The 72089-nt window shown below is 38.0% G+C and overlaps 1 protein-coding gene and 1 non-coding gene across 2 annotated transcripts; one reads left to right on the forward strand and one right to left on the reverse strand.

The window, feature by feature from the left end:
* Positions 1–11282: 11282 nt before the first annotated feature.
* Positions 11283–17784, reverse strand: LOC130950577 (methionine gamma-lyase-like). Its single transcript, XM_057879108.1, has 3 exons — positions 17170–17784; positions 16664–16950; positions 11283–11984 (listed from the first exon to the last, which is right to left on the reverse strand). The coding sequence occupies exons 1-3, from the start codon at positions 17634–17636 to the stop codon at positions 11410–11412; spliced, it is 1329 nt and encodes a 442-aa protein (XP_057735091.1). The 5' UTR covers positions 17637–17784; the 3' UTR covers positions 11283–11409.
* A 17457-nt stretch (positions 17785–35241) lies between these two features.
* Positions 35242–35349, forward strand: LOC130953923 (small nucleolar RNA R71). Its single transcript, XR_009076084.1, has one exon. It is a non-coding gene; the product is annotated as a small nucleolar RNA R71 (small nucleolar RNA).
* The last annotated feature ends 36740 nt before the right edge of the window (positions 35350–72089 follow it).

The raw sequence follows: 72089 nt of genomic DNA on the forward strand, positions 1-72089 counted from the left end.
ATCATCAAAGTGATTCTTGAAGCAAGAAAAAGCAGTAAATCAAAAAAAAAAGAAGAAAAAAAGAAAAAAAAATAAAGTTGTGATCCAAGGCAAAAAGAGTGTGCTTAAGAACCCTGGACACCTCTAATTGGGGACTCTAGCAAAGCTGAGTCACAATCTAAAAAGGTTCACCCAATTATGTGTCTGTGGCATGTATGTATCCGGTGGTAATACTGGAAGACAGAGTGCTTTGGGCCACAGCCAAGACTCATAAAGTAGCTATGTTCAAGAATCATCATACTTAACTAGGAGAATCAATAACACTATCTGAGTCTGAGTTCTTATAGATGCCAATCATTCTAAACTTCAAAGGATAAAGCGAGATGCCAAAACTGTTCGGAAGCAAAAAGCTACTAGTCCCGCTCATCTAATTGGAGCTAAGTTTCTTTGATATTTTGGAGTCTATAGTATATTCTCTTCTTTTTATTCTATTTTGATTTTCAGTTGCTTGGGGACAAGCAACAATTTAAGTTTGGTGTTGTGATGAGCGGATAATTTATACGCTTTTTGGCATTGTTTTTAGTATGTTTTTAGTATATTTTAGTTAGTTTTTATTATATTTTTATTAATTTTTAGTTAAAATTCACTTTCCTATACTTTACTATGAGTTTGTGTATTTTTCTGTAATTTCAGATATTTTCTGGCTAAAATTGAGGGTCCTGAGCAAAAATCTGATTTAGAGGCTGAAAAGGACTGCAGATGCTGTTGGATTCTGACCTCCCTGCACTCGAAGTGGATTTTCTGGAGCTACAGAAGCCCAATTGGCACGCTCTCAATGGCGTTGAAAAGTAGACATCCTGAGCTTTTCAGCAATGTATAATAGTCCATACTTTGCCTGAGCTTTGATGGCCCAAACCGGTGTTGCAAATCAGCTTCAGAATTCCCAGCGTTTAACGCTGGAACTGGCATAAAAATTGGAGTTAAACGCCCAAACTGGCATAAAAGCTGGCGTTTAACTCCAGAAAGAGTCTCTACACGAAAATGCTTCAATGCTCAGCCCAAGCACACACCAAGTGGGCCCGGAAGTGGATTTTTCTGTCATTTACTCAATTCTGTAAACCCTAGGTTACTAGTTCACTATTAATAGGATCTTTTGACATTGTATCTGTACCTCATGACACTTTACACGTTTCTCATTGTATCTTCTACAGCATGAGTCTCTAAACCCCATGGTTGGGGGTGAGGAGCTCTGCTGTGTCTTGATGGATTAATGCAATTACTACTGTTTTTCATTCAATCATGCTTGCTTCCGTTCAAAGATATCACTTGTTCTTAAACCTGATGAATGTGATGATCCGTGACACTCATCATCATTCTCAACTATGAACGTGTTCCTGACAACCACCTCCGTTCTACCTTAGATTGAGTAGATATCTCTTGGATTCCTTAATCAGAATCTTCGTGATATAAGCTAGAATTGATGGCGGCATTCAAGAGAATCTGGAAGGTCTAAACCTTGTCTGTGGTATTCTGAGTAGGATTCAGTGATTGAATGACTGTGACGAGCTTCAAACTCGCGATTGTGGGGCGTTAGTGACAGACGCAAAAGAATCACTGGATTCTATTCCGACATGATCGAGAACCGACAGCTGAATAGTCGTGCCGTGACAGGGTGCGTTGAACATTTTCACTGAGAGGATGGGAGGTAGCCATTGACAACGGTGAAACCCTACATACAGCTTGCCATGGAAGGAGCCTTGCGTGTTTGAAGAAGAAGACAGCAGGAAAGCAGAGGTTCAGAAGACAGAGCATCTCCAAAACCTCAACCTGTTTCCCATTACTGCAAAACAAGTACTTATTTCATGTTCTTTTGCTTTTCACAATCAATCTTGATAATTTTTGATATCCTGACTAAGAGTTACAAGATAACCATAGCTTGCTTCAAGCCGACAATCTCCGTGGGATCGACCCTTACTCACGTAAGGTATTACTTGGACGACCCAGTGCACTTGCTGGTTAGTTGTGCGGGATTGCAAAAGTGTGATTGCAATTTCGTGCACCACATATGCATTGATACAAACACTTACTTTGGGGCATTTTTGTCCCCTTTATTATTTGCTTTTTTTTCTTTTCTTTTCTTTTTTTACTTTTTTTATTTTTTTTCTTTTATTCTTCTCAATGCATATGATTAAAGTTTTGAATGCATAAACATGTTCTTAACATTTTCCACATTTTCACACAAAGTCTAACATACTCAATTCTCAAACCAAACGTTTCCAAACCCACTTTTCCCCACACTTAATTCATGAGCATTCTCACTAGTCTAAGCTAATCAAGGATTCAAATTAAGGACATTATTGTTTTCCACTTAGAGTTAGTGATGAGCTAAAGTAAAGAACAAGGGGTAAAATAGGCTCAACATAGGTTTGCAAAGGATAATAAAAGGTAAGGCCATATGGGTATGTAAGCTTAGTGAAACAAGGCCTCAATCATATAAGTGCATGCATACATCAAATAATGGAAATATAGAATTAAGCAAGACAAAGATCACAATTTTAGAGAGAAAAACACACAAAAATAAAATATATTGGTTGATAAAATGCAACCAATCAAATAGGCTCAAAATCTCACTGGTTTTGTGTGTTCGATCTCTAAACCATGTTCCAATATAATATTTCTCTAAACAAGTTTTTCAAAAAGTTTAATTCAAATTAGTGAAATGCTATAAAAATTTTCTTAAAAAAGAAAATGTTACTTCAACCAAGTGGTAAAATATGCACAAAATAAAACAGATATGCAATCAAACATGCAAATGCAACAATAAAAAACAAAAATTGGTGTTGAGATAGAAGAGTAACTAACCCATGGAGATCGGTATCGACCTCCCCACACTTAAAGATTGCACCGTCCTCGGTGCATGCAAAGATGTGCAGGTGGCGGGGGTTGTGGTTCCTCAGCCGATGCTCGTTGTAGAGTCTTTCTCTTTACTCTTCCCGGTGGCCAGCCTGAAAAAGGGAGAAGAGAGAGGGACATGAAGTCAAAGGGGTAGAGCAAGGGAGAGGGCAGTACTAGTAAGAATCATGCCAAAATAAAGAAGAATATCGTTAACACATGGTCGCGACTCCATGAAATTAGGACAATAATAGAAACAGGGCATGATAAATTAAGGCAATTAAATGCATGATGTTTATTGGCATGCTGGCAAAGGCATGAGTACCACAAATCAAGCATTAAAAGCCATAATGTATTATTAGTCATGAGAAACTAACAATAACGTTTGTCTTGACAATTATATTTAATTAATAAAATAGTAAAGGAAATTTGTGAAAAGCAGGCATTGAATAGTAGAATAGAATAATGTAGAAAAGTGCATGATGCCATACGGGCTTTTTCACAAACACATAGCAAGCATGGTAAATAAGTCATTAAAAGTATTAAATTGAACATGCAAGCAACCTTTTAAAAAGTTATATAATTGTCAAACAATTCTTTGAATAATCCACAAGCAAAATAAATAAATTTCTAACACCAATGAAAATAATGCAATGAATGAAACTATGCAAATAAATTAAATGGAAGTGAAGAGGGATGAGAAGAAGAAAGTAAGAAAAGGAAGAAGAAAAAAGAAAAGAAATAAGAAAGGAAGAAAAGAATTAGATATAGGGAAGAAAAGATAAGATATTTGGCTGCCTTGGATAAGTTGTGCGGCGCAAGCGATGCGGACGCGTGGGGGACGTGATCGCGTGACTTGCGCTTAAATTAATCGACGTGGTCGCGTCGGTCACGCGGACGCGTGACTCGTTTAATATGACTGGCGCGAGGGCAGCCTCGCGTTCGCACAACTCTCTGTTCAAAATTCATTATTGCAAAATTCCAGGGTGACGCGGTCGCGTGATCGACGCGATCGCGTGAGTGGCCATTATAGGGATCTGACGCGGACGTGTCAGATATGCGTCCGCGTGGTAAGGCTTGTGCGTCTAGCACGAGTCCAGCCACGATCCAGCTCAACTTTCGGTCATACACCCTTTTTACGTCGATTTACAGGGCACGCGTTTGCGTGGGTGACGCAGACGCGTGGGAGGCATTTTTCCCACATGACGTGGACGCGTCAGCGATGCGGTCGCATGGGATGAGTTGTGCCAAAGTCACGCCTCCAGCCACGCTCTTGCGTGACTCTCTGTAAAGTCTCTTTTTTTCCTAAGGCACAAGGGGCGCGGACGCGTCGGCGACGCTATCGCATCGCGTGCCCTTTTCTCTTTTTTTTTTTAATGCAGTATACATAATGTAATGCTTAATATGAATGCTATGCATGATTCCAGGTTCAATGAAAATTCAAAAACAGACTAAAATTAAAACTGAAAATGGAACGATCATACCATGGTGGGTTGTCTCCCACCCAGCACTTTTAGTTAAAGTCCTTAAGTTGGACATCCAGGTGAGCTTCTTGTTATGGCGGCTTGTGCTTGAATTCATCCAAGAATCTCCACTAGTGTTTGAAATTCCCACAGCCTCCGAGATCCCAAACTAGGCGCAGAAAGCCTTCAAGCAAGCTAAAGCAAGTGACAAGGCCCCAAGAGTATTGATTTTTAGTCTAAATTTTGGGGTCCCAAATCTTGCTTTTGTACCCGTCTTCTTGTTGATCATTATTGTTCCAGCCGGGTGGCTGAGCTTTAAAATTCTCACTGAAGCGTCCAAACAACTTCCTAGACCCATTCAATTGAGCTTTACACTAACCTTTGCGTTTAAACTTTGAGCTTCCAACCATAATGAACCTTACAGGACAATTCTTACCACTGACCATCTTCCTCTTACTCTTAATGCCATAAAGAGCTCTGAGTTGACCATCCGTCTCCAGTAGCCCGTATTCAAGTGGAATTAGAAAGCCAAGGGATATGAATTTTACCCACTCGATTGTTGTGAAGGATGATGGCAACTTAGGGGGAGGTGTTTCTAATGAACGTGTAAGCTCCACTCCCTTGTGCTCTTCTTCGACATCTTCCACCTCTTTGCAATCTTCTTCAATATCAACCTCTTCCTCTTGGTGGATTTATTCCAATTCAATCTCTTCATCATTGTTCACCAAGGGCATGGGAGGTTGTGCTTCTTCTTCTTTCATCTCTATGTCAAGTCCAATGGGAGAGGACACAAATGTAGATAAGAATTCATCAATGATCGAATCCATCTCTTGACCATCCCTTTCAAAATCTTCAATCATGAGATGCCTTGGAGGTTGTACACCCTCCTCAACATCAGTTTCAAACATCTTTGAAGGAGGCTCTATAACTTGACTTTCCCATGGAGGTTCAGCATCTCCTAAGTCTTTAACCACTGCTTCCTCTTCAATGGTGGGCGTAGCTTCTTCAAATTGTTCCAGTACAAAATCGTGCTGCTCACTGTCCACCAAAATTTCTAACTTCTCCTTCATGCTACGTTCTTCATTAGATTGTCCACATGAAGTCATGGGGGTTCCTTGAGTGTCCAAACGTCGGGAAGCTAATTGATTTATCACTTGATTTAATTGATGAAGGGTTGCGTGAAATTGATCCACTGATTCCTTAAAATGATCCCTTGATTCTTGTTGCGCTTGGCTATCATAAGTAGGATCATAGTGCTCTTGGATTGATGGATATGGAGATGGTGTATATTGAGGTGGTGGTTCTTGGGAGTAATTGGGGTGGAATTGGGGTGGTTCAATATATGGTTCATACGGTTCAGAGGGTGGTGGTATGGTGGATTTTGGTTGGGGTCATATGGAGGTAAATGGCGGAAAGGGGCTTGTGAGTATGGTGGTCCAAAGTCATGTTGAGGATATCTATCATTTTGGTATGCATTGTAGAATGGTCTTTGTCTGTGATCTCTAGGAGGGTGTTGTTGCCTAAAGGGTTGATCAGATCCTCTTGGCTCCGTCCATCTTCGATTATTTTGACCTTGATGCATATTCCTGTTATAGCTTCCTCTTCTTGCAACATAGTTATAACCAGACTCATAGTCAAAGGGGTGAGAGTTCATAGTAGTGAGAGAAAATAAAAATAAAAAATAACAAAAAGAAAGTATTTTGAAAAAGATATAATTTTTGAAAAAGGGTAAGATAAGATAAAAAAAAGTTTTTTTTTAAATCTGAATTTTTTTTTTGAAAAATATTTACAATAACCAATAATAAGGCACACGTTTGCAATTCTCCGGCAATGGCGCCATTTTGACGTCGGGATTTTTGCCAGTAAAGAATTTTGTAAAAATATAGTCGCGTTGTGAGTATAGATTCTAAACCAACAGAAAATCCCTTCGTACAAATGTTTTGGTTGTCACAAGTAACAAACCCCTAAATAAATTGATAACCGAAGTATTTTTAACCTCGGGTCATCTTCTCAAGGAATTGCAGGGAGGTGTGTTCTTATTATTGGTTATGAGTTTTGTAAATTGGGGGTTTTGAGAATGAGGAACAAGTATGATAAATGACAAATAAAATAAATAAATGACTGTAAAATAAACTCTTGGAAAGGTATGAGAAATTGGAAGTCCTATCCTAGTTATCCTTATCAATGATGATGAAAATTGAATATTAATTCCACTTAGTTAACCTCTGCTGGTGCGAAGGAAGGTCAAGTGGCTAATTAGTTTGATCTTCAATTCCTAGTTAATTCCTAGAAAAAGATTGGGATTATAGAAGTTCAAGCTAATTAGCAAATATAGCGATTATCGATCACGTTGAGTTTGATAACTCAAGAGTTACTGATTTCTTAATCAAAGCCAGGAATGTAGAAAGCTAAATTAAAATCATAAATATCTGGAATACCTCAAATAACATTCATTCAAAGCAGTCAAATCTAACATGGAAAATATTCATAAGCCAATTGGGCAACATAAATAATCAACTAAAGTAATAAGTAAAAGTAAAAAATAAATTAAAGGAACATTGAACCTGTGATGAAGAAGTTGAAATCCTAATCCTAATCCTAATCCTAAATCCTAAGAGAGAGGAGAGAACCTCTCTCTTTAAAAACTACATCTAAAACCTAAAATTGTGAGTAATGATTCAATGATTCATTCTGCTCTACTCCCAGCCTCTAATCTATATTTTCTGGACCGAGAACTGGGTCAAAAACAGCCCAGAAATCACTAATTTCAAAATCTGGTACGTACAGGTCACGGAAAAGTGACGCGGAGGCGTCATCCACGCGTTTGCGTGGAATGAGATTCGCAGATGCGATGCGTCCACGTGGAGCGCGCGTTCGCGTCGCCTATCTGTACGGCCACTATAGCGAATTATATATCAAATCGAAGCCCCGGACGTTAGCTTTCCAACGCAAGTAGAACTGCATCGTTTGGAACTCTGTAGCTCAAGTTATGATCGTTTTAGTGCGAGAGGGTCAGGCTGACAGCTTTGTAGTTCCTTCAACTTCTTGTATTCCTTCCACTTTTGAATACTTCCTTTCCATCCTCTGAGCCATTCATGCCCTGTAATCCCTGAAATCACTTAACACACATATCACGACATCTAATGGTAACAAGAGAGGATTAATATTAGCAAATATAAGGGCAAAGAAGCATGTTTTCAATCATAGCACAAAATTAGGAAGGAGAATGTAAACCCATGCATTTAGTATGAATAAGTGTATGAAAGATCGATAAATCCACTCAATTAAGCACAAGATAAATCATAAAATAATGGTTTATCAACCACCACACAGAATCACCTTAGAGTTGGATCCATCAATCTTCTTTATGCAACAAGCGAAGCAAATCACCTCTCTTAATCACACTAAAAAGCGTGCATAAAGTAACTAAAAATTTTATTCATCAAAAATTGTGTAAATTATCTCATCAAAGGTGTTTAAATAGGACCCTAACAAACTAACTAAAAGATAAGATAAGATAACTTAATTTAAATCTCCTAAAGATAAGATAACTAATTTAAATTAGATTTGATCTTATTAGATTAGATCAAATTTGATTTAAATTTTAAAATCTTAAAGATATGATAACTAATTTAAATCAGATTTGATCTTATTAGATTAGAACAAATTTGATTTAAATTTAAAATCCCTAAAAAGACTACTAAGCAAATTAGAAGTAAATCAAATCTTTCAACAAACTCTAACAATAAAACAAATTAAAATAAATGCCTAAAAATTAAAAAATTAATAATAAATTATGCCTCCCATTGAATTTGAAAAGAATTATTGGATTCTTATTGTCCTGCCTTAGCCCAATGGACCTTATGAGTTGTCGTCATTTCAGCACCACTGTTTTTGAGACGGACTCTTGGTCTTTTTTATGTCCAAGACTGGCATAGTATAATTTTTCTAGTATTCAAATCTTTGGACATAACGAGATTATCATTCTTCCCCATTAGCTCTAAAATTCTAAAAACCAGACCAGATCAGCCAGTCGAACCGGTTTAATTGGGAACTGGCGATAAAAGCGATCCGGTCCGCTGTCTATAACCGTTGGGAAGAGAACCGCCGAACCGGCCGAGAACTGGTCGGTTGGACAGGACCGGTAATCGACTGGTTTGGATAAAACGACACCGTTTTGTTTATTTAAAAAAATTGAAATACAGAACCATTCGAGAACCAAATCACTTTTTCCCCTCTTCCTCCAATTTGTGCACTCCGTGAGAGTGAGACCTCTGAAGCAAATTGAAAGTGCAAAACCCTAGCCCCTCATTGCCGCCGCCGTTCCAAGCTCCTCAGCACCGTCGCTTCTTCCTCTTCCCCGTTTTGCAGAACCCAGATAGCTCAGCACATCGTCTTCATCATCGTTGGCTTCTCTGTCAGTGGCTTGGAGTAGCTCGCCATCGGGTCGCCGCTTGCCGTCGTCTCACCTATCACCTCGTCTTGCCAATTGCCGTCCGTTGAAGGTTAGTGGCCTCCGCTTCTTCTTTTGAAGTTCTGAAATTGTTGTTCAATCATGGTGGTTCCTTTTTTCTTGTAATCTTCTGTAATTGCCTGTTGCTGATGGATTTGTCTTGTATTTGCTAGTTGGTGATGGCTGTAAATTTTTTTTCAAATTTACGGATGGCTGGCTTTGATAGTCTGATTTAGTGTTTTACTGATTTGTAAATGCTGGATTTAGACTGAAATTTTTGTCAAAAACTTTAATAAGAGCATTAACTTGTTTTACTGTTATCATATTCAAGAACTTTAATAAGAGCATTAAGTTCATCAGTTTGTGCTTTTCATCTCACCATAAGAGCTAACTGTGAGGAAACAGTGGATTCTAAGCTGACCACTTTGTTGACCAGCTCATCAATCTTTTCTGCCATTTCTGTCACAGTGAGTGTTGTATGAGAGCCAACCTCAAAGTGTTCTTTAATCATCTCCTATAGTAACTACACCTCGTGTTGATGCTAACTTATTTTATCAGCATCTTCTTTCAACTCTTTTGTTTCAAATTTATTGATTTAGTCTGAAATTTTTGTCCAAATTTATTAATGGCTCTATTTTGCAATTACTAGTTGCTGATGGCTCTTAATTTTTTTGTTCAAATTTATTGATGCCTTTGTTTTGTAATTGCTAGTTTTGCTAGGCGTAGGTTTAGGTTTTGGAATATTTTATAATGTGCTTATGTTTATAATTGCTGGCTTTATTTGTAACTGTTGAGTGAAGGTTAAGTGTTTTGTGATTATTGGTTAATGTTTTGGTTTGTTTGTTGCAGAATGCTGTAGGTCAAAGCAAATTTGCAACAAGTTCTTGCAGATTTTGATGATTGATAAATCATGATGTTGGGATTAATATTTAGATATGTTTTTTTACTATTTAACTTTTGAGTTTGTATTTTGATAAAATCATATGAATTTGGTTGATGATATTTTATGCAGTGTTTTAAATTTTAAAGATATTTTAAGATATATATTACACTATAATTATATTTTAGGACGTTTGTTTATAATTTATTTATTATTCTATTCTAAAACGATTTTTTCGGCTAAATTACCGGTTAAACTAATTGAACCAATAAATTAATAAACCAGTAACTAGAACGGTTTGATAATCGATCCGATTCTCAAAACCTTAGTCTTAATACCATTGATTTTAATTGGATCTAAGTTTTTCTTTTTATCCAAAACCCCTCATCCAATAACGCAACGCAACGTGGTTCACAAAATAGAAATGTTCATGGTCCGATTCGATCTAAAGTCCAGACTCGGTCTCAATTGTTTTAGGCTAAATTTGACTCGATTTCATTTAGATCCAATCAAATTCAAAACCAAAAAATTTGACATGGCTAAAACATTCAACTAGATTAGGACCAAGGTTTGGATCATCTAGTTTGACCCGATTAAACTATAAATTGAAAAATGCGGATTAGGGGTTATGGCGCACACACCAGATCAATTCTTCTTCATGACCTCGTTTCTTTTTGTTCACAAGCATCATGCCCTAGATTTGTCGTGGATGAGAAAGAAATTTCCATTGCTTATGATGTGGTTTTATTTAAATGTTATTTTATTCATTTATATTTTTGAAATTATTAGTCTTATATAATGTTTTTGAAGTAGTGAGTGTTAATTTAAGTAGTTTGTTTTCAGAAATCAAAAATTGAAACTAGTATTAAAGGACTAGGATTCAGTATTGTGTTTAGTAACCAGAAATTGAAACTAAAATTTTAGTTTTATTACACAAAATTTTATTTTCTTCAATACTTTTAAAAAGTAAAAACACAAAAAATTAAAATTTTTGGAGACGTATACTAAAATTTTAATAACATATTTTGTTAAAAGTATCCTCAATTAAACTTTTTAATTTTAAATTTATCACTTAATTTTATATTTGTCTTAAATTAAATATATTATTAAAACATAATTTAATCTAATATATTTTATACTAAATACAACATAAAAATTTAATTTAGTTTCTATCTTTGGTCTTTCAATCTCAATTTGAATTTCCTTTCCAAACATAGTCTTATAGTGCAGCAAATCTCAATGGGGATTGTCGCATTCTCTCTAGTCTTTTGCATTGCATTTGTGCTTGAGTCCTCTTTATTATCGGATTTTTGTTTAGTGTTTAATGAAATTCAAAACATAATACATATTTGTTACTTTACTAATTTTAGGCCAAAAAAGACCTATCGTAATTTTGAGAAAAGAACATCGTCCTTTTTAGAATTTTAATTGAGCTTTTTTTTTTTTCAGACTAAGTTTTCACCATCTGATATAATTGTGTCGGGAAAAAAAAAATTATCGGATTTTAAGCTAAATTAAGGTCTATAAAACAGCGGGTGAATATTTAGAGTCAAATCTATACCAGAATAAATTCGATTTCACGCTACTCTTAGCAATCCTAACACAAAAATTAAAGTGCCACGTCTTAATGGACGAAATTCAAAATATAAACATAAACATATTTGTACATATGATCTTGAACACAAGCTTTATTATTGCATTAAAAGAAGTGACAAAACAGTGAAACATTAATGCAGAGTGCTTCAATTCTTGTTGAGCCCATGTTCTTGGAGTCTAATAAGCGCCTTCTCAAGCTGACTCCACTTCTGTTCCAAGGTCCCAATATAGCCCACTGACATTCTAACTAGGCCTGGTGAGATTCCAGCCAGGGCCTTTTCCTCAGGATCCATCTCACTGCTTGTGCTACTCCCAGAGCATGACATTAGGGTCTCATAATAGCCCAAGCTCACAGCCATGAACCCAAATTGCCCATGGTTTTGCAAGTGGTGCATGAGCCAGTTGGCCCTCTCTTCTGTCTCCATATCAATGCAAAGAAGCCCACCAAACCCATACTCCTTGTTATACATTGACTTCAAGAGCTCGTTATGGGGATGGTCTTCAAGGCCTGGGTATATGACCTTGAAGCCCAGATTCTTCAGCCTTGTTGCAAACACAAGTGCACGGTGGCAATGCTCCTTCATCCTTAGGCCCAAGTGAGGAATCCTCTCTGAGAGCTCGAATGCCACCTTTGGGTTCATTGTTGGGCCCAATAACATTAGAGTCCCTTGGTGGAGGTCCATCATTGAATTCACTAGGCTTGCAGGCCCGCACACAACCCCTATCCAGAAATTAGAATTGATAAGTCCAAAAAAATAATGAGAAGAAATTAGAATTCATGTAATAAATTCTGCTGTGCTTAATCGTTTCCTAAAAATGTATTATTATTTAATTGAATTGTTGAATAAGTAACACTATAATATCATAAGAGAAAGTGTAAAAAATGATAGCATCATTAATAGGTCAAACACGGTCGTAACTCTTAATAGCCTAATGCATCCATTAGGATTTGGAGTCGCCAAAAACAAAATCCATCAGTTTTGGAAAAGATCAACAATCGAACGGCCCACGCCAAAGGTGTGAATTTTCTTTTGTTTGAAACTCAAAGTGATGGCAGCTGATGCCTAGAAAACCATACATTTTTTTAATATGCTGTATTCAAATTTAAATTTTGGTGAGTATACAAAGAGTTAAATATGAACTTGTAAATATTATGTGAGTGAGTCTATAGTGTAAGTGTGTTGTGATATTTAGGATTGGAATTGTCCAATCCACTTAACTAAAAAAAAGAAGAAAATTCAAAGTGATGTAGTCAAGATCTGGATCAGATGATAATTTTATTTGCCTCACATAAAGCTGCACCGAATTCAAATCTTCTTAAAAGAATATAGAACCATATTAATAATATATATTTATATAGCGTATATAAATGTATAATACATGAATGTAATGATTAAGATTGGGGTTGAAAAAAAAAAACCTCAAAGTAATCAAATTCTCCGATTATATTGGATAAATTATCTTTTTACCTTTAACAAAACCAAATAAAACGCCAAATTTATTATCCTTAGAATAAAACTTTTTGTTTTCTAGAATAAATATCAAAATTTATAAAATAATTTATTTTAAATAAATTATTTTAGAGTAAATACTAATTAGTCCTCAAATAAATTGACCTTTAGTAAATATTAATTAGTCCTCAAATAAATTATTTTAAATAAATTTATTTACTTAATATATATTAAAATTAATTAAAACGAAAAAAATCAATTTACCTTATGAAGACAATAAATTTTCAATATTTTTAAAATTTTTTTAAAAATAAAAATATATGATATTAATTTTTTAAATATCATTCTAGTTATTTATTCATTATTTATTTCATTACAATTTGATTAGATAAAAGATATCATGTGACAGGACACGTAGAAATGACATGTTCTTCTACATTTTTCGACAACCTAAACACGTGTATTATGGAAAATGAAAGAAATGATATAGACACAGAAGAAAAGGACAAAGATCATTCACGTGGTAGTACGAACGGTGATCACATAGTCCAAAGGTGGCTTAGTCGAGGTCGTGTGTAAACTGTGCACTCTCTTTAATAATTAAGCATGAGACTAATGTTTGTTTGATTTTGATTTTCCGAAGGAGTACTAAATATTAAACATCTATGTCGTTAATAATAAATAAATAATACTTTTATTATACATTTGTAGATCTAAAACGTATAAATTTATTGTATTTTTCTTTCGTGTAAAAAACTATAAATTAGAAATATAAATATTATTTTTTTTAAAATATAATTAATTAAATAAAAAGAAAAATATTAAAAAATATATTATTTTAAGATCTTACTCCTTTAAAATTATATTATCACTTTAAAAAAATATATAACATTAGTTATCTTTAAATTAAAATAATAAGATTCAAATAATATATGTTACAAATTTAAAGATAATTAAAATATTATTTTATTATTTTATTAACATTATTATTTTAAAAAAATTTTTTCATTATTTTGTACTACTAGCATCATTATTCTCTTTTTAAGATAAAGCTTATTTTTAAATTTTATATTATTTTAATTTTGTCTTTCAAATTTTTGTTTTGCATTAAATATATTTTTGATTAATTTGTGTTTTAAGTTTTATTTATGTGAAATTATTACTGAGTTAATCTTAAATTCATTAAAAAATTAGTCATTAATAATATATTTAATGTAAATAAAAAAATTTTAAGATAAAATTAAAATAAAATAAAATTTAAAAATATTTTAAAATTTTAAAAAAAATTAAAAAAAAAAAGTATATCCCCGAAAATATTGTATCTTACTACTGTCGTTGTAATTGATATCTCGAAGAAGTGGGACTATCGTTGTCCGTTAAGGTTTCATGTCTTTAATAAAGATGATGATGATAACTACCAAATACCTAAAGTTGGGTAATTTGTAAAAGTTTTAATAGCTAATCACAAATCTTGTTTTTATATTAATTAATAGTAATGTGTGGGACACCCAACTTATTTGGATCTGCAGTTTGATGTGCGGATAAAATATAGTGGTATACTATATGGTGAGTGAGTAAGAGAGTTGTCATGGATGTATCAAAAGATAAAGGAGTCCCATTTAATTGATTTAACTTTAATTTAATAATTGTCCTATAGAGCATGTTCTCCAACAAAGAAAGATTATAGTAACAATGTAAGGACAGACTACACAACCAAGAAAAGTAGTCACTACAAATATCAAATCTGTTTTGATTTATGTAATTAAAAACTAGATTATCATGGGGAAAGGGGAATGAATCAATCGCATATTCCCACGGCTTGTGGCCCCCAATCATCCACCAATTTAGACAAAAGGACTCACGTGCTTGTTATGATCTTTATTAAAACATTATCTTACAGGACTCGTTCATACAAATATTGAGAAAAATTATATTTAACTTTGACATTATTACTTTTCTTTAGTGTACTACTTAATAAAACAATTTTCAAAAATAAAAAATTGAAAGTGTTTTTTAAAATTATAAATGTAGTTATATTATTGATCTTTTACTCATCAATGTAAGGGATGGTGGCTTTTGTATTCACTTATTATTAAAAAAAAAAACTAATTAGTTACTTCACCTAATGCATTAAAATCTTTTATTTTATAAATATGTTATACAATTTTTCTCTATTATTTATTAAATTTGACTCCACCATCTTTAACAGAATAAAAAAATGTTTAACTAATTAATTTTGTTTATAGTGACTACAAAATTATTAATCATGTTATAATATGTATCATTCATTTTAGGATTTTGTTAAATGCTATAGAGACAGCCCTAAGAGAGTGAAAAGATTTTTTTTTTCAATACATTCAATGCATGAAATCTTAAACAATAATAAATAAGATAAAATTATTAAATAGTATCTAAATAATAAAATTTGAATCCACCATCTTTAAGAGAATAAAAAAATAAAAAATAATATGTTTTATTAATTAATTTTATTTATATTGACTACAAAGTTATTAATCATGTTATAATATGTATCATTCTTTTTAAGATTTTGTTAAATATTATAGGGACAGCGGCAAGAGAGTGAAAAAAAAATATTTCCAATACGTTCAATGCATGAAATCTTAAACAATAATAAATAATAAAATAAAATAAATAAAATAATAACTAAATAATAAATAATAAAATTTTAATGTATATCACATGATAAATAAACACTTAATTATACTTTTGATCGTATTTTTTAAAATTATGTTTGTCTTAATATATTTTAAAATTATTTTTATAATATAAATTTTAAAATATTAATTTAGTATTTTATGCAATTAAATGTTTAATTCATATTTTTTGTTGAAACTTTTTGTTTGTAGTATTTTTAAGTAATGCACTCCCAAGATTTTTCTAATTATACCTGCACATTATCTTTTTTCATGATTTTAATATCCCATTATTTTGGAGATTCAGGTACTAATGATGTGTTTGATCTAATCTTTAGTTCATGCTGATAAATGTACTTTTTTTTATTATATTAAAAGATTTAAAATCTTTTTTATTTCTCAAATGGAATTTTAACTTTTCCTAAAAATTTATATTTTTTTATTACATAGTTTTCGAGTGAATTTTTTTATTTAAATTAAATAAATATAAAATACAACATAATTACATAAATACATAATATATCAAGAAGGTTTCAAAAAAATAAATAAATATCAAGTACTCAGACTTCCATCACAAGAATTAGATGGGTACTAAAGATCCAAGGTACGTGCAAAATTTTTAAAGTGTTTATATCTCAAATAACTTTTAATTAGCGTCTTAGTGTATATAATTGAATTGATACTATGTTTGTTTGATTTTTATCATTTTATTTTATTCAATTTAATTTAAATAATTTTAAATTTTAAAATTATAAAAATTTAAATTAATAATTTAATTTAATAAAAATAAATATACTTATGTTATGGTATTAATTATTTTAAAGTATAATCATCTAAATTTTAATTTAAATATTTTTATAATTTTAAAATTTTAAAATTATTTAAATTTAATTAGATAAAATAAAAAAATAAAAATCAAACAAACACAGCCACAATTTCAATTATATACACATACAGCTACTAAGACGACAATTGAAATTTTATGTATATTTTAATACATTTTAAAAATTTTGCAGATATATCGGATATTCAAAACCCATTTTAATTCTTGTAATATATACTCGGTTTTAAATATCGGAGATCTATTCATTTTTTAAACTATAATAATTAAAATGTGATACATTGTACATTTACATAATTATTTTATATTTTATATATTTTTATAAATTTTTTATTTATTTAATTTAAATAAAAAATTGTTTTCTAAAATGAAGAAAAAGGAAAAGAAAATTCAAATTTTTTAAAAAATAAAAAATAAAAAATAAAAAACAAAAAGGTAAAAGACGAAAACAAACCTGCAATGATATCGGCCCCACCACTGATAAACTTGGAGATACTATGAACCACCACGTCAGCACCCAGCCTCGCCGGAGACAGCACCATCGGAGCGAACGTGTTGTCCACCACCACCGTCACACCTTTTTGGTGCGCCACCCTACTTAGCTCCGGCACGTTCGCCACCCTCAGCGTTGGGTTCGACACCGACTCGAAGTACAGCACCTTCGTCTTCCCCTCCACAATAGCCTTCTCCACCATTTCCACGTCGTCAACATCCACGAAACTCGTCGTAATGTTACACGCCCTAGTACAAGTTAGTTTCAACAGAATCCGTTTAAACAATAATTACAAATGAAAGTTAATTAATTAATTTATTAATTTAATAAATTAATTTAATCCGTCTAGACTCAGATACGACGTTGAAATATAAATTGAGTAATGTTACGGTGAGTCAAGATCTAGCGTGATTTTCTCTACGCTGAATTTGAATTTGTATGGTTTTAGAGTGCTAATTAATTAATACCTAGGAAGGAAGTGGCGGAGGAGGGCGTGAGTGCCGCCGTAGAGTGCTCGGGAGGCAACGATGTGACCGCCGTTGGAGCAGAGCTGGAGGAGGACGGAGGAGATGGCGGACATGCCGCTGGCAGTGCAGTAGGCGGCCTCGGTTCCCTCGAGGGCGGCCATGAGACGGCTGAGGTTGAGCACCGTCGGGTTAAAGTGGCGGCTGTAAATGAAGTAGTCGCCGTCGGGGCCAAGCTCTCCAGAGAACATCCGCCGCATGGTCTCTGGCTCCATCACCGTGAACGTGGCGGAAGCCTCGATCGACATATTGACACCGCCATGTTCCCCGAACTCGTGCCGCGCACTCGCAAGGGCAGCAGCGGGGTCATGGCGGTTGGCAGCAGATGATAGTTTCTTGGCATCGCCGCTGCCAGTGTCGTCGGAACGGCTGCGTTTTGGAGTTGTTGCAAAGAGAAGTGTGTCACTCATGGTTGGTTGTGTTGTCTTCGCTATTGCAGAAGAAGAGGATGGAACGCAGGTATTAAAGGGATGAAGGCGGAAAAAAGGAAATTTAATTAAGCTGTGTATGTGGCTTGGATGTTGGAAATGTGCAAATAGTAGTCGAACTTGATTTGTTTTGCGTGCAATGTATATGTATTTATAATGGTTTGGACTTTGGACCATTGATGATTATTAAGGAGGAAGTTTCTTTCCAAGATAGTATGAATGTATTAATTTTTTTTCGTTTTTCTGACCACTGAACGTATTAATTACTATACTGAATTAAGAGAAAATATTTAATTTAATTTTTAAAATTATATTTGATCCTTAATTTAATTTTTAAAATTTTAATTATTTTAATTTAATTTTTAAATTTTTTAATTAATTTTCTAACATATATATATATATATATATATATATATATATAGTACATAATAAAATATATTAGGTATAATAAAAATAAGCACCATGATATAAAACCTTTTTATCTCATTAATTTAAAATTTAATTTAATCTTTAAAATTATATTTGAGCTTTAATTTAATTTTTAAAATTTTAATGGTCTCAATTTAATTTTTAAATTTTTTAAATTTTAATTATGTTATATATATATATATATATATATATATATATATATATATGAGAGTACAAGAGTAGTACATAATAAATTACATTAGGTATAATTTTAAACATATTTTAGGTATGCTTATTTTTTTTTATGTTCAATCATATATTAATAGAAAATAAAAATTTATTCTTTAAATACATTTTGACACATTTAAAAATTATTGTATCTTAATATATTTAATTTTATTTTTAATATATATTTTTAAAATAAATTTAAAAATAATATATATTATTATTTATTAAAACAAAAAATTAAATACTTTATATAATTAAATAAAAAAATCTTTGGAGTCAACAACTTTTAATATTTTTAGTCATTATTTATTCAGCATAAATACTAAATTATTTTAATTAAAAAAATTTATTAATTTATATGTGTAAATTCTAAAAAATTTAAATGTAAAATTGTATTAATTCATGTATGTAAAATTTTTAATAAATATAAGTACAAATTATATATTTCTTGTATGCAAAATATATGTAAATATGAAAACAAATTATTGTTGACTGTTTTGTGAATCACTTACTTGGGATTACTGACTAAGTGCTGGCCAAAAATAATAATATTTATTGACCATGTAGAATTGTCCTTAAATAAAGATATTAAGATAATTAAAAAAATTAATTTATATTTTAATATTAATAAAATATTAAAATATCATTATAATTTATATAAAAAATACTTTATATTATATATATGTTGGATCCCATATCTTTAAATTCATATATTCGTTGTCTGGTGTCGTGTTGATTGAACGTGCCATTTTTTTATAAATTATTAATTTTTATTAAACAAAAATTAAAAGATGCTATAAAAAAAGAATATTGTTAGACTTTATATAATATATTTTAAATAAATACAGAAAATACTAATACATAAAAAATTATAAATCTTTTCTATTTACTAAAATTAGTTAATAAATATAAGTAAAATTTTTATTATATTAAAAATAAATTTATATTAAAATGCTATTTTTAATTGCAACCAAAAAACATAAAATAATTAAAAATTTTAGAATAATTATTCAAATCAGTCCCTAAAAATTTTAAAAATAGACATTTTAGTCCCTAAGAAAAATTAATACACAGATTGTAACATCTTAACTATCAAAATGTCATGCTTCTGACTGCGCCACTCTGATAGTTGGGGTATTACGAAGACTCTTAAAATATTTAATACTAAAATATGAGCCTGTTTAAAACTTAAACTGTATTTTTCAAAAGACCGTTTAAAACAAAACATAAATACATACTTACAACCATATACATAGTATTAACTTACAAGCTTTACATAAAAAAAATCCTATCCCTCTTACAAATTGTGAAAGATAAAGGCGGGGAAATAATAAATAATAACTAAACCAATACAAAACATCGCGACAATAACTAGGAAAACTCTTCATGACTTCTGCGTCCATATCCTAAAAAGGAAAGTTTGTAGGGGTGAGAACATCATCCTTGAAAGGGTTCTCAGTAGAGGATTTTGAAAATTGTTATGAGAAGATACTTTTAACGAAAACTGTTTTAAAAGCTCAGTAGTCGTCGTTGTCTTATGAATTTATTCAAACATCGACATGTAATTAAATCCAAAATTCCAACACCCATATCTTAATTTCATAAAAGTTCCATTTTTATAAGTAGGCATAATATTCAATGTAAATACCAAGGGATCAATCAACCCAAACTCACCCGTCGCGGCCTCCGGCCCAATATACAATTAAATCTCGGCCTCCGGCCCAACAAAACTCATGACCGCTATCATCAATCCACCACCAATACTCAAAACAGAAATTAGTCACAAGTACAAATAAATACAAGGCAAACACACTTAAAAAACAGTTACAGCAAATATCACAGTTACCAGTTAAGCAGAACTTTTTAGATAGGCAAACCAAAACAATTTAAGCACTCCCAAACAATGACAAACAAATGCAATATGATGCATGCCTATCCTACTGACTGTGAGCTCACGTGTCGGTTACTTTTCCAGAGTCTGACACATCTAGTAGCTAACCCGGATATCGTCCTCTTGAAAATCAGTGGGCAGTACACCACTACGAACCCCACCTGGTGGGCAGTACACCACCATGAACCCTACCGTTGCGAGTGGTATACCACTACGAACCTCGTAAGATCTTCAATTGGAAAATAACACACACACATGTAGGCGGTAAACAACCACGAACCCCACAAAGCATTCACTTTTAAAAACATGTGGGTGGTACGCCATCACAAACCCCAAATAACATCCTCTTTTAAAAACATGTGGGCGGTACACTACCTCGAACCTCACATACATCTCGACACTGGGCAAGTGGTAAACCACCACGAACCATACCAGGTCAAAAGGGAACAAAAGTGTGATGAAAGGGAACAAAAGTAGCTTGTCTTGTCTCTGAATGAGAAAGGGAACAAAAGTAGCTTGTAGGTGTCCGGATGTACACCATTGATTTTTACAGTGTCACAGATCCTCAAGAATGTTTTGAGATGTTGGTTTGGGTCCTCCTGGGCACCTCCTCCATATGAACAATTATTTTGGACAAGTGTGATAAGTTGAGGTTTCAACTCAAAGTTATTGGCATGGATTGTTGGCTTTAGAATGCTGCTGCCACAGTTTCCTGGATTTGGGTTGATATAGGAGCCTAAAACTCTCCTTTCTTGCCCAACATGATTGCCAGCTTCCTCTCCAACATGGTTATGTGCTTCTTCCTCTATAGTGGTTTCTAAATCTTCCTCCACTTCTTCTTCTCCAACTATGCCTTTGCCTCCTGCTTCCTTCCTTAATCTAAGCAAGGTCCTCTCAGGTTCACTTTCGAATGGAGATACAGTTCCTCCTCTTCTACCTGTCATACACTTAGCGAATAACTAGCAGAGAACAAGTGAAGTAAAAAAAATCTTGTTGAGATTAGTGGTTAGCTTTGTTGATGCAATTAATCAAACAGTTAGAAGGATGAAAATATGGACAATGGATAACTAAATTAATCTAAAAAAAGGATAGAAATCAGAATAGAGACGAAAAAAATAAAAGAGCACTAAAAAATATAGAATAACAAGGAAATTAAATTGCTTAATCTAGCTCTCCAATCAATTTAATTGCTGTCAAATTTAAACCAATCACCAGCAACGGCGCCATAAAACTTGACGAGTTTGGAATTCACACCCCATAATTTGTTTTTATTATGAATCCACTCTTTTGGCAAGCGCACCAAAATTATCGTCAAGTAATAACCCACAGTGGAGTGGGATCGTATCCACAGAGATTAATAAATTTGAACAACTTTAATCAACTGATGAATTAGTCAAGCGGGACAGATAGATTGTAATTGCAGAATTATAAATGGCAGAAATGTAAACAGATAAACTGTAAGGAAAAGCAATAAAGTGCGTAAATGGAAATGGCAGAATATAAAGTGCAGAATCATAAATGACTTAACTGTAAATGAGAATGGGGAATTGCAGAATGTAAAAGCAAGCTATAAAGAAAGTGGTAGATAAGAATTGGGAGATTCATTGAGATCAGGAGATGTTGTCTCTTTGGATCAATTCCAGCTTATATCCTCTTCAATCATGAAACTCATTGACCTCTTGGCAATCATGATCGATTGAGCCCCAATCCCTTGGTGACTCAATCTCTCAGATCTTGATCATTAGCCAATTTCTTGGTCTAATTGTTCATGAAGAGAGATATGCTTGGACCCTGATTATACCACACATCATCATAGGTCCAAGTAGAGGGAGGATTATATGTCACCATATCCAAACACCAAAACCCAGATCCTACTCAAGTGTGAGAAGGGATTTCAAGCATGGTTTCATGTTTCCTTTTCCAAGGTTCCCATGAAACCCATTTTTGCATTCAATCTCTTTTCCAAGATAATTGAACACTAAGCATGGAAAACGAAATTCCTTCTAGCAAATCAAAGAGAAGATGAAGAGAAGAAGAATTTCACTATCATCAATCCATCAAGTACAACAGAGCTCCCTCTCTCAATGAGAGGGAATTTAGCTACTCATAGCTCAAAGAAAAGTACTCAAAAGTAAAGAAGATGATGAAGTGTAAAAGTGAATCTAAAACTTAGCTCTCTAACTGCTTAACCCCCTTTTTTCAGTACTTCTTAGGGGTATTTATACTACTCCTAGCTCTCAAAATAAAAGAATTACAAAAGTGAAAAAGGAAAATTACAATTTGGAGGAAAAAGAAACTCAATAAGTGTGACTTCCCAGCTGGTGTGTGGCTGGTGCTTCAGTGCCATGCCACGTGCTCCTCCAGTTCTGGCTTGGCGTGCCACTTCTAGTCCCTCAAGTGGCACGCTCTTCTTCAATAACATCCCTGGTGTGCCACGCCTTCGAGCTCAAGTGGCACGCCCAGGGTCTTTTAATACCCATGTAGCCTGGCGTGCCACGCCTTCAAGCTTAAGTGGCACGCCCTAGCCTTTTTCCTCTTTTTCTTGCCTCTGGAGACTTGAACTAGCGTGGCACGCCCAGGGTCTGGCGTGCCACGCCCTTGCTACACGCTTGATCAAGCTCTCTGGAAAGTTGAACTAGTGTGGCACGCCTAGGGTCTGGCATGCCACGCTCTTTGTAAGTAAGTGATTCTTCTGTTTGGCATGCCACGCCACGAACTCAAGTGGCACGCCCCAATGGCTTTTGCTTCTTAAATGACACTGGCGTGCCACACTTGGGGTTCAAGCGGCACGCCCAAGTGAGGAATAGTGGATGGCGTGCCACGCCCTCGACACCAAGTGGCACGCTGATGAGAGAACTTTTGCGTGGTCTAGAATTCAGAATAAATTCCCGTTGCAAGTATAGCTTCTAAACCAACAAAAGTCCTTTCATACAAACGTTTTGGTTGTCACAAGTAACAAACCCCTAAATAAATTGATAACCGAAGTATTTAAACCTCGGGTCGTCTTCTCAAGGAATTGCAGGGAAGTATGTTCTTATTATTGGTTATGGAGATTGTAAATTTGGGGTTTCAAGAATGAGGAGTGAATATGGCAATTAATTTAAATAACAATTAGAATAAATAAATACTGTAAAGCAAACTTTTGGCAAGGTATGAGAAATTGGAAGTCCAGACTTTGTTATTCTTAGCAATAATAATGAAAGTTGAATCTTAATTCCACTTAGTTAACCTTTGCTAAAAGCAAAGGAAAGTCAAGGAACTAATTAATTAGACCTTCGAATCCTATTTATTTCCTAAGAAAAGGTTGGGATTATTGAAGTTCAGTTCAATTAGCAAAGATAACAGTTATCAATTATCTTGAGCTAAGATAACTCCTGAGTTACTGATTTCTTAACCAAGACCAAAAGAAAGGAAATTAAATCTACTGGAATAAAAGCATCTTCAGATTGGGAAGAATCAATGGCATAAGTAAATAAAGCAATATTAAACTGAAATATCTCAAATATCATTAAATAGGGAAATCATCATGAAAGTGGCATAGGCCAAATAGGCAATATAACTAATACAAGCAAGCATTCAAATGTCTGAAAATAAGAAATAACATAGAGTAAAGGAACATTGAACCTGAGATTGAGAGTCACTCCTAAAACTAAGAGAAGTCCTAAATCCTATATCCTAAATCCTAATCCTAAAGAGAGAGAGGAGAGAACCTCTCTCAAAACTAGATCTAAATCATCGAAAGTGAATTATGAGAGCCTAATGAGTCTCTGCAAGTTCCCTGACTTTAATCTGTGTTTCTGGGCCAAAACCTGGGTTGAAATGTGGCTCAGAATCTCTGCCAGCGACTTTTGTAATTCTGCAGATCGCGCACGCCACGCGATCGCGCCATCCATGCGGACGCGTCATTCGCGTTTTTCCCTGCCACGCGTTCGCGTCGTCCACGCTTCCGCGTCACTTGTGCTTTTCCAATTCGCGCGGTCGCGTGAGCCATGCGGCCGCGTCACTGCGGATTCCTTTCTTCCGCGCGGTCGCGTCGCTGATGCGTACGCGTCACTTCTCGCTGGTCATCTCCTCAACTTCTTGTGTTCCTTCCATTTTTGCAAGCTTCCTTCCCAATCTCTCACTCATTCATGCCCTATAAAGCCTGAAATACTTAACACACAGATCAAGGCATCGAATGGTAATAAGAGAGGATTAAGATTAGCTAAATTAAGACCAAAGAAGCATGTTTTCAATCATGTAATAATTTTAGGAAGGAAATATAAATGCATGCTAATTATATGAATAAGTGGGTAAAGACCATGATAAAACCACACAATTAAACACATTGTAAACCATAAAATAGTGGTTTATCAACCTCCCCACACTTAAACATTAGCATGTCCTCATGCTAAACTCAAGGAGACCAAATAAATGAGCAGGGAAAGGCAAGACTCATGCAATGCAACCTATGAATGTGAATACAACTACATGCTAAAATGATTCTACCTACTTGGTGAAAAAGTAAATAAATCTTTCAAAAATAAATATGAACTGGATTTCACTAATTTAAATCACAAAATACAATATAAATAACTTGCAAGAAGAAGATAGCTCATAAAAGCAGGGAACATAGAATTAAGCGCTGAACCCTTACTTGGTAGTGTATATCACTCTAACTCTCAAGTGTCTAGGGTCGATTCTCTCAATTCTCTACTAATCTTGCTTTCTCTAGCTTGCTCTTCATCTAACAATCAACAAAAATTTAATGCACCAATACACAAATCAAGAGGTCTTTTAAGGGTTGTAATGGGGTTAGGGTCAAGGTAGGATTGTATTTGGCCAAGTGGACTAAAATTTGAATCCTTAATTAACATAAATTTTCCACCTAACTTAAGACAATCCATTTAATTAAAATACAAAATCTAATTTCTCATTAACTGTGTTTACTACATATATATGCATTCCAAGTTTTGAGTACAGCTCATATGCATTGATTTTACTATTTATTTTGGGGCATTTTGTCCCCTTTTATTAATTTCTCTTTTTTTTCTTTTTTTTTTCACCTTTTTTTTTCTCAATGCAATAACATGTGCTCAACCATTATTTTGCACATTTTCACTAAAATATACAACACCCAATTATTCAAACCAAATATTTTCAAACCCAACTTTCCCACACTTAAATCATGAGCACTTTTACTAGTCTAAGCTAACCAAGGATTCAAATTAAGGACATTATTGTTTTCCGCTTAGAGTTAGTAATGAGCTAGAGTAAAGAACAAATGGGTATATTAGGCTTAAATTGGTTTGCAAAGGATAATGAAAGGGTAAGGCCATATGGGTATGTAAGCTTAGTGAAGCAAGGGCCTCAATCATATCAGTGCATGCATACATCAAACAATAGAAATATAGAATTAAGCAAGACAAAAATCACAATTTTAGAGAGAAAAACACACACCAAAAATGAAATAATGGTTGATAAAATGCAACCAATCAAATAGGCTCAAAATCTCACTGGTTTTGTGTGTTCGAGCTCTAAGCTATGTTCCAAAATAATATTTCTTCAAACAAGTTTTTCAAAAAGTTTTATTCAAATTAGTGAAATACTATAAAAATTTCTTGAAAAAGAAAATATTACTTTAGCCAAGTGGTAAAATATGCACAAAAAATAAATATGTAATCAAACATGCAAATGCAACAATGAAAAACAAAAACTGGTGTTGAGAAAGGACTAACTAACCCGTGGAGATCGGTATCGACCTCCCCACACTTAAAGATTGCACCGTCCTCGGTGCATACTGAGATGTACAGGTGGGTGGGTGTTGTGGTTCCTTAGCTGTTGCTCATTGTAGAAGCTTTCTCCTTACCCGTTCTGGTGGCCAGCCTGAAAAAGGGAGAGGAGAAAGGGATATGAAGTCAAAGGTGTAGAGCAAAGAAGAGGGCGGTACGAGTGAGTATCATGTCAAGTAAGGAGAATAGTGAATGGAAGACATGGTCGCGGTTCCATGTGATCAGTTCGTCAATGGAAATATAGCAAGGCATGGGGAGTATTGGATGCAAGATGTTTATTAGCATGCCGGCAAAGGCATGAGTAGCATAGATCAAGCATCAAAAGCTTTAATGTATTGTTAGTCGTAAGAAACTAACAATAACGTTTGTATTGACAATTGTATTTAATTAATAAAATATAAAAAGGGTTTTGTGAAAAGCAAGCATTTATAAAAGAAGATTAAAAGAAATCTTAAAAATAGTGCATAATGCCATACATGCGTTTTCACAAGCACATAACATACATGGTAAATAAGCTATTTGAAAGTATTAAATTGAACATGCAAGCATCCCTTTAAAAAGTAATATATAATTGTCAAATAATCCACAAAAATATAGAAAAACTAATGACCCAAATAAAATTCCAACACCAATGAAAATAATGTAATGAATGAAAGTATGCAATTAAGTAAAAAAAATGAAAGATAAGAGAAATGAGAAGGGAAAGACGGGAAGAAGAAGTAAGTAAGAAAGGAGGGAGATAGAATAAGAAAAGATAGAAAAAATTAGGATTAGAAAAGAAAAGATAAGAAAATTGGCACTGATCTGGATAGGTTGTGCGACGCTGGCGACGCTGGCGACGCGGTCGCATGGGTGACGCGGCCGCGTGGGGCGTAATAAGTTCAGGCGACACGGACGCATGGGGCACGCGAGCGCGTGGCCTGATTTGTGCGATTGGCGCGAGTGCAGCCTTGCGTTCGCGCAACTCTCTATTCGAAACTTTTGTTGCCAATTTTTAGGGTGACGTGGTCGCGTGGTTGACGCGATCGCGTGGGTGGCCAAGATTGGAGGATGACGCAGACGCGTGGGGCACGCGTTCGCGTAGGGCACGCGTTCGCGTGGTAAGGCTTGTGCGTCTAGCGCCAGTCCAGCCTTACTCTAGTACAACTTTCGGCCATGTACCCCTTTTACGTCGATTACCAGGTCACGCGGCCGTGTGGGTGACGCGGACGCGTGGGAGGCGTGGTTCCCATGTGACGCGGACGCGTCAGCGACGCGGTCGCGTGGGTCAAATTGTGCCAAAAGCATGCCTCCAGCCATGCTTTTGCGTGGCTCTTTGTTCACTTTTCTTTTCTCCTAATGCACTTGTGACGCGGACGCGTCAGCGACGCTGCTGCGTCGCGTGCATTTTTTTTAATGCAGTATGCAGAATGCAATACTAATATGAATGCTATGTATGATTCCAGGTTCAATGAAGGATAAAATAAAACTTGAAAACAAATAGAATTGAATAAAAATGAAAAAGAAACGATCATACCATGGTGGGTTGTCTCCCACCTAGCACTTTTAGTTAAAGTCCTTAAGTTGGAAATTTGAGGAGCTTTCTGTTATGGCGGCTTGTGCTTGAACTCATCCAGAAATCTCCACCAATGTTTGGAGTTCCAGTAGCCTCCGGGGTCCCAAACAAGGCGCAGAAAGCCTTCAAGTAAGTTGAAGCAAGTGACAAGGCCCCAAGAGTGTTGATTTCTAGAGTGAATTCCGGGGTCCCGAATTCCACTTTGACACCTGTTTTTGTCTTGATCTGCATTTTTCCAACCGGGTGATGAGTGATATGAATTCCCACTGCAGTGACCAAACAGCTTCCGAGATCCTTTCAATTGAGCTTTACAATACTCTGAGTGCGAGTCATTTCCCTTTTACTCTTAAAGCCGCAGAGAGCTCCAAGCTGGCCATCTGTTTCAAGCAAGCCGTATTCAAGTGGAAAAATAAAGATAAGAGTCAAGGATTTTACCCACTTGAAGTCTGTATTGGGTGGTAATGGCCTTGGGATCAGTGTTTCCAGTGGTTCTGCAGGATCTACTCCCTTATGGTCTTCAGTGAATTCCTCCACTTTTTTGCAAATTTCTTCCATGTCAACCATGTCTTGATCAGAGTCTTCAATTTCTCCCTCATCATCGCTCAAGTCATATATTGGAGGTTGAGAAAAATCTACCTCAGCATCATCTTCATGTTCACTCGGGAAAGATTCTTCTGTCTCAAAGAATTCACTTGAGGATGCAAGTTCGTCACTAAGAGAATAGGACTTGTGATTATCATCATCAAGGAAACCTGCGTCTTGGGTTATTCCGTTCAGTTCTTCGTAAGATATTTGTATTGAAGGCAGTGCAAAATCCTCCTTAGCATCAATTGTAACATCTTTGACAGAATTATCCATAATTCTGGATTCAGGTGGCGGTTCGGCATCTCCTAAATCTTCAACCAACTCTTCTTCTTCTATAATGACAGCGTCCTCTACTTGTTCCAGTACGAAGTTATGCTCTATGCTGTTCACTGGAGCTTCTAGCATCTTCTTTGTACTGCGTTCTTCATTGGATTCTCCACATAAAGCCATGGGAGTCTGTTGAGGGGCTGAACGTCTGGAAGATAGTTGATTTATTGCTTGCTCCAGTTGCTGAAGGGTTGTATTGAATTGGTTTACTGATTCTTTGAAGTGAACCTGTGATTCTTGGCTTGATGGATATGAACATGGTTTGTAGGATAGTGGTGGTTCTTGGGAGTAATTGAATTGGCGTTGGGGTGGATAAGGATCATGTGGTAGTGAATGGTGAAAAGAAGCTTGTGAGTATGGTGGATTGGGCTGTGTTGGAAGGATGGTCTCTGAGCACAGGGTGGGGCTTGTTGGTAGCTACAAGGCGGTCCACCGAATCTATCAGTTAGACATGCATTGTAAAATGGTCTTTGTCCATGGTATCTGGTGCACGAAATTGTGATCACTACTTTTCAAAACATAAACAATCCCTAGTAATGGCTCCAAAGACTTGGTGCTCAATACCATGGCATAAACACAACTTCGCACAACTAACCAGCAAGTGCACTGGGTCGTCCAAGTAATAAACCTTACGCGAGTAAGGGTCGATCCCACGGAGATTGGTGGTATGAAGCAAGCTATGGTCACCTTGTAAATCTCAGTCAGGCAGACTCAAATGGATATGGTGATGAACGAAAATAATATAAAAGATAAAGATAGAGTTACTTATGTATATCATTGGTGTAAGAGCTTTAGACAAGCGTATGAAGGTGCCTTCCCTTCCATCTCTCTGCTTTCCTACTGCCTTCATCCAATCCTTCTTACTCCTTTCCATGGCAAGCTCGTGTAGGGTTTCACCGTTGTCAGTGGCTACCTCCCATCCTCGCAGTGAAAGCTAATGCTCATACACTCTGTCACAGTGCGGCCAATCACCGGTTGGTTCCCGCTCCTACCGGAATAGAATCCCTCTTTTGCGTCTGTCACTAATGCCCAGCAGGTTAGAAGTTTGAAGCACGTCACAGTCATTCAATCATTGAATCCTACTCAGAATACCACAGACAAGGTTAGACCTTCCGGATTCTCTTGAATGCCGCCATCAGTTCTTGCCTATACCACGAAGACTCTGATCTCACGGAATGGCTGGCTCGTTTGTCAGGCGAGCACTCGGTTGTCAGGCGATCAACCATGCATCATGCAATCAGAAATCCAAGAGATATTCACTAAGCCTCAGATGCTTGTAGAACAAGAATGGTTGTCAGTCACCTTGTTCATAGGTGAGAATGATGATGAGTGTCAATCATCACCTTCATCAGATTGAAGAACAAGTGATATCTCGGACAAAGAACAAGCGGAATTGAATAGAAGAACAATAGTAATTGCATTAATACTCGAGGTACAGCAGAGCTCCACACCTTAATCTATGGTGTGTAGAAACTCCACCGTTGAAAATACATAAGAACAAGGTCTAGGCATGGCCGAATGGCCAGCCTCCCAAAGTGAGTTCAATCCTCAAAACATGATCAAAAGACTCTCCCTCCCTATTACAATAGTAAAAGGTCCTACTTATAGAAAACTAGTAGCCTAGGGTGTACAGAGATGAGTAAATGACAAAAAAAAATCCACTTCCGGGCCCACTTGGTGTGTGCTTGGGCTGAGCAATGAAGCATTTTTGTGTAGAGACTTCTCTTGGAGTTAAACGCCAGCTTTTATGCCAGTTTGGGCGTTTAACTCCCAATTAGGTGCCAGTTCCGGCGTTTAACGCTGGAATTTCTGTGGGTGACTTTGAACGCCGGTTTGGGCCATCAAATCTTGAGCAAAGTATGGACTATCATATATTGCTGGAAAGCCCAGGATGTCTATTTTCCAACGCCGTTGAGAGCGCGCCAATTGGGCTTCTGTAGCTCCAAAAAATCCACTTCGAGTGTAGGGAGGTCAGAATCCAACAGCATCTGCAGTCCTTTTCAGTCTCTGAATCAGATTTTTGCTCAGGTCCCTCAATTTCAGCCAGAAAATACCTGAAATCACAGAAAAACACACAAACTCATAGTAAAGTCCAGAAAAGTGAATTTTAACTAAAAACTAATAAAAATATACTAAGAACTCAACTAAAACTACTAAAAACATACTAAAAACAATGCCAAAAAGTGTATAAATTATCCGCTCATCACAACACCAAACTTAAATTGTTGCTTGTCCTCAAGCAACTGAAAATCAAATAAGATAAAAAAAAAGAAGAGAATATGCAATGAATTCCAAAAACATCTATGAAGATCAGAATTAATTAGATGAGCGGGGCTTTTAGCTTTTTGTCTCTGAATAGTTTTGGCATCTCACTTTATCCTTTGGAACTCAGAATGATTGGCTTCTTTAGGAACTCAGAATCCAGATAGTGTTATTGATTCTCCTAGTTAAGTATGATGATTCTTGAACACAGCTACTTCATTGAGTCTTGGCCGTGGCCCAAAGCACTCTGTCTTCCAGTATTACCACCGGATACATACATGCCACAGACACATAATTGGGTGAACCTTTTCAGATTGTGACTCAGCTTTGCTAAAGTCCCCAATTAGAGGTGTCCAGGGTTCTTAAGCACACTCTTATTGCCTTGGATCACAACTTTATTTCTTCCTTTCTCTTTCTCTTTTTCTTTTTCTCTCTTTTTTTTTTGTTTTTTTTGTTTTGTTTTTTTTTTGTGTTCACTACTTTTTCTTGCTTCAAGAATCATTTTTATGATTTTTCAGATCCTCAGTAACATGTCTCCTTTTTCATCATTCTTTCAAGAGCCAACATTCATGAACCACAAATTCAAAAGACATATGCACTGTTCAAGCATACATTCAAAGAACAAAAGTGTTGCCACCACATCAAAATAATTAAACTGTTATAAAATTCAAAATTCATGCAATTCTTTTCCTTTTCAATTAAGCACGTTTTTATTCAAGAGAGGTGATGGATTCATAGGACATTCATAACTTTAAGGCATAGACACTAAGACACTAATGATCATAAGACACAAACATGGATAAACATAAGCACTAAAATTCGAAAAACAGAAGAATAAAGAACAAGGAAATCAAGGAACGGGTCCACCTTAGTGATGGCGGCTCTTCCTTCCTCTTGAAGGTCCTATGGAGTGCTTGAGCTCCTCAATGTCTCTTCCTTGTCTTTGTTGCTCCTCTCTCATGATTCTTTGATCTTCTCTTATTTCATGGAGGAGAATGGAGTGTTCTTGATGCTCCACCCTTAGTTGTCCCATGTTGGAACTTAATTCTCCTAGGGAGGTGTTTAGTTGCTCCCAATAGTTTTGTGGAGGAAAGTGCATCCCTTGAGGCATCTCAGGGATCTCATGATGAGAGGGGTCTCTTGTGTGCTCCATCCTTTTCTTGGTAATGGGCTTATCCTCATCAATGGTGATGTCTCCCTCTATGTCAACTCCAACTGAATAACAAAGGTGACAAATGAGGTGAGGAAAGGCTAACCTTGCCAAGGTAGAGGACTTATCCGCCACCTTGTAGAGTTCTTGGGCTATAACCTCATGAACTTCCACTTCTTCTCCAATCATGATGCTATGGATCATGATGGCCCGGTCTAAAGTAACTTCGGACCGGTTGCTAGTGGGAATGATTGAGCATTGGATAAACTCCAACCATCCTCTAGCCACGGGTTTGAGGTCATGCCTTCTCAATTGAACCGGCTTGCCTCTTGAATCTCTCTTCCATTGTGCGCCCTCTTCACATATGATTGTGAGGACTTGGTCCAACCTTTGATCAAAGTTGACCCTTCTTGTGTAAGGATGTTCATCTCCTTGCATCATAGGCAAGTTGAACGCCACCCTCACACTTTCCGGACTAAAATCCAAGTATTTCCCCCGAACCATAGTAAGATAATTCTTTGGATCCGGGTTCATACTTTGGTCATGGCTCTTGGTGATCCATGCATTGGCATAGAACTCTTGAACCATCAAGATTCCAACTTGTTGAATGGGGTTGGTAAGTACTTCCCAACCTCTTCTTTGGATCTCATGGCGGATCTCCGGATATTCACCCTTTTTGAGTGAAAAGGGGACCTCGGGGATCACCTTCTTCAAGGCCACAATTTCATAGAAGTGGTCTTGATGCACCCTTGAGATGAATCTATCCATCTCCCATGACTCGGATGTGGAAGCTTTTGCCTTCCCTTTCCTCTTTCTAGAGGTTTCTCCGGCCTTGGATGCCATAATGGTTATGGAAAAACGAAAAAGCAACGCGTTTACCACACCAAACCTAAAATGTTTGCTCGTCCTCGAGCAAAAGAAGAAAGAAGAGAGTAGAAGAAGAAGAAATGAGGAAGAGGGAGATGGTGGTGTATTCGGCCAAAGAGGGGGAGAAGTGGTGTTTTGGTTGTGTGAAAATGAAGGAGTGAAGAAGGGTATTTATAGGAGAGAGGGGAGATGGGGTTCGGCCATATTAGGTGGGTTTGGGAGGGAAAGTGGTTTGAATTTGAAGGGTGAGGTTGGTGGGGTTTTATGAAGGATGGATGTGAGTGGTGAAGAGAAAGATGGGATTTGATAGGTGAAGGGATTTTGGGGAAGAGGTATTGAGGTGATTGGTGAATGGGGGAAGAAGAGAGAGAGTGGTGGTGGGGTTGGTGGGGATCCTGTGGGGTCCACAGATCCTTAGGTGTCAAGGAAAAGTCATCCCTGCACCAAATGGCATTCAAAAACACGTTTTGAGCCAATTCTGGCGTTAAACGCCGGGCTGGTGCCCATTTCTGGCGTTTAACGCCAGGTTCTAGCCCTTTCCTGGCGTTTAACGCCAGTCTGGTGCCCCTTTCTGGCGTTAAACGCCCAGAATGGTGCCAGACTGGGCGTTAAACGCCCAACTGCTAGCCTCACTGGCGTTTAAACGCCAGTGGGTTCTTCCTCCAGGGTGTGCTATTTTTCTTCCTGTTTTTCATTCTGTTTTTGCTTTTTCAATTGATTTTGTGACTTCTCATGATCATCAACCTACAAAATAACAAAAAATAACAAAAGAAACTATATAAAATATAATCATTGGGTTGCCTCCCAACAAGCGCTTCTTTAATGTCAGTAGCTTGACAGAGGGCTCTCATGGAGCCTCACAAATACTCAGAGCAATGTTGGAACCTCCCAACACCAAACTTAGAGTTTGAATGTGGGGGTTCAACACCAAACTTAGAGTTTGGTTGTGGCCTCTCAACACCAAACTTAGAGTTTGAATGTGGGGGCTCTTCTTGACCCTGATTTGAGAGAAGCTCTTCATGCTTCATCTCTATGGTGACAGAGGGATATCCTTGAGCCTTAAACACAAAGGATTCTCCATTCACTTGAATGATCAGTTCACCTCTATCAACATCAATCACAGCCTTTGCTGTGGCTAGGAAGGGTCTGCCAAGGATGATGGTTTCATCCATGCACTTCCCAGTCTCTAGGACTATGAAATCAGTAGGGATGTAATGGTCTTCAACCTTCACCAAAACATTCTCTACAAGTCCATAAGCTTGTTTTCTTGAGTTGTCTGCCATCTCTAGTGAGATTTTTGCAGCTTGTACCTCAAAGATCCTTAGCTTCTCCATTACTGAGAGAGGCATGAGGTTTACACTTGACCCTAAGTCACACAGAGCCTTCTTGAAGGTCATGGTGCCTATGGTACAAGGTATAGAAAACTTCCCAGGATCTTGTCTCTTTTGAGGTAATTTCTGCCTAGACAAGTCATCTAGCTCTTTGGTGAGCAAAGGAGGTTCATTCTCCCAAGTCTCATTTCCAAATAACTTGTCATTTAGCTTCATGATTGCTCCAAGGTATTTAGCAACTTGCTCTTCAGTGACATACTCATCCTCTTCAAAGGAAGAATACTCATCAGAGCTCATGAATGGCAGAAGTAAGTCTAATGGAATCTCTATGGTCTCATTTTGAGCCTCAGATTCCCATGGTTCCTCATTGGGGAACTCATTGGAGGCTAGTGCACGCCCATTGAGGTCTTCCTCAGTGGCGTTCACTTCCTCCCCTTCCTCTCCAAATTCGGCCATATTGATGGCTTTGCACTCTCCTTTTGGATTTTCTTCTGTGTTGCTTGGGAGAGTACTTGGAGGGAGTTCAGTAACTTTCTTACTCAGCTGTCCCACTTGTCCTTCCAAATTCCTAATGGAGGACCTTGTTTCATTCATGAAACTTTGAGTGGTTTTAATTAGATCAGAGACCATGGTTGCTAAGTCAGAGGGGTTCTGCTTAGGATTCTCTGTCTGTTGCTGAGAAGATGATGGAAAAGGTTTGCCATTGCTAAACCTGTTTCTTCCACCATTATTATTGAAACCTTGTTGAGGTCTCTCTTGATTCTTCCATGAGAGATTTGGGTGATTTCTCCATGAAGAATTATAGGTGTTACCATAGGGTTCTCCTAGGTAATTCACCTCTTCCATTGAAGGGTTCTCAGGATCATAAGCTTCTTCCTCAGATGAAGCCTCCTTAGTACTGTTTGGTGCATTTTGCATTCCAGACAGACTTTGAGAAATCAAATTGACTTGTTGAGTCAATATTTTATTCTGAGCCAAAATGGCGTTCAGAGTGTCAATCTCAAGAACTCCTTTCTTCTGACTAGTCCCATTATTTACAGGATTCCTTTCAGAAGTGTACATGAATTGGTTATTTGCAACCATTTCAATTAGCTCTTGAGCCTCTGTAGGCGTCTTCTTCAGATGAAGAGATCCTCCAGCAGAGCTATCCAAAGACATCTTGGACAGTTCAGAGAGACCATCATAGAAAATACCTATGATGCTCCATTCAGAAAGCATGTCAGAAGGACATTTTCTGATTAATTGTTTGTATCTTTCCCAAGCTTCATAGAGGGATTCCCCATCCTTCTGTCTGAAGGTTTGGACTTCCACTCTAAGCTTACTCCATCTTTGTGGTGGAAAGAACTTTGCCAAGAAGGCATTGACTAGCTTTTCCCAAGAGTCCAGGCTTTCTTTAGGTTGAGAGTCCAACCATATTCTAGCTCTGTCTCTTACAGCAAAAGGGAATAGCATCAGTCTATAGACCTCAGGGTCAACCCCATTAGTCTTGACTGTGTCACAGATTTGCAAGAATTCAGCTAAGAACTGATGAGGATCTTCCATTGGAAGTCCATGGAACTTGCAATTCTGTTGCATTAGAGAAACTAATTGAGGCTTAAGCTCAAAGTTGTTTGCTCCAATGGCAGGGATAGAGATGCTTCTCCCATAAAAATCAGGAGTAGGTGCAGTAAAGTCACCCAGCACCTTCCTTGCATTGTTTGCATTATTGTTGTTTTCGGCTGCCATGTCTTCTTCTTTTTTGAAGAATTCGGTCAGGTCCTCTAAAGAGAGTTGTGCTTTGGCTTCTCTTAGCTTTCTCTTCAAGGTCCTTTCGGGTTCAGGGTCAGCTTCAACAAGAATGCCTTTGTCTCTGCTCCTGCTCATATGAAAGAGAAGAGAACAAGAAAATGTGGAATCCTCTATGTCTCAGTATAGAGATTCCTTGAGGTGTCAGAGGAAAAGAGAAATAGAAAGAAGAAGGAGAAGAAGAATTCGAACTTTAATTAGATGAGGTTCGAATTGTGCATTGAGAAGGAGTGGTACTCCATAAATAGAAGGATATGAGAAGGAGGGAAGTAATTTTTTCGAAAATTAATTAAAAAGATTTTGAAAACATTTTGAAAAACACTTAATTGATTTTCGAAAATAAAAGTGAGAAAGAAATCAAGTGATTTTTGAAAAAGATTTTGAAATTAGAAATTAAAAAGATTTGATTGAAAACTATTTTGAAAAAGATGTGGTTAAGAAGATATGATTGAAAAGATTTGATTTGAAAACAATTTTAAAAGATATGGTTTGAAAACAATTTTAAAAAAGATATGCTTTGAAAAACATTTTAAAAAGATTTGTTTTGAAAAATTAATGACTTGCCTAACAAGAAAAGATATGATTCAAACATAAAACCTTCCTTAACAGAAAAGGCAAAAAATGTTCAATCAAATCATTCATTGTTAGTAAGTATCTTTGAAGAAGGAAAGAAATTAATTTTGAAAACATTTGATTGAAAAGATATGATTTGAAAAAGATTTGATTTTGAAAAACTTTGAAAACTTGAAAAAAAAAAATTGATTTGAAAACAAAATCTTCCCCTAGCACCATCCTGGCGTTAAACGCCCAGAATGGTATCCATTCTGGCGTTTAACGCCCAAAATGCACCCTTTTTGGGCGTTAAACGCCCAACCAGGTACCTTGGCTGGCGTTTAAACGCCAGTCTGCCTTCTTCACTGGGCATTTTCGAATGCCCAGCTTTTTCTGTATAATTCCTCTGCAGTATGTTCTGAATCTTCAATTCTCTGTATTATTGACTTGAAAAGACACAAATTAAAAATATTTTTGGATTTTTAATAATGAGGAATAATCAAAATGCAACTAAAATCAAATAACAATGCATGCAAGACACCAAACTTAGCAGTTTGTATACTACTGAGACTAACAACATGAGAATGCATAAGAGAAACACAAAACACTCAAGTCAATAGAATTCAAAGATCAAAACAAGAAAATCATCAAGAACAACTTGAAGATTAATGAAGACACATGCATAAATTCGAAAAAATGCAAGAAGAACAGAAACATGTAATTGACACCAAACTTAAAATGAGACACTAGACTTAAACAAGAAATATTTTTTTGGTTTTTATGATTTTGTAATTTTTTTTTTCGAAAATTAAGTGGAAGAAGAGAATAAAGGTATCAAAATTCTTAATGAGAATTCCAGGAATCATGCAATGTTAGTCTAAAGCTTTAGTCTAAAGGAATTAGACATAGCTAGCTAAGCTTCAGCAGGACATTGCATTCAAGAGCTAAATTGATGATGATCAATCAGCTTTGGTGATGATAAGAACTCACCTTGAAACACTAGAATTCATTCTTAAGAACTCTGAAAAAAAAAATACCTAATCTAAGCAACAAGATGAACCGTCAGTTGTCCATACACAAGAACAATCCCCGGCAACGGCGCCAAAAACTTGGTGCACGAAATTGTGATCACTACTTTTCAAAACATAAACAATCCCTAGTAATGGCTCCAAAGACTTGGTGCTCAATACCATGGCATAAACACAACTTCGCACAACTAACCAGCAAGTGCACTGGGTCGTCCAAGTAATAAACCTTACGCGAGTAAGGGTCGATCCCACGGAGATTGGTGGTATGAAGCAAGCTATGGTCACCTTGTAAATCTCAGTCAGGCAGACTCAAATGGATATGGTGATGAACGAAAATAATATAAAAGATAAAGATAGAGTTACTTATGTATATCATTGGTGTAAGAGCTTCAGACAAGCGTATGAAGGTGCCTTCCCTTCCGTCTCTCTGCTTTCCTACTGCCTTCATCCAATCCTTCTTACTCCTTTCCATGGCAAGCTCGTGTAGGGTTTCACCGTTGTCAGTGGCTACCTCCCATCCTCGCAGTGAAAGCTAATGCTCATACACTCTGTCACAGTGCGGCCAATCACCGGTTGGTTCCCGCTCCTACCGGAATAGAATCCCTCTTTTGCGTCTGTCACTAACGCCCAGCAGGTTAGAAGTTTGAAGCACGTCACAGTCATTCAATCATTGAATCCTACTCAGAATACCACAGACAAGGTTAGACCTTCCGGATTCTCTTGAATGCCGCCATCAGTTCTTGCCTATACTACGAAGACTCTGATCTCATGGAATGGCTGGCTCGTTTGTCAGGCGAGCACTCGGTTGTCAGGCGATCAACCATGCATCATGCAATCAGAAATCCAAGAGATATTCACTAAGCCTCAGATGCTTGTAGAACAAGAATGGTTGTCAGTCACCTTGTTCATAGGTGAGAATGATGATGAGTGTCAATCATCACCTTCATCAGATTGAAGAACAAGTGATATCTTGGACAAAGAACAAGCGGCATTGAATAGAAGAACAATAGTAATTGCATTAATACTCGAGGTATAGCAGAGCTCCACACCTTAATCTATGGTGTGTAGAAACTCCACCGTTGAAAATACATAAGAACAAGGTCTAGGCATGGCCGAATGGCCAGCCTCCCAAAGTGAGTTCAATCCTCAAAACATGATCAAAAGACTCTCCCTCCCTATTACAATAGTAAAAGGTCCTACTTATAGAAAACTAGTAGCCTAGGGTGTACAGAGATGAGTAAATGACAAAACAAAATCCACTTCCGGGCCCACTTGGTGTGTGCTTGGGCTGAGCAATGAAGCATTTTCGTGTAGAGACTTCTCTTGGAGTTAAACGCCAGCTTTTATGCCAGTTTGGGCGTTTAACTCCCAATTAGGTGCCAGTTCCGGCGTTTAACGCTGGAATTTCTGTGGGTGACTTTGAACGCCGGTTTGGGCCATCAAATCTTGGGAAAAGTATGGACTATCATATATTGCTGGAAAGCCCAGGATGTCTACTTTCCAACGCCGTTGAGAGCGCGCCAATTGGGCTTCTGTAGATCCAGAAAATCCACTTCGAGTGCAGGGAGGTCAGAATCCAACAGCATCTGCAGTCCTTTTCAGTCTCTGAATCAGATTTTTGCTCAGGTCCCTCAATTTCAGCCAGAAAATACCTGAAATCACAGAAAAACACACAAACTCATAGTAAAGTCCAGAAAAGTGAATTTTAACTAAAAACTAATAAAAATATACTAAGAACTCAACTAAAACTACTAAAAACATACTAAAAACAATGCCAAAAAGTGTATAAATTATCCGCTCATCAGTATCTAGGATGGTGTTGTTGCCTAAAGGGTTGATTGGATCCTTGTGGCTCCATTCATCTTTGATTGCTTAGACCTTGATGCATAGTCCTGTTATAGCTTCCATTCCTTGCAACAAAATTAGAACCAAACTTAAAGCGAGAGGGGTGAGAATTCATAATAGTTATCAGAAATAAGAGGGAAGAGAGAAAACAAATAAACAAGCAAAAGAAAATTTATTATATATATATATATATATATATATATATATATTTTTTGAAAAATATTTACAATAACCAATAATAAAGCACACGTTTGCAATTCTCCGGCAACGGCGCCATTTTGATGAGAGAACTTTTGCGTGGTCTAGAATTCAGAATAAATTCCCGTTGCAAGTATAGCTTCTAAACCAACAAAAGTCCTTTCATACAAACGTTTTGGTTGTCACAAGTAACAAACCCCTAAATAAATTGATAACCGAAGTATTTAAACCTCGGGTCGTCTTCTCAAGGAATTGCAGAGAAGTATGTTCTTATGATTGGTTATGGAGATTGTAAATTTGGGGTTTCAAGAATGAGGAGTGAATATGGCAATTAATTTAAATAGCAATTAGAATAAATAAATACTATAAAGCAAACTTTTGGCAAGGTATGAGAAATTGGAAGTCCAGACTTTGTTATTCTTAGCAATAATAATGAAAGTTGAATCTTAATTCCACTTAGTTAACCTTTGCTAAAGCAAAGGAAAGTCAAGGGACTAATTAATTAGACCTTCGAATCCTATTTATTTTCTAAGAAAAGGTTGGGATTATTGAAGTTCAGTTCAATTAGTAAAGATAACAGTTATCAATTATCTTGAGCTAAGATAACTCCTGGGTTACTGATTTCTTAACCAAGACCAAAAGAAAGGAAATTAAATCTACTGGAATAAAAGCGTCTTCAGATTGGGAAGAATCAATGGCATAAGTAAATAAAGCAATATTAAACTGAAATATCTCAAATATCATTAAATAGGGAAATCATCATGAAAGTGGCATAGGCCAAATAGGCAACATAACTAATACAAGCAAGCATTCAAATGTCTGAAAATAAGAAATAACATAGAGTAAAGGAACATTGAACCTGGGATTGAGAGTCACTCCTAAAACTAAGAGAAGTCTTAAATCCTAAATTCTAAATCCTAATCCTAAAGAGAGAGAGGAGAGAACCTCTCTCAAAACTAGATCTAAATCATCGAAAGTGAATTATGAGAGCCTAATGAGTCTCTGCAAGTTCCCTGACTTTAATCTGTGTTTCTGGGCCAAAAATGGGTTGAAATGCGGCCCAGAATCTCTGTCAGCGACTTTTGTAATTCTGCAGATCGCGCACGCCACGCGATCACGTCATCCATGCGGACGCGTCATTTGCGTTTTTCCCTACCACGCGTTTGCGTCGTCCACGCTTCCGCGTCACTTGTGCTTTTCCAATCTGCGTCGCGTGAGCCATGCGGCCGCGTCACTGCGGATTCCTTTCTTCCGCGCGGTCGCGTCGCTGACGCGTACGCGTCACTTCTCGCTGGTCATCTCCTCAACCTCTTGTGTTCCTTCCATTTTTGCAAGCTTCCTTCCCAATCTCTCACTCATTCATGCCCTATAAAGCCTGAAATACTTAACACAGAGATCAAGACATCGAATGGTAATAAGAGAGGATTAAGATTAGCTAAATTAAGACCAAAGAAGCATGTTTTCAATCATGTAATAATTTTAGGAAGGAAATATAAATGCATGCTAATTATATGAATAAGTGGGTAAAGACCATGATAAAACCACACAATTAAACACATTGTAAACCATAAAATAGTGGTTTATCACATGCCCATGTGTTTGGCCTCCTTCATCCTTTCTGGAAACTTGTACTAGCGCGCCACGCCCATGATCTTGCCTTGGTTCCAGTTGCTGGCGTGCCACGCCCAGCACTCAAGTGGCACGCCATAGTGAGATTCTTGGACTGGCATGCCATGCCTTCGATACCAAGTGACACGCCCAGCCCCTTGCTTTTGCCTCTTTGTGCATTGGCGTGCCACGCTTGGTTGCTCAAGTGGCACGCCTAAGTGGGATTGAGAGCCTGCCGTGCCATGCCTTCGATCTCAAGTGGCACGCCTAGACTTCATTGGCCTTCAGCCCCTTCTCTGGGATTTTGTACCAGCGTGCCATGCCATGCTGCTCAAGTGGAACGCCCATACATTTGTGGATTTCTCAAGCTTGGCGTGCCACGCCTGGTTCCTCAAGTGGCACACCCAAGTGACTTTTTGATGCTGGCGTGCCACACCTTCGATACCAAGTGGCACGCCCATGGTGATGGTTCCTCGTGGAATGATGAGTTGGCATGCCACGCCCCTTGGCTCAAGTGGCACGCCCATAGAAGGTGATGGGTTAGGCGTGCCATGCCCAACCTGGCGTGCCACGCCAGCTTTAGTGTCCTCCATTGTTGCTCTCTAGAACTTTGTACTAGCGTACCACGCCCAGTTCCTGGCGTGCCACGCCCATGTGAATGCTTGAGAATCCTCCTCTGGAATTTAGTACTGGTGTGCCACGCCCAGCTCCTGGTGTGGCACACTAGTTCATTTTTGTGGCACTTGCTCTAAGTGGCACGCCCGTTTCACACGCCTAGCTCATTTTTGTTGTTTTCTTCCCTTTTTTGATGTCTTTTTCACCTGAAATTCAGCACAAGTCATCTCAAAGCAATGTACCATAATATTCATCAAATAATGCATGAATTGCAATGATCAAATGAGATTTATGCTCTTTTATGGTCCTCTTTATGCAAGAAAGAAGGGTAGATGATGCAAGTCATCACAACACCAAACTTAAGCTTTGCTTGTCCCAAGCAAATCAATGTGAGTAGGCCTTTTATGAATTGAGACCTTGGCCTTGAATGAATGCAACATGACTAAGGGTAGGACTAAGTGTTCAACACATGTATGAATGTTTTAATGTCATAAAGAACTCTTAGATCTTTGAGGGTTCTTTCAATTATAAGCTTCAGGGGTCCTTTTTATTGATTGTCACCTTGAAGTAGTAAGAGTTGTTTCACTTTCTTTTTGGTTGTGCTTTCTTGACCATGACTCTAAGTATTTTGTCTCAAGACAACCCTTTAATTAGGCTTTCAATTAGCACTACCAAACCAGTTGGTTTTAGGGTACTAGGTGTTGAAACACCCCTAAGAATTTACTTGCCCAGGTCTCTTCTTGACACATCTTCACCACAAGCATCTACTAGGATCTTTAACTCTTTTTGAGCTTTTTAATGTTTCTTTCCCATCCTAGTAGTTGATGCTCAAAGCCTTGGGTCTTTATTGCTGATGAGTGGATATTTTATACACTTTTTAGGGGGTATTTTCATATAGTTTTTAGTAGGATCTAGTCACTTTTTAGTATATTTTTATTAGTTTTTATGCAAAAATCACGTTTCTGAACTTTTCTACGAGTTTGTGTGTTTTTCTATGATTTTTAGGTATTTTCTGTCTGAAATTGAGGGACCTGAGCAAAAATCTGATTCAGAGGCTGAAAAACGACTGCAGATGCTATTGGATTCTGACCTCCCTGCACTCGAAATGGAATTTTAGGAGCTACAGGAGTCCAAATGGCACGTTCTCAATTGCGTTGGAAAGTAGACATCCAGGGCTTTTCAGAAATAAATAATAGTCCATACTTTGCCCGCGATTAGATGACGCAAACTGGCGTTCAACGCCGGCCTTCTGCCCTATTCTGGCGTTAAACGCCAGAAACATGTTACAAGCTAGAGTCAAACGCCAGAAATAGGTTACAACCTAGAATTTAACTCCAGAAATAGCCTATGCATGTGAAAGCTTCAATGCTCAGCCCCAACACACACCAAGTGGTCCCCGAAAGTGAATTTCTACACAATCTATCTTAGTTTACTCATTTTCTGTAAACCTAGGTCACTAGTTGAGTATAAAAACTACTTTTAGAGATTTATTTGGGGCCTCATGACATTTTTACATCTAAATTTGTATCTTTGACGGCATCAGTCTCTAAACCCTATGGTTAGGGGTAAGGAGCCCTGTTGTGTCTCGATGGATTAATACAATTACTTCTGTTTTCTATTCAATCACGCTCGATTTTATTCTAAGATATTCACATGCACTTAAACATGATGAATGTGATGATCCGTGACACTCATCACCATTCTCAACCCATGAATGCATGCCTGACAATCACTTCCATTCTACCTTAGATTGAGTGTTTATCTCTTGGGTTCCTGGTCCACGATTTTGACTGCTTCTCCTGATAACAAAGCGTTCAATCCGTGAAGCCAGAATTTCGTGGTATAAGCTAGTATCAATTGACAGTATTCTTGAGATCCGAAAAGTCTAAACCTTGTCTGTGGTATTCCGAGTTGGATCTGGGATGGGATGACTGTGAAGAGCTTCAAACTCACAAATGTTGGGCGTAGTGACAGATGCAAAAGGATCACTGGATCCTATTCGAACATAAGTGAGAACCGACAGATGATTAGCCATGTACAAGGACCATTTTCATTGAGAGGACAGATGGTAGCCATTGACAACGGTGATCCACCAACATACAGCTTACCATGGAAGAAGCCTTGCGGCGTGAAAAAGAAGACAATAGAAAAGCAGAGATTCAAAAGACAGAGCATCTCCAAAACTCCAACCCATTCTCCATTACTGCATAACAAGTATTTATTTCATGCTCTTTTACTTTCCGCAATTAAAACTAAGAACCACTATTGATATCCTGACTAAGAATAATAAGATAACCATAGCTTGCTTCAAGCTGGCAATCTCCGTGGGATCGACCCTTACTCACGTAAGGTATTACTTGGATGACCCAGTGCATTTGCTGGTTAGTTCTGCGGAATTACAAAGTGTGATTGTAATTTTCATGCACCAAGTTTTTGGCGCCGTTGCAGGGGATTGTTCGAGTTTGAACAACTGACGGTTTATTTTGTTACTTAGATTAGGAAAAATTTATCTTTTTGGTTTAGAGTCTTTTACTTTCTTTTCAAAAAAAATTTTCTTCAAAAATATTATTTTTCTTTATTAATTGTTAGTTTCTCATTGAGTCTAGTTGCATATTTTAAGTTTGGTGTCCTTTGTGTTTTTGTCATCTAAAAAAATAGTTTTTCTCTGTTCAATCCTTGCATTTGTTGAATATGTTTATGTTCTTAGGAATAGTTGACCCTTTGGGTCTTCATTTCTAAAATCTTTTTAAAAATAATTTTTCTTTGATTAAATCTTGTGCCAAATTTTAAGTTTGGTGTTCTCTTGTTAATTTTTCTTTAGTTTTCAAAAATTTTATTTTGGTTTTCTAAAAATCTTAAGTTTGGTGTTCTTTCTTTTTGTTCTTATTGTTCTTGTGAGTCTTCAAAGTGTTCTTGAGTCTTCTTTGTGTCTTGATCTTAAAATTTTTAAGTTTGGTGTGCCTCGGTGTTTTCCCTCCAAAATTTTCAAAAACAAGGAGCATTAGATCTAAAAATTTGAAGTCTTTTGTCTTTTATGTGTTTTTCTCTTTCATAATAAAATTCAAAAATAAAAAATATCTTTTCCTTTAAGTGCTCATAATTTTCGTATTCATTAGGTTGACTTGGTCAAAATTTTAAAAAAATCATATCTTTTTCAAAAACTCCTAACCACTTTCTCTCCCCTCATTCTTTTTCAAAAATCCTCATAAAATATTTTCAAATTTTTTATTTTATTTTATTATTTTAATATCCATTTTCTTATTCTTATTATTTCGAAAAAATTAATAAATAAATATAATAAAATAAATAAAATAAATCCACATCATCTCCCTTTCTCTATCGTGGATCTAAGTGGAAATGAACAGTCCAGAAGGACTTTGGGGTCATATGCTAGCCCCACTACTGCTTCATATGGGAGTAGTATCTGTATACCCTCCATCGAAGTCAGTAGTTTTGAGTTGAATCCTCAGTTCGTTATCATGGTGCAGCAAAATTGCCAATATTCTGGTCTTCCACAAGAAGAACCTACTGAGTTTCTGGCACAGTTCTTACAAATTGCTGACACAGTACATGATAAGGAAGTAGATCAGGATGTCTACAGATTATTACTATTTCCATTTGCTGTAAAAGACCAAGCTAAGAGATGGTTAAATAACCAACCTAAATCTAGCATAAGAACATGAAAACAGTTGTCAAACAAATTCCTGAATCAATATTTTCCTCCTAAGAGGATGACACAGCTAAGGCTGGACATCCAAGGCTTTAAACAAGAGGATAATGAATCCCTTTACAACACCTGGGAGAGGTACAGAGAGATGCTAAGGAAATGCCCCTCTGAAATATTTTCAGAATGGGTGCAGTTAGACATCTTCTACTATGGGCTTACATCAAAAGCTCAGATATCTCTAGACCACTCAGCTGGTGGATCTATACACATGAGAAAAATAATTGAAGAGGCTCAAGAGCTCATTAATACAGTTGCTAGAAATCAACATCTGTACTTAAGTAGTGAGTCCTCCATAAAAGAAGAAGCTAAGACAGTATCCACTGAACTTAGTACTCTAGAACAAGTTGCTGAAATCAATCAGCAATTATGTTATCTGACAGAACAGTTGACAGAATTTAAAGAGATGTTACAAGACACTAAGGATGCTAACAGGAACATGGAAGCACAACTTGACCAGATAAGACAGCAGTTATCAAAACAGATAACAGAAGAATGCTAAGCAATTCAATTAAGGAGTGGAAAAATATTGAATACCTCAACTCAAAGCAGCAGAAAGCCAAGAAAAGAACAAATAATAGAGGATGAGCAGACTGCTACCCAAAATCCCTCTGAGGACAGTAAGAGCCCAGGGAGGAATGATTCTGGCATTCAAACACCAGAAAAGGGTGAAAAATTGGCGTTAAACAAACTAGTGGACGCCCAGTTCTGACGTTCAAACGCCAGAAAAGGGAGAAAAATTGGCGTTAAACACCCAACCCATGTTCAGTTCTGGCATTCAAACGCCAGAAAAGGGAAGAAATCTGGCATTAAATGCCAATCCAGTCCCCAATCCTGGCATTCAAACGCCTATGAGGGGTCAGACACTTGCAAGTGCTGATAATAACTCCCTCAAGAAGGCTTCTCAACCTACTTCTATAGGAAATGAACGTGCAGCAACCAAGGTTGAAGAATAGAAAGCCAAAATACCTTATCCTCAAAAACTCTGCCAAGCGAAACAGGATAAACAATTTGCCCGCTTTGCAGACTATCTCAGGATTCTTGAAATCAAGATTTCGTTTGCAGAAGCACTTGAGCAAATACCCTCTTATGCTAAGTTCATGAAAGAGATCTTAAGTCATAAGAAGGATTGGAGAGAAACTGAAAAAGTTTTTCTCACTGAAGAATGCAGTGCAATCATTTTTAAGAGCTTACCAGAGAAGCTTAAGGATCTTGGAAGCTTTATGATACCATGCACATTAGAGGGTACCTGTACCAAGACAACTCTCTGTGATCTTGGGGCAAGTATCAACCTAATCCCTGCACCCACTATCAGAAAGCTTGGCTTGACTGAAGAAGTCAAACCAACCAAGATATGTCTTCAACTTGCTAATGGCTCCATTAAATACCCATCAGGCGTGATTGAAGACATGATTGTCACAGTTGGGCCATTCGCCTTTCCCACTAACTTTGTAGTGCTGGAAATGGAGGAGCACAAGAGTGCAACTCTCATTCTAGGAAGACCTTTCCTAGCAACTGGATGAACCCTCATTGACGTCCAAAAAGGGGAAGTAACCTTGAGAGTCAATGAGGATGAGTTTAGGCTGAATGCTATTGAAGCAATGAAGCACCCAGACACATCAAAAGACTGCATGCGTGTTGATATTATTGACTCCCTGGTACAGGAGATCAGTATGGCTGAGAGTCTCGAATCAGAGCTAGAGGATATCTTTAAAGATGTTCAGCCTGATCTGGAAGAACCAGAGGAAATAAAAGAACCTCTGAAAATTCCTCAGGAAGAGGAGAAACCTCCTAAACCCGAGCTCAAACCACTACCACCATCCCTAAAATATGCATTTCTGGGAGAAGGTGAAACTTTTCCTGTAATCATAAGCTCTGCCTTAGAGCCCTAGGAAGAGAAAGCACTAATTCAGGTGCTAAGGACACACAAGACAGCTCTTGGGTGGTCCATTAGTGATCTCAAGGGAATTAGCCCAGCCAGATGCATGCACAAGATCCTACTGGAGGATAATGCCAAACCAGTGGTTCAACCACAAAGGCAGCTGAATCCAACCATGAAGAAGGTGGTGCAGAAAGAGGTCACTAAATTACTAGAGACTGGGATTATTTATCCCATTTTTGATAGCCCCTGGGTAAGCCCTGTCCAAGTTGTACCCAAAAAGGGAGGCATGACAGTGGTTCATAATGTAAAAAATAAACTGGTTCCTACAAGAACAGTTACAGGGTGGCGTATGTGTATTGACTACAGAAGACTCAATACGGCCACCAGAAAAGATCATTTTCCTTTACCATTCATAGACCAAATGCTAGAAAGGTTAGCAGGTCATGACTATTACTGCTTTCTGGATGGCTACTCAGTCTACAACCAAATTGCAGTAGATCCACAGGATCAAGAGAAAACAGCATTCACATGTCTATCTGGAGTATTTGCCTACAGAAGGATGCCATTTGGTCTGTGTAATGCACCAGCAACCTTTCAGAGATGCATGCTCTCTATTTTCTCTGATATGGTAAAAAAATTTCTAGAAGTCTTCATGGACGACTTCTCAGTATTTGAAGATTCATTCAACTCTTGTCTTGACCATCTAGCACTTGTTCTGAAAAGGTGCCAAGAGACCAACCTGGTTTTAAACTGGGAGAAATGTCACTTTATGGTTACTGAAGGAATTGTCCCTGGACACAAAATTTCGAACAAGGGGATAGAGGTGGATCAAGCCAAGGTAGAGGTAATTGAAAAATTATCACCACCTACCAATGTTAAGGCAATCAGAAGCTTTCTGGGACATGCAGGATTGTATAGGAGGTTTATAAGGGATTTTTCAAAAATTGCAAAATCCCTAAGCAACCTGCTAGCTGCTGACACGCCATTTATCTTTGACACAGAGTGTCTGCAAGCTTTTGAGACTCTTAAGGCTAAGTTGGTCACAGCACCTGTCATATCTGCACCAGACTAGACATTACCATTTGAATTAATGTGTGATGCAAGTGACCATGCTATTGGTGCAGTATTAGGACAGAGGCATAATAAGCTTCTGCACGTCATTTACTATGCTAGCCATGTTCTAAATGACACACAGAAGAATTACACAACCACAGAAAAAGAGCTGCTTGTAGTGGTTTATGCCATTGATAAATTTAGATCCTATCTAGTAGGATCAAAAGTGATTGTGTACACTGACCATGCTGCTTTTAAATATCTACTCACAAAGCAAGATTCAAAACCCAGGCTCATAAGATGGGTGTTGCTTCTGCAAGAGTTTGATATAGAAATAAGAGACAGAAAAAGGGACAGAGAATTAAGTAGCAGATCACCTGTCCCGGATAGAACCAGTAGAAGGGATGTCTCTCCCCCTCACTGAGATCTCTAAAACCTTTCCAGATGAGCAACTCTTTGCCATTTAGGAAGTGCCGTGGTTTGCAGACATTGCAAACTATAAAGCTGCAAGATTCATCCCCAAGGAGTATAGCAGGCAGCAAAAGAAAAAATTACTTTTTGATGCGAAGTACTACTTGTGGGATGAACCATATCTCTTTAAGAGATGCGCAGATGGAATAATCCGTAGATGTATGCCTAGAGAAGAGGCACAGAAGATCCTATGGCATTGCCATGAATCACAATATGGAGGACATTTCGGAGGTGAGCGAACAGCCACCAAAGTCCTCCAATATGGCTTCTACTGGCCTACACTATATAGAGACTCCCGAGAGTTTGTACATAACTGTGACAGTTGCCAGAGAGCTGGTAATCTGCCTCATGGTTACGCCATGCCTCAACAAGGGATCTTAGAGATTGAGTTGTTTGATGTATGGGGTATTGACTTCATGGGGTCTTTCCCACCATCATACTCAAACACTTACATTCTGGTGGCAGTAGACTATGTATCTAAATGGGTGGAGGCAATTGCAACACCCACTAACGATACTAAGACAGTACTGAAGTTCCTCCAGAAATATATCTTTAGCAGATTTGGTGTCCCTAGAGCATTAATCAGTGATGGAGGCACTCATTTCTGCAATAAACAACTTTATACTGCCATGGTCCGATATGGAATTAGCCACAAGGTGGCAACTCCATATCATCCACAGACCAATGGGAAAGCTGAAGTCTTTAATAGAAAACTAAAAAGAATCCTGGAACGGACTGTAATTGGCCGTAGAAAGGATTGGGCAAAGAGCTTGGATGATGCTCTATGGGCATACAAAACAGCATTCAAGACTCCTATATGAACCTCTCCATACCAGCTTATGTATGGGAAGGCCTGTCACCTGCCCGTGGAACTGGAGCATAAAGCCTACTGGGCAACCAGATTCCTAAACCTTGATGCCAAATTAGCTGGAGAGAAAAGATTGCTCCAGCTGAATGAGCTAGAGGAATTCAGACTTAATGCTTTTGAAAATGCCAAAATTTACAAGGAAAAAGCAAAAATATGGCATGATAAAAACCTGTCATCCAGAGTCTTTGAGCCAGGACAAAAGGTTCTGCTGTTTAACTCTAGGCTCAGGCTGTTCCCTGGGAAACTAAAATCCCAGTGGAGAGGACCATATGTGATTACAGGTGTGTCACCATATGGATATGTAGAGCTTCAGGATATTGATTCTGACAAAAAGTTTATTGTTAATGGACAGAGAGTCAAACATTATCTTGAAAGCAATTTTGAGCAAGAATGCTGAGAATTGAGACTAGATTAAGGCTCAGTAAGGTCCAGCTAAAGACAATAAAGAAGCACTTGCTGAGAGGCAACCCAGCCATTATTGTAGTTTATTTTTCATTTAAATAATAATATTAGGAGATTAATAAATTATCATCAGAATTAATTCTCATTTACAGGAGTTCACAGAGTTACAGAAGGGTTCATAGCAGAGAGCAGAGAAAAGAAGCTCACTGGCACGAAAATGCAAGTAAGAGGCACTTTTGGGCATCAAACACCAGAATGGGCATCATTCTGGGCGTTTAACGCCAGTAAGGATATCTTTCTGGGCGTTTAATGCTAGACTTACAGCATCCTGGGCATTTAAAAAAATGGCTAGTGACAAAGGCTTTCTGGCATTTAACGCCAGCCAGGGTACCTGGCTGGGCGTGAAACGCCCAAAACAAGCTACAATTGGGCGTTAAACGCCTAAAACAGGCAACAGTTGGGCGTTTAACGCCAGGAACGTGGAAGGGAGGTAATTTTGTTTTCCAACTCAAATTTTTTTAATTTTTTATGTTTTCATTCATAAGTTCTTGCATAAACATATTACAAATCCTCATCTTTCAATTTCAAATTTCAAAAAAATAACTCTTAATCCTAAAAATCTTTTCTTCTTTTCAAATCTTTTTTCAAAACTCATATATCTTTCTGATTTCTTTTCAAATTTTTTGCAAAATCCATCTATCTTTTTAATATCTTTTCAAATCCTTTTCAACTCATCATGCTATCTTTTCCAATTTAGTTTTATTTTTTCAAAATTCTCTCATATCTTTTCAATTTTAAAATTACATCTTTTGCCTTTCATACTTATCTTTTACAAATCATATATTCTATCATATATTTTTTAAAAATTTTCGAACCCACCCCTTCCTTTTAAATTAACATTCGGCCACCCCCTTTCCTCCACAATTTGAATTTGGCTCTCCTCCTTCTCCTCTTCTTTTCTTTCTTTTGCTTGAGGACAAGCAAACCTCTAAGTTTGGTGTGTTTTGCGTGATCACTGAGTTAAGACTCACTAAGATCATGGCTCCTAAGGGAAAACAAACCACTTCAAGAGGCAAGAAAGAGAATAATCCAAAATCACTTTGGAATCAGTTGAGGTTCTTAACCAAGGAACATTCGGACCATTACCACAAAATAATGGGTCTAAGATCAGTGATCCCAGAAGTTAAATTCGATCTGAAAGAAGACGAATATCCGGAGATCCAAGAGCAGATTCGAAATAGAGGCTGGGAAATTCTAGCTAATCCTGAGACAAAGGTGGGTAGAAACATGGTTCAGGAATTCTACTCAAATATGTGGCAAACAGAGAAGCAGAGAATGACTGGAACCGCTTTCTATACCTTTCAAACCATTGTCAGAGAGAAGATTATTTACTTCCACCTTGACAAAATAAGAGAGGTCTTCAAGCTGCCTCAACTACAAGATGATCCAGAATCCTTTAATAGGAGAATGGTGAGATCAGATTAGCGCTTAGACCAAATTCTAGAGGACATATGCATCCCTGGAACCAAGTGGACAACCAGCACAAAAGCTGTTCCAAACCAACTCAAAATAGGGGATCTCAAACCAGTTGCTAGGGGCTGGCTGGATTTCATTGGGCGTTCCATACTGCCTACCAACAACCGCTCCGAAGTCACTATCAAGAGAGCAGTGATGATCCATTGTATTATGCAAGGAAACGAAGTGGAGATTTATCATCTGATTTCTTGTAAGATCTACACAATTGCAAATAAAAACTCTAAAGAAGCCAAATTGGCTTATCCAAACTTGATTTCTCTGCTATGTAAAGAGGCTGGGGTGAAGATAGGAGTAGATGAGTTCATCTCAGTCGAACATCCAATCACCAAGAAGTCAATGAAAGGACAACAAGTACAAGAAAACTCCATCAAAAGGAGGGCACAGGAGTTCCTCCCAGAAATCTCTCAGATTGACTACTGGACCCGCCTAGAAGCATCTGTCACCAAGCTGCAAGAAACTATGGATCAACTTAAGGAAGAACAGTAAAATCAAAATAGTATGATCTGCAAGCTACTTAAAGAACAAGAAAAGCAAGGGCGTGAGCTACAGGAACTGAAGCGCCAGAGGCTCTCCCTTGAGGGACCAGACACCCCACAGATTGAAGGAGCATCGATCTCCCAAAATAAAGGTTGTTGAGTCCTAATATTAACTCTGTGATAACTTCTGCTATTAGAAATCTATTTTAGGAGTCATATGAGTAGTAGTAGTTAGTATTTTTATTTTTATTTTTATCATCTCCAAGTAAGCTATAATTTATTTTTCTCATCATCATTAAACATGAATGAAATAGTAGATATTTTTAGAATAAGGAGGAAACTCTTTCCAGTTCTTAATAAGAAAAATTCAAATTATTTATATATGGTGGCAACACTTTTTGTTTTTTGAAAGAATGCTTAAACAGTGCATATTTTTTATCTTGTTGTTTATGAATGTTAAAACTGTTGGCTCTTGAAAGAATGATGAAAAATAGAAATGTTATTGATAATCTGAAATCATAAAATTGATTCTTGAAGCAAGAAAAAGCAGTGAAAAAAAGAAAAAAAAATATAATTGGCGCAAAAGAAAAAGAAAAGCAAGTAGAAAAAGCCAATAACCCTTTAAACCAAAAGGCAAGGGTAAAAAGGATTCAAGGCTTTGAGCATTAAGGGATAGGAGGGCCAAAGGAATAAAATCCTGGCCTAAGCAGCTGAATCAAGCTGTCCCTAACCATGTGCTTATGGCATGCAGGTCCAAGTGAAAAGCTTGAGACTGAGTGGTTAAAGTCGTAATCCAAAGAGTGTGCTTAAGAACTTTGGACACCTAAAATTGGGGACTTTAGAAAAGCTGAGTCACAATCTGAAAAGGTTCACCCAGTTATGTGTCTGTGGCATTTATGTATCCGGTGGTAATATTGGAAGGCAAAGTGCTTAGGGCCACGGCCAAGACTCATAAAGTAGCTGTGTTCAAGAATCAACATACTAAACTAGGAGAATCAATAACACTATCTGAATTCTGAGTTTCTATGGATGCCAACCATTCTAAACTTCAAGGGATGAAGTAAAATGGTAAAACTGTTCAGAAGTAAAAAGCTACTAGTCTCGCTCATCTAATTAGAATTGAGCTTCATGTAAAAACTCTGAGATTATCTCTTGATCTTCGTGCTATCCTATTTTGTTTATCTAGTTGCTTGGGGACAAGCAACAATTTAAGTTTGGTATTGTGATGAGCGGATATTTTAGACGCTTTTTGGGATATTTTCATATAGTTTTTAGTAGGATCTAGTAACGTTTTAGTATATTTTTATTAGTTTTTATGCAAAAATCATGTTTCTAGACTTTGCAATGAGTTTGTGTATTTTTCTATGATTTCATATATTTTCTGGCTGAAATTGAGAGACTTGAGCAAAAATCTGATTTAGAGGCTGAAAAAGGATTACAGATGCTGTTGGATTATGACCTCCCTGCACTCGAAATGGCATTTTTGGAGCTACAGAGTGCAAATGGTGCGCTGTCAATTGCGTTGGAAAGTAGACATCCAGGGCTTTCCAGCAATATATAATAGTCCATACTTTTTCTGAGTTTAGATGAAGCAAACTGGCGTTCAACGCCAGCCTTCTGCCCTATTTTGGCGTTAAACGCCAGAAACAGGTTACAAGCTAGAGTCAAACACCAGAAAAAGGTTACAACTGGCGTTTAACTCCAGGAATAGCCTACGTACGTGAAAGCTTCAATGCTCAACCCCAATACACACCAAGTGGGCCCCGGAAGTGGATTTCTGCACTATCTATCTTAGTTTACTCATTTTCTGTAAACCTAGGTCACTAGTTGAGTATAAAAACTACTTTTAGAGATTTATTTGGGACCTCATGACATTTTTACATCTGAATTTGTTTCTTTGATGGCATGAGTCTCTAAACCCCATGGTTGGGGGTAAGGAGCTCTGCTGTGTCTCGATGGAGTAATACAATTACTTCTATTTTCTATTCAATCACGCTCGATTTTATTCTAAGATATTCACTTGCACTTAAACATGATGAATGTGATGATCCGTGACACTCATCACCATTCTCAACCCATGAACGCATGCCTGACAACCACTTCTGTTCTACCTTAGATTGAGTGTTTATCTCTTGGGTTCCTGGTCCACGATTTTGACTGCCTCTCCTGACAACAGAGCGTTCAATCCGTGAATCCAGAATCTTCGTGGTATAAGCTAGTATCAATTGACAGTATTCTTGAGATCCGAAAAGTCTAAACCTTGTCTGTGGTATTCCAAGTAGGATATGGGATGGGATAACTGTGAAGAGCTTCAAACTCACGAATGTTGGGCGTAGTAACAGACGCAAAAGGATCACTGGATCCTATTCCAACATAAGTGAGAACCAACAGATGATTAGCCATGTACATGGACCATTTTCACTGAGAGGATGGATGGTAGCCATTGACAACGGTGATCCACCAACATACAGCTTGCCATGGAAGAAGCCTTGCCTGCGTGAAAAAGAAGACAGTAGGAAAGCAGAGATTCAAAAGATAGAGCATCTCCAAAACTCCAACCCATTCTTCATTACTACATAACAAGTATTTATTTCATGCTCTTTTACTTTCCGCAATTAAAACTAAGAACCACTATTGATATCCTAACTAAGAATAATAAGATAACCATAGCTTGCTTCAAGCCGACAATCTCCGTGGGATCGACCCTTACTCACGTAAGGTATTACTTGGACGACCCAGTGCACTTGCTGGTTAGTTGTGCAGAATAACAAAGTGTGATTGTAATTTTCGTGAACCAATTGCTTACTACTTCTTGGTTCTATGGATATTCAAGGAGCACCTCTTAACTTTTTCTTGTTATACCTTCTAAGACTAGTTGCTTTCCATGACTCATTTTCTTTTTTAGTTCATTCAAGGTTCTACACTTAGTTCCTTGTTTATTAGTTTGTTGAATGATCTCTCTTGGCCTTGGTCTCTCTTACTCTTGTTTTTGCACAACTCACAGCAACTCTTATGGAGACAAGCTCTACTTTATTTATGTTGAAAAGGAAGACTTGAAATACATTGCATTTTCTTTCTTGTAGTTTAAAGGACTCATAAAAAACTTCAAGCATGAAATAAAACTAAGAAGAAAACATAAACTACCCTAGCATGACTATTTATTCTTGACAGAAAGTAAATCAAACAAAAGCTTAAACATGATTCAGAAATTAGAGAGTGTCAACCATGGGACTTAACAACCTTGAGCAGCTTAAATCTTCAGTTCATTGGTCCCTTTTCTTTGTCATTCTTCTTGGCAGGGGAGGAGTCATCTTTCTTGGAGGATCCCTATTGTGCCTTTTTGTCCTTGGGTTTCCAAAATCCCAGCCTTCTCATATAAGATTTCACATTTTCCTTGTGCTGGTACGCAATTTCTTCCTGCCGTGCACTAAGTTCCTCCATTTTCTGCATATAGGTGGGGTAATTGGGGTTCATGTTAGCTATTGCATTGCACAAGTAGCTCAACTTTGTGCATAGCAGTCATAGTCCTTTCTTGCTAAAGTTCTGGCATCATAAAGATGTCTGAACTCAGCTAGGCTCCCCATTTGATGTAGTTGGTGCTCTAGAATCATTCCTAGGCTGCCTTGCACTTCTCTCCAGTCAGTCTGCCCTTTCTGCTCTTTCAATTGCTCCCAACTTCCTTGGAGTTATTGTATGTTCTCATTGACTTGGTCCCATTGTTTTTTTTGATAGTCTTTGAATTGGTTGACATCTTCTCTCAGGTGATGCAGGTCTCCCTTCATTTGGTGTACATCTCCTTGCAGTTGTTCCCAGTTGAATCCTTCAGAAAATTGTTGGTATTGGTAGTGTGGTGGTGGTGGTTAAAGTGCTAGAAAGTGTGGTTGCTCTTCTACCTCTTGTTGTTGTTGTTGTTGTTGTGGCTCATGAGCATGAGCTCTTTGTTCTCTGGCCCTCTGAAGTGGGTTAACAGCCACCACTTTGCTCATTTTCTTGGCAGTTATGAATTTGTCTTACTTTACTAGCACCTCATCAATGATCTTTTCAACTCCAGCTTCATCACATAACCTCTGTATGATTCTGGGTAATGCCAACCTTGTGTTGTCACTGGTTCTTTTCAGCACTTTGTTAATGTTGTTGGCAATTAGCTCCCCCACATTGACATTCTCACCTTTCATGATACTGTATATGAGCACAGTTCTCTCCTTGGTCACCTCTGAAGTGTTGGATGTGGAGATTAGGGACCTCCTCACAAATTCCAACCACCTTCTAGCTTGAGGGCTCAGATCCCTTCTTCTCAATTAGTTAGGTATCCCATCCTTGTCATTTATCCATTGCACATTCAGCACGCAAATCTCATTCAGGATTTCATCAAATCCAAGGTCTTGTTGCTTCATTCTTTCTTCATAGCTCCGGGTGGAGTTGTCCTCTTCACCATTAGCAACCTCTCTATGCTGGAAGGACTATAGTCAATAGACTTCCCCTTCATATAGCTAATGTAGCCATAGGGTTGTCCTGGCTGAGGCACAGCGTTAGCATAAAACTCCCTCACCAAGCTCTCTACTACCTTCTTTGGTGGGTTGCATAGGAGTGTCCAGCCCCTATTGTTAATCTCAATGTTGATCTCAAGATGCTCGTTCCTCCCTAATTGGAACCCAACCTCTGGGATGATTTCCCTCTCACTCACCCAACCATAGAATTGATTTTGGTTGAATGCAGAGAGAAATTTGTATTCATTGAAAGATGAGCTTGAGGATCCAGAAGTTGGTTCTTTGGTTTTTCTTTTCTTTGAGGCTGAGCTTTTTGGTGGTGCCTGTTTAAACCACTATTTTATGGTTTATATTGTGTTTAATTGAGTGGTTTTTATCAAATCCTTGCCCACTTATTCATATGATTTGCATGATTTTATAATTCCTTCCCAAATTGTTCTATGCCATTATCCATGTGTTAAGTGTTTCAGACTTCATAGGTGGTGCACGAAATTGTGATCACTACTTTTACACAAAACAATCCCCGGTAATGGCTCCAACGACTTGGTGCTCAATACCATGGCATAAACACAACTTCGCACAACTAACCAGCAAGTGCACTGGGTCGTCCAAGTAATACCTTACGTGAGTAAGGGTCGATCCCACGGAGATTGTTGGTATGAAGCAAGCTATGGTCACCTTGTAAATCTCAGTCAGGCAGACTCAAATGGGTATAGATGATGAATAAAGCATAAAGATAGAGATAGAGATACTTATGTATATCATTGGTGAGAGCTTCAGATAAGCGTATGAAGATGCCTTCCCTTCCGTCTCTCTGCTTTCCTACTGTCTTCATCCAATCCTTCTTACTCCTTTCCATGGCAAGCTCATGTAGGGTTTCACCGTTGTCAGTGGCTACCTCCCATCCTCTCAGTGAAAACGTTGCCTATGCTCTGTCACAGCATGGGTAATCAGCTGTCGGTTCTCGGTCAGGCCGGAATAAAATCCATCGATTCTTTTGCGTCTGTCACTAACGCCCCACCTGCTAGGAGTTTGAAGCACGTCACAGTCATTCAATCATTGAATCCTACTCAGAATACCACAGACAAGGTTAGACCTTCCGGATTCTCTTGAATGCCGCCATCAGTTCTCGCCTATACCACGAAGACTCTGATCTCACGGAATGGCTGGCTCGTTTGTCAGACGAGCACTCGGTTGTCAGGTGATCAACCATGCATCGTGTATCAGGAATCCAAGAGATATTCACTAAGCCTCGTATGCTTGTAGAACAAGAGTGGTTGTCAGTCACTTTGTTCATAAGTGAGAATGATGATGAGTGTCACGGATCATCACATTCATCAAGTTGAAGAACAGGTGATATCTTGGAACAAGAACAAGCGGAATTGAATAGAAGAACAATAGTAATTGCATTAATACTCGAGGTACAGCAGAGCTCCACACCTTAATCTATGGTGTGTAGAAACTCCACCGTTGAAAATACATAAGAACAAGGTCTAGGCATGGCCGTGAAGCCAGCCTCCCAATGATCAAAAGATTCAAAGATCTCAAGATGTCAAATACAATAGTAAAAGGTCCTACTTATAGAAAACTAGTAGCCTAAGGTGTACAAAGATGAGTAAATGACATAAAAATCCACTTCCGGGCCCACTTGGTGTGTGCTTGGGCTGAGCAATGAAGCATTTTCGTGTAGAGACTCTTCTTGGAGTTAAACGCCAGCTTTGGTGCCAGTTTGGGCGTTTAACTCCCATTCTTGTGCCAGTTCCGGCGTTTAACGCTGGAATTCCTGAGGGTGACTTTGAACGCCGGTTTGGGCCATCAAATCTTGGGCAAAGTCTGGACTATCATATATTGCGGGAAAGCCCAGGATGTCTACTTTCCAACGCCATTGAGAGCGCGCCAATTGGGCTTCTGTAGCTCCAGAAAATCCACTTCGAGTGCAGGGAGGTCAGAATCCAACAGCATCTGCAGTCCTTTTCAGTCTCTGAATCAGATTTTTGCTTAGAACCTTCAATTTCAGTCAGAAAATACCTGAAATCACAGAAAAACACACAAACTCATAGTAAAGTCCAGAAAAGTGAATTTTAACTAAAAACTAATAAAAATATAATAAAAACTAACTAAAAGATACTAAAAACATACTAAAAACAATGCCAAAAAGCGTACAAATTATCCGCTCATCACAACACCAAACTTAAATTGTTGCTTGTCCTCAAGCAACTGAAGATCAAATAAGATAAAAAAGAAGAGAATATGCAATGAACTCCAAAAACATCTATGAAGATCAGTATTAATTAGATGAGCGGGGCTTTTAGCTTTTTGCCTCTGAATAGTTTTGGCATCTCACTTTATCCTTTGGAATTCAGAATGATTGGCTTCTTTAGGAACTCAGAATCCAGATAGTGTTATTGATTCTCCTAGTTAAGTATGATGATCCTTGAACACAGCTACTTATTGAGTCTTGGCTGTGGCCCAAAGCACTCTGTCTTCCAGTATTACCACCGGATACATACATGCCACAGACACATAATTGGGTGAACCTTTTCAGATTGTGACTCAGCTTTGCTAAAGTCCCCAATTAGAGGTGTCCAGGGTTCTTAAGCACACTCTTATTGCCTTGGATCACAACTTTATTCCTTTCTTTTTCTTTCTTTCTCTTTTTTTTTCGGTTTTTTTTTCGCTTGCTTCCTTTTTTTTTTCACTGCTTTTTCTTGCTTCAAGAATCATTTTTATGATTTTTCAGATCCTCAGTAACATGTCTCCTTTTTCATCATTCTTTCAAGAGCCAACATCCATGAACCACAAATTCAAAAGACATATGCACTGTTCAAGCATACATTCATAGAACAAAAGTGTTGCCACCACATCAAAATAATTAAACTGTTATAAAATTCAAAATTCATGCAATTCTTTTCTTTTTCAATTAAGAACAATTCTTAAGAAAGGTGATGGATTCATAGGACATTCATAACTTTAAGGCATAGACACTAAGACACTAATGATCACAAGACACAAACATAGACACCCATAAGCATAAAATTCGAAAAACAGAAAATTAAAGAACAAGGAGATTAAAGAACGGGTCCACCTTAGTGATGGCGGCTTGTTCTTCCTCTTGAAGGTCTTATGGAGTGCTTGAGCTCCTCAATGTCTCTTCCTTGTCTTTGTTGCTCCTCTCTCATGATTCTTTGATCTTCTCTAATTTCATGGAGGAGAATGGAGTGTTCTTGGTGCTCCACCCTTAGTTGTCCCATGTTGGAACTCAATTCTCCTAGGGAGGTGTTTAGTTGCTCCCAATAGTTTTGTGGAGGGAAGTGCATCCTTTGAGGTATCTCAGGGATCTCATGATGAGAGGGGTCTCTTGTTTGCTCCATCCTTTTCTTCGTAATGGGCTTGTCCTCATCAATGGGGATATCTCCTTCTATGTCAACTCCAACTGAATAACAGAGGTGACAAATGAGATGAGGAAAGGCTAGCCTTGCCAAGGTGGAAGACTTGTCCGCCACCTTGTAGAGTTCTTGGGCTATGACCTCATGAACTTCCACTTATTCTCCAATCATGATGCTATGAATCATGATGGCCCGGTCTAGAGTAACTTCGGACCGGTTGCTAGTGGGAATGATTGAGCGTTGGATGAACTCCAACCATCCTCTAGCCACGGGTTTGAGGTCATGCCTTCTCAATTGAACCGGCTTGCTGATGAGCGGATAATTTATACGCTTTTTGGCATTGTTTTTAGTATGTTTTTAGTACCTTTTAGTTAGTTTTTATTATATTTTTATTAGTTTTTAGTTAAAATTCACTTTTCTGGACTTTACTATGAGTTTGTGTGTTTTTCTGTGATTTCAGGTATTTTCTGACTGAAATTGAAGGTTCTAAGCAAAAATCTGATTCAGAGACTGAAAAGGACTGCAGATGCTGTTGGATTCTGACCTCCCTGCACTCGAAGTGGATTTTCTGGAGCTACAGAAGCCCAATTGGCGCGCTCTCAACGGCATTGGAAAGTAGACATCCTGGGCTTTCCAGCAATATATGATAGTCCATACTTTGCCCAAGATTTGATGGCCCAAACCGGCGTTCAAAGTCACCTACAGAAATTCCAGCGTTAAACGCCGGAACTGGCATAAAACTTGGAGTTAAACGCCCAAACTGGCATGAAAGCTGGCGTTTAACTCCAGAAAACGTCTCTACACATAAAAGCTTCAGTGCTCAGCCCAAGCACACACCAAGTGGGCCCGGAAGTGGATTTTTCTGTCATTTACTCATTTCTGTAAACCTTAGGATACTAGTTTACTATTAATAGGATCTTTTGACATTGTATCAGTACCTTATGACCTCATGACATTTTTTACACGTTTCTTGTATACTTTCCACAGCATGAGTCTCTAAACCCCATGGTTGGGGGTGAGGAGCTCTGCTGTGTCTTGATGGATTAATGCAATTACTACTGTTCCTTATTCAATCATGCTTGCTTCCATTCTAAGATATCACTTGCTCTTAACCTGGATGAATGTGATGATCCGTGACACTCATCATCATTCTCAACTATGAACATGTGCTTGACAACCACCTCTGTTCTACCTTAGATTGAGTAGATGTCTCTTGGATTCCTTAACAAGAATCTTCGTGGTATAAGCTAGAACTGATGGCGGCATTCAAGAGAGTCCGGAAGGTCTAAACCTTGTCTGTGGTATTCTGAGTAGGACTCAATGATTGAATGACTGTGACGTGCTTCAAACTCCTGAAGGCGGGGCGTTAGTGACAGACGCCAAAAGAATCACTGGATTCTATTCCGGTCTGATTGAGAACCGACAGATGATTAGCCTATGCTGTGACAGAGCATCAGGGACGTATTTTCACTGAGAGGATGGGAGTAGCCACTGACAACGGTGAACCCTACATACAGCTTGCCATGGAAGGAGCCTTGCGTGTTTGATGAAGATGACAGTAGGAAAGCAGAGATTCGGAAGATGGAGCATCTCCAAAGCCTCAGCCTATTCTCCATTACTGCAAAACAAGTACCTTTTTCATGTTCTTCTGCTTTTTACAATCAATCCTGATAATTTCTGATATCCTGACTAAGATTTATAAGATAACCATAGCTTGCTTCAAGCCGACAATCTCCGTGGGATCGACCCTTGCTCACGCAAGGTATTACTTGGACGACCCAGTGCACTTGCTGGTTAGTTGTGCGGGATTGCAAAAGTGTGATTGCAATTTCGTGCACCAAGTTTTTGGCGCCGTTGCCGGGGATTGTTCGAGTTTGGACAACTGACGGCTTATCTTGTTGCTTAGATTAGGACTGTTTTATTTTTGTTGGTTTAGAGTCTTTTAGTTGAGTCTAGTTTCATATTTTAAGTTTGGTGTCAATTGCATGCTTGTGTTTTTCTTTTTTTTATTTTCGATTTTGCATGTTCTTAGTCCCTTTTTTATTCATAAAAATTCTAAGTTTGGTGTCCTCTTTGTGTTTTTCTCTTTCCTCTTTTCAAAAATCAAATCTTTTACATAAAAACTTTTCAATCATATCTTTTTAATTGCTGTTTTCAAAATCCTTTTAATTAACTAATTGATTCAGTTCTCAATTTGCTTTGATCTTCTTTTCTTTTTGATTTTCGAAATTTTATTCTTTTTTTTTCTTTTTGTTTTTATTTTTATTTTTATTTTTCGTTTAATTCAAAAAAAAAATAATAATAAACAAAATTTATCCCTTTGCAATCATTATCATTTCCCTTTTGTCCACTATGGACTCAAGTGGAATTAATCAGTCCAAGAGGACTCTGGGGTCATATGCTAACCCCATTACAGCTGCATATGGGAGTAGCATCTGTATACCTCCCATAAAAGCAAGCAGCTTTGAGCTAAACCCTCAACTCATTATCATAGTGCAGCAAAATTGCCAGTATTTCGGTCTTCCACAGGAAGAACCTACTGAGTTTCTGGCACAGTTCTTACAAATTGCTGACACAGTACATGATAAAGAGGTAGATCAGGATGTCTACAGACTATTACTGTTTCCATTTGCTGTAAAAGATCAAGCTAAAAGGTGGTTGAATAACCAACCTACAGCAAGCATAAAGACATGGAAACAGTTATCAGACAAATTCCTGAATCATTTCTACCCTCCAAAGAGGATGACACAGCTAAGGCTGGACATCCAAGGCTTTAAACAAGAGGATAATGAATCCCTTTATAATGCCTGGGAGAGGTATAGAGGTATGCTTAGAAAATGCCCCTCTGAAATGTTTTCAGAGTGGGTACAGTTAGACATCTTCTACTATGGGCTCACAGAAAAAGCTCAGATGTCTTTAGACCACTCAGCTGGTGGATCTATACACATGAGGAAGACAATTGAAGAAACTCAAGAGCTTATAGACACTGTTGCTAGAAACCAATACTTATATTCTAGCAATGAGTTCGTTCCAAAGGAGGAGGTCATGGCATTAGTCACTGACCCTAATCCTCAGGAATAGATGAATGAGCTTAATCAACAATTACTCCTGATGGCAGAACAGTTAGCAGAATTTAAAGAAATGCTCCATGATACTAAAGTTGCTAATAAGAGCATAGAACTGCAGTTAAATCAAGCAAAACAGCAAATATCTAAACAGATAACAGAGGAATGTCAAGCAGTTCAACTAAGGAGTGGGAAAACACTGAACACCACTGCTTAAAAGAGCAAAAAGCCAAACAAGGAACAAATGACAGAGGATAACCAAACCACTGTTCAAAATCCCTCTGAGGACAGTAAGAGCCCAGGGAGGAATGTTATTGGCGTTCAAACGCCAGAAAGGGAAGGAAAGCTGGCGTTAAACGCCCATTCCCTGCCCAGTTCTGGCGTTCAAACGCCAGAAAAGGGGGAAAAGTTGGCGTTTAACGCCCATTTTCCACCCAATCCTGGCGTTCAGACGCCAAGGGAGGATCAGACACCTGAAAGTGCTGATAGTAATCTCTCTAAAAAGGCTTCTTCAACCACTTCTGTAAGGAATAAACCTGCAGCATCTAAGGTTGAAGAATATCAAGCCAAGATGCCTTATCCTCAGAAACTCCGCAAAGCGGAACAGGATAAGCAATTTGCCCGCTTTGCAGACTATCTAAGGACTCTTGAAATAAAGATTCCGTTTGCAGAGGCACTTGAGCAAATACCTTCTTATGCTAAGTTCATGAAAGAGATCTTAAGTCATAAGAAGGATTGGAGAGAAACTGAAAAAGTGTTTCTCACTGAAGAATGCAGTGCAGTCATACTAAAAAGCTTACCAGAAAAGCTTCAAGATCCTAGAAGCTTTATAATACCATGCACATTAGAGGGCGCTTGCACCAAGACAGCCCTATGTGATCTTGGAGCAAGCATCAATCTAATACCTACATCCACTATCAGAAAGCTTGGGTTGGCTGGAGAAGTCAAACCAACCAGGATATGCCTCCAACTTGCTGATGGCTCCATTAAACACCCATCAGGCATAATAGAGGACATGATTGTCAAGGTTGGGCCATTTGCCTTTCCCACTGACTTTGTGGTGCTGGAAATGGAGGAGCACAAAAGTGCAACTCTCATTCTAGGAAGACCATTCCTAGCAACTGGACGAACTCTCATTGATGTACAAAAAGGGGAAGTAACCCTGAGAGTCAATGAGGATGAGTTCAAGTTGAATGCTGTGAAAGCAATGCAGCATCCAGACACACCAGATGACTGTATGGGCGCTGACATTATTGACTCTCTGGTAGAAGAGATCAATATGACTGAAAGCCTAGAATCAGAGCTTGAGGACATCTTCAAGGATGCTCAACCTGATCAAGAAGAACTAGAGGAAGTAAAGGAATTTTCGAAAATTCCTCAGGAGGAGGATAAACCTCCCAAACCTGAACTCAAACCTCTACCACCATCTCTGAAATATGCATTTCTGGGAGAGGGTGACACTTTTCCAGAGATTATAAGCTCTGCTTTAGATCCACAGGAAGAGGAAGCACTGATTCAAGTGCTAAGGACGCACAAGACAGCTCTTGGGTGGTCCATAAGTGATCTTAAGGGTATTAGCCCAGCTAGATGCATGCACAAGATCCTATTGGAGGATAATGCCAAACCAGTGGTCCAACCACAGAGGCGGCTAAATCCAGCCATGAAGGAGGTGGTGCAGAAGGAGGTCACTAAATTACTAGAGGCTGGGATTATTTATCCTATTTCTGATAGCCCCTGGGTGAGCCCTGTCCAAGTTGTTCCCAAAAAGGGAGGCATGACAGTGGTTCATAATGAAAAAAATGAACTGGTTCCCACAAGGACAGTCACAGGGTGGCGTATGTGTATTGACTACAGAAGGCTCAATACAGCCACCAGAAAGGATCATTTTCCTTTACCATTCATAGACCAAATGCTAGAAAGACTAGCTGGTCATGACTATTACTGCTTTTTGGATGGTTATTCAAGCTACAACCAAATTGCAGTAGATCCCCAGGACCAAGAGAAAACAGCATTCACCTGCCCTTCTGGCGTGTTTGCCTATAGGAGAATGCCTTTTGGTCTGTGCAATGCACCTGCAACCTTTCAGAGGTGCATGCTCTCTATCTTCTCAGACATGGTAGAGAAATTTCTGGAAGTCTTCATGGATGACTTCTCAGTATATGGAGACTCATTCAGCTCCTGTCTTAACCACCTATCACTTGTCCTGAAAAGATGCCAAGAGACTAACCTGGTTTTAAACTGGGAGAAATGTCACTTTATGGTGACTGAAGGAATTGTCCTTGGGCACAAAATTTCAAGCAGGGGAATAGAGGTGGATAAGGCAAAGGTAGAGGTAATTGAAAAATTACCACCACCTGCCAATGTTAAGGCAATCAGAAGCTTTCTTGGGCATGCAGGATTCTACAGAAGGTTTATAAAGAATTTTTCAAAAATTGCCAAACCTCTGAGTAATCTGCTAGCAGCTGACACTCCATTTGTCTTTGATAATGAGTGCCTGCAGGCATTTGAGACCCTGAAAGCTAAGCTGGTCACAGCACCAGTTATCTCTGCACCAGATTGGACATTGCCATTTGAATTAATGTGTGATGCCAGTGATCATGCCATTGGTGCAGTGTTGGGACAGAGGCATAACAAGCTTTTGCACGTCATTTATTATGCCAGCCGTATTCTAAATGACGCACAAAAGAACTACACAACCACAGAGAAAGAGTTACTTGCAGTGGTTTATGCCATTGACAAATTTAGATCCTACCTAGTGGGATCAAAGGTGATTGTGTACACTGACCATGCTGCTCTTAAATACTTACTCACAAAGCAGGATTCAAAACCCAGGCTTATCAGATGGGTGTTGCTTCTGCAAGAGTTTGATATAGAAATAAGAGACAGAAAAGGGACAGAAAACCAAGTGGCTGATCATATGTCCCGAATAGAACCAGTAGCTGGGGCGTCCCTCCCCTCTACTGAGATCTCTGAAACTTTCCCAGATGAGCAACTCTTTGCCATTCAGGAAGCTCCATGGTTTGCAGATATGGCAAACTATAAAGCTGTGAGGTTCATACCCAAGGAGTACAGCTATATGCAAAGAAAGAAATTAATTTCAGATGCCAAGTACTACCTCTGGGATGAACCATATCTCTTTAAGAGATGTGCTGACGGAGTGATCCGCAGATGTGTACCCAGAGGAGAAGCACAAAGGATCCTATGGCACTGCCATGGATCACAGTATGGAGGACATTTTGGAAGTGAGCGAACAGCCACTAAAGTCCTCCAGTGCGGCTTCTACTGGCCTACTCTCTATAAAGATTCCCGAGAGTTTGTGCGTAACTGTGACAGTTGCCAAAGAGCTGGTAACCTGCCTCACGGATATGCCATGCCTCAACAAGGGATATTAGAGATAGAATTGTTTGATGTATGGGGAATTGACTTCATGGGGCCATTCCCACCATCATACTCAAACACGTACATTCTGGTGGCAGTGGACTATGTATCTAAGTGGGTAGAAGCAATAGCTACACCCACTAATGATACCAAGACCGTGCTAAAATTCCTCCAGAAAAACATTTTCAGCAGATTTGGTGTTCCCAGAGTACTAATCAGTGATGGGGGCTCTCATTTCTGCAACAAACAGCTATACTCTGCTATGGTTAGATATGGAATCAGCCATAAAGTGGCAACTCCGTATCATCCACAGACAAATGGGCAAGCTGAAGTCTCTAACAGAGAGCTAAAAAGAATCCTAGAACGGACTGTGATAGCCCGAAGAAAGGATTGGGCAAAGAGCTTGGATGATGCTCTGTGGGCATACAGAACAGCATTCAAGACTCCTATAGGAACTTCTCCATACCAACTGGTGTATGGGAAGGCCTGTCATTTGCCTGTGGAACTGGAACATAAAGCCTACTGGGCAACCAGATTCCTAAACATGGATGCTCAGTTAGCTGGTGAGAAAAGACTGCTCCAGCTGAATGAGCTAGAGGAGTTCAGACTCAATGCCTTTGAAAATGCTAAAATTTATAAGGAAAAGGCAAAGAAGTGGCATGACAAGAGATTGTCAACCAGAGTCTTTGAGCCAGGACAAAAAGTTCTGCTCTTCAACTCCAGGCTCAAATTGTTTCCAGGAAAACTCAAATCCCGGTGGAGGGGTCCGTATGTGATTACAGGAGTGTCACCATATGGATATGTTGAGCTTCAGGATATTGATTCTGACAAGAAGTTCATTGTTAATGGACAGAGAATCAAGCACTATCTTGAAGGAAATTTTGAGCAAGAATGCTCAAAACTGAGACTTGAGTGATTCTTAGCAGAAGTCCAGCTAAAGACAGTAAAGAATCGCTTGCTGGGAGGCAACCCAGTCATTAGGAAGGTATATGATTAGTTCTTACAGAGGCAAATATCAAAAATGAAGGAATTCACAGAGTTACAGAAGGATTCAGCTCAAAAAGCAGAGAAAATGAGCTTACTGGCGAAAAAACGCCAGTAAGGGGCATTTTGGGCGTTAAACGCCAGAATGGGCACCATTCTGGGCGTTTAACGCCAGGTGTGCAGCATCCTGGGCGTTTTGGAAAAACGCCCAGTGACAAAGGAATTCTGGCGTTTAACGCCAGCCAAGGCACCTGGCTGGGCGTTAAACGCCCAAAAAGGGTAGCAAATGGGCGTTAAACGCCAGAATGGGTGCCATTCTGGGCGTTTAACGCCAGCTTGGTGGGGGGACCACAATTTTGTTTTCAATTCAATTTTTTTCAAACTTTCCTTTTCTCACCCATACTCTTCTACAAAATCACACTTCAATTATTCATCATTCACTTTCAAATCTTCAAAAAAAAAAATCAAAACCAATCTTCAAATTTATTTTAAATCAATCACAAACATTGTTCAAAAATTTCACCCTTTTCTCAATTTCTTTCCATATCTTCTCTAATCTCCTTTCAAATTTCTCTATTCTTTTTCGAAAACTCCCCTCCCCACCTTATAAATACATGTTTGGCTCCCTCATTCCATCACACCATTCGAATTTCCTCTTCCTCCCCCTCTCTTCTCTCCTTTCTTTTGCTTGAGGACAAGCAAACCTCTAAGTTTGGTGTGCTTTTCCGTGATCACTAAGCCAAGATTCATCAAGATCATGGCTCCTAAGGGAAAACAAACCAGTTTAAGAGGCAAGAAAGAGACTAATCCAAAGAATCTTTGGAATCAAGAGAAGTTCTTAACCAAAGAACATGAAGACCATTATCACAAAATAATGGGGCTGAGGTCAGTGATCCCGGAAGTAAAATTTGATCTGAAAGAGGATGAATATCCGGGGATCCAAGAGCAAATTCGAAACAGAGGTTGGGAAGTTCTAACCAATCCTGAGACAAAGGTTGGAAGGAACATGGTTCAGGAATTCTACTCAAATCTGTGGCTGACAGATAAGCAGAGAATGACTGGAACCGCCTACCATACCTATAGAACCATGGTCAGAGGGAAAGTTATATACTTCCATCTGGACAAAATAAGATAAATCTTCAAGTTGCCTCAACTGCAAGATGATCCTGACTCCTTTAATAGGAGGATGGTGAGAGTGGACAAAGGGTTGGATCAAGTTCTAGAGGACATATGCCTCCCTGGAACTAAGTGGATAACCAATTCTAAGGGTGTCCCAAACCAACTCAAGAGGGGAGACCTCAAACTAATTGCAAGAGGTTGGCTAGACTTCATTGGGCGTTCCATATTGCCCACTAGCAACCGTTCTGAGGTCACCATCAAGAGAGCAGTGATGATTCATTGCATTTTGCTTGGAAAAGCAGTGGAGGTGCATCATGTGATTGCTTGTGAAATCTACACAATTGCAAATAAGAATTCCACTGAAGCCAAATTGGCTTACCCAAGCTTGATCTCCTTGCTCTGTAAAGAGGCTGGGGTAAAGATGGGAGTAGATGAGTTCATACCCATTGAACATCCAATCACCAAGAAGTCAATGGAAGGACAAGTGCAAGACAACTCTATCAAGAGGAGGGCGCATGAGTTCCTCCCTGAATTCCCTGAAATTGGCTATTGGGCCAGCCTAGAAGCATCCATTAACAAGTTGCAAGAGACTATGGAGCAACTGAAGGAAGAACAGCAGAATCAGAACTGCATGATCTGCAAATTGCTGAAGGAACAAGAGAAGCAGGGGCGTAAAATCCAAGAATTGAAACGCCAAAAGCTCTCCTTTCAAGCTGAGGGAGCATCCACTTCTCAAAATCAAGGTTGTTGAGTCCTAACTCTGTGAAAACCTCTATCATAAGTAGCCTATGTTTGCGTTTTTTTTTATTTTGTTTTCTATTTTTATTTTCTAGTTTAATTCTATATTTAGTTTTGAGTCTTGTTCTTAGTTCATAATTAATAAAATTAAAGTTTATGCCTTAAAGCTATGAATGTCCTATGAATCCATCACCTCTCTTAAAAGAAAAATGCTTTAATCACAAAAGAACAAGAAGTACAGGATTTCGAAATTTATCTCTGAAACTAGTTGAATTAGTTTGATGTGGTGACAATACTTTTTGTTTTCTGAATGAATGCTTGAACAGTGCATATGTCTTTTGAATTTGTTATTCATGAATGTTAAAATTGTTGGCTCTTGAAAGAATGATGAAAAAAGAGACATGTTATGGAGGATCTGAAAAATCATAAAAATGATTCTTGAAGCAAGAAAAAGCAGTGAATACAAAAAAAAAAATTTTCGAAAAAAAAAGAAAAAAAAGAAAAAGAAAAAAAAAAGAAAGAAATAAAGTTGTGATCCAAGGCAATAAGAGTGTGCTTAAGAACCCTGGACACCTCTACTTGGGGACTTTAGCAAAGCTGAGTCACAATCTAAAAAGGTTCACCCAATTATGTGTCTGTGGCATGTATGTATCTGGTGGTAATACTGGAAGACAGAGTGCTTTGGGCCACAGCCAAGACTCATAAAGTAGCTGTGTTCAAGAATCATCATACTTAACTAGGAGAATCAATAACACTATCTGGATTCTGAGTTCCTAAAGAAGCCAATCATTCTGAATTTCAGAGGATAGAGTGAGATGCCAAAACTGTTCGGAGGCAAAAAGCTACTAGTCCCGCTCATCTAATTGGAACTATGTTTCTTTGATATTTTGGAGTCTATAGTATATTCTCTTCTTTTTATCCTATTTGATTTTCAGTTGCTTGGGGACAAGCAACAATTTAAGTTTGGTGTTGTGATGAGCGGATAATTTATAGGCTTTTTGGCATTGTTTTTAGTATGTTTTTAGTACCTTTTAGTTAGTTTTTATTATATTTTTATTAGTTTTTAGTTAAAATTAACTTTTCTGGACTTTACTATGAGTTTGTGTGTTTTTCTGTGATTTCAGGTATTTTCTGACTGAAATTGAAGGTTCTGAGCAAAAATCTGATTCAGAGACTGAAAAGGACTGCAGATGCTGTTGGATTCTGACCTCCCTGCACTCGAAGTGGATTTTCTGGAGCTACAGAAGCCCAATTGGCGCGCTCTCAACGGCATTGGAAAGTAGACATCCTGGGCTTTCCTGCAATATATGATAGTCCATACTTTGCCCAAGATTTGATGGCCCAAACCGGCGTTCAAAGTCACCTACAGAAATTCCAGCGTTAAACGCCGGAACTGGCATAAAACTTGGAGTTAAACGCCCAAACTGGCATGAAAGCTGGCGTTTAACTCCAGAAAATGTCTCTACATATAAAAGCTTCAGTGCTCAGCCCAAGCACACACCAAGTGGGCCCGGAAGTGGATTTTTCTGTCATTTACTCATTTCTGTAAACCTTAGGATACTAGTTTACTATTAATAGGATCTTTTGACATTGTATCAGTACCTTATGACCTCATGACATTTTTTACACGTTTCTTGTATACTTTCCACAGCATGAGTCTCTAAACCCCATGGTTGGGGGTGAGGAGCTCTGCTGTGTCTTGATGGATTAATGCAATTACTACTGTTCCTTATTCAATCATGCTTGCTTCCATTCTAAGATATCACTTGCTCTTAACCCGGATGAATGTGATGATCCGTGACACTCATCATCATTCTCAACTATGAACATGTGCTTGACAACCACCTCTGTTCTACCTTAGATTGAGTAGATGTCTCTTGGATTCCTTAACAAGAATCTTCGTGGTATAAGCTAGAACTGATGGCGGCATTCAAGAGAGTCCGGAAGGTCTAAACCTTGTCTGTGGTATTCTGAGTAGGACTCAATGATTGAATGACTGTGACGTGCTTCAAACTCCTAAAGGCGGGGCGTTAGTGACAGACGCCAAAAGAATCACTGGATTCTATTCCGGTCTGATTGAGAACCGACAGATGATTAGCCTATGCTGTGACAGAGCATCAGGGACGTATTTTCACTGAGAGGATGGGAGGTAGCCACTGACAACGGTGAAACCCTACATACAGCTTGCCATGGAAGGAGCCTTGCGTGTTTGATGAAGATGACAGTAGGAAAGCAGAGATTCGGAAGATGGAGCATCTCCAAAGCCTCAGCCTATTCTCCATTACTGCAAAACAAGTACCTTTTTCATGTTCTTCTGCTTTTTACAATCAATCCTGATAATTTCTGATATCCTGACTAAGATTTATAAGATAACCATAGCTTGCTTCAAGCCGACAATCTCCGTGGGATCGACCCTTGCTCACGCAAGGTATTACTTGGACGACCCAGTGCACTTGCTGGTTAGTTGTGCGGGATTGCAAAAGTGTGATTGCAATTTCGTGCACCACTTGCCTCTTGAATCTCTCTTCCATTGTGCGCCCTCTTCACATATGACTGTGAGGACTTGGTCCAACCTTTGATCAAAGTTGACCCTTCTAGTGTAAGGATGTTCATCTCCTTGCATCATGGGCAAGTTGAATGCTAACCTTACATTTTCCGGACTAAAATCCAAGTATTTCCCCCGAACCATAGTAAGATAATTCTTTGGATCCGGGTTCACACTTTGATCATGGTTCTTGGTGATCCATGCATTGGCATAGAACTCTTGAACCATCAAGATTCCGACTTGTTGAATGGGGTTGGTAAGCACTTCCCAACCTCTTCTTCGGATCTCATGGCGGATCTCCGGATATTCACCCTT

Source organism: Arachis stenosperma, chromosome 9 (assembly GCF_014773155.1).
Source record: "Arachis stenosperma cultivar V10309 chromosome 9, arast.V10309.gnm1.PFL2, whole genome shotgun sequence".
Classification (NCBI taxonomy): Eukaryota; Viridiplantae; Streptophyta; class Magnoliopsida; order Fabales; family Fabaceae; genus Arachis; species Arachis stenosperma.

Excerpts from the sequence above, each read along its gene's own strand:
- LOC130950577 (XM_057879108.1), bottom strand. The coding sequence starts at position 17,636 with ATGAGTGACACACTTCTCTTTGCAACAACTCCAAAACGCAGCCGTTCC. Across the intron at positions 16,951-17,169 it reads CTCCGCCACTTCCTTCCTAG|GGCGTGTAACATTACGACGA; the intron begins GTATTAATTAAT and ends AACTTGTACTAG. Across the intron at positions 11,985-16,663 it reads TGGGGCCGATATCATTGCAG|GGGTTGTGTGCGGGCCTGCA; the intron begins GTTTGTTTTCGT and ends ATTTCTGGATAG.